At 36.8% G+C, this 71,904-nt stretch overlaps 7 protein-coding genes, 1 long non-coding RNA gene and 1 pseudogene across 9 annotated transcripts; 4 read left to right on the forward strand and 5 right to left on the reverse strand.

The window, feature by feature from the left end:
- Positions 1–1,770: 1,770 nt before the first annotated feature.
- On the forward strand, positions 1,771–4,409 carry LOC111985630 (ATP-dependent DNA helicase Q-like 1). The gene is made up of 3 exons (XM_065766869.1): positions 1,771–2,443; positions 3,337–3,563; positions 3,709–4,409. The coding sequence occupies exons 1-3, from the start codon at positions 1,771–1,773 to the stop codon at positions 3,817–3,819; spliced, it is 1,011 nt and encodes a 336-aa protein (XP_065622941.1). The 3' UTR covers positions 3,820–4,409.
- Positions 4,410–6,161: 1,752 nt separating this feature from the next.
- Positions 6,162–6,578, reverse strand: LOC111985631 (uncharacterized). Its single transcript, XM_024017282.1, has one exon. It carries the CDS (start codon positions 6,576–6,578, stop codon positions 6,162–6,164), a length of 417 nt encoding a protein of 138 aa, XP_023873050.1.
- A 3,046-nt stretch (positions 6,579–9,624) lies between these two features.
- LOC112012198 (uncharacterized) lies at positions 9,625–16,733 on the reverse strand. The gene is given in 3 exon segments (XM_065766871.1): positions 9,625–9,885; positions 13,990–14,377; positions 16,456–16,733. Coding segments are annotated over 2 exon segments (387 nt in total). The 5' UTR covers positions 14,347–14,377; positions 16,456–16,733; the 3' UTR covers positions 9,625–9,855.
- Positions 16,734–18,140: 1,407 nt separating this feature from the next.
- On the forward strand, positions 18,141–19,768 carry LOC111986480 (uncharacterized). 2 transcript variants are annotated; one of them, XM_065766876.1, is made up of 3 exons: positions 18,176–18,262; positions 18,405–18,426; positions 19,118–19,768. In XM_065766876.1, the coding sequence occupies exon 3, from the start codon at positions 19,236–19,238 to the stop codon at positions 19,614–19,616; it is 381 nt and encodes a 126-aa protein (XP_065622948.1). In that variant the 5' UTR covers positions 18,176–18,262; positions 18,405–18,426; positions 19,118–19,235; the 3' UTR covers positions 19,617–19,768. The 2 variants fall into 2 exon arrangements, with proteins under 2 accessions (XP_023873882.1, XP_065622948.1); XM_024018114.2 differs by lacking the exon at positions 18,405–18,426 and having other exon boundaries at positions 18,141–18,262.
- Positions 19,769–22,847: 3,079 nt separating this feature from the next.
- Positions 22,848–23,396, reverse strand: LOC111986459 (uncharacterized). Its single transcript, XR_010626353.1, has 2 exons — positions 23,253–23,396; positions 22,848–23,146 (listed from the first exon to the last, which is right to left on the reverse strand). It is a non-coding gene; the product is annotated as an uncharacterized LOC111986459 (long non-coding RNA).
- Positions 23,397–23,824: 428 nt separating this feature from the next.
- On the reverse strand, positions 23,825–35,622 carry LOC112003612 (uncharacterized; annotated as a pseudogene).
- A 4,446-nt stretch (positions 35,623–40,068) lies between these two features.
- LOC111992361 (putative disease resistance RPP13-like protein 1) lies at positions 40,069–43,064 on the forward strand. The gene has a single exon (XM_024024220.2). The coding sequence runs from the start codon at positions 40,239–40,241 to the stop codon at positions 43,062–43,064; it is 2,826 nt and encodes a 941-aa protein (XP_023879988.2). The 5' UTR covers positions 40,069–40,238.
- A 14,148-nt stretch (positions 43,065–57,212) lies between these two features.
- On the forward strand, positions 57,213–60,194 carry LOC111986465 (putative disease resistance RPP13-like protein 1). The gene has a single exon (XM_024018099.2). The coding sequence runs from the start codon at positions 57,276–57,278 to the stop codon at positions 60,192–60,194; it is 2,919 nt and encodes a 972-aa protein (XP_023873867.2). The 5' UTR covers positions 57,213–57,275.
- Positions 60,195–68,491: 8,297 nt separating this feature from the next.
- On the reverse strand, positions 68,492–69,745 carry LOC136064743 (uncharacterized). Its single transcript, XM_065766870.1, has 3 exons — positions 69,626–69,745; positions 69,172–69,505; positions 68,492–68,583 (listed from the first exon to the last, which is right to left on the reverse strand). Exons 1-3 carry the CDS (start codon positions 69,743–69,745, stop codon positions 68,492–68,494), a joined length of 546 nt encoding a protein of 181 aa, XP_065622942.1.
- Positions 69,746–71,904: the final 2,159 nt, after the last annotated feature.

Raw genomic sequence — 71,904 nt, forward strand, 5'->3', positions numbered from 1 at the left:
ATATGAATTTAAATACCATACTAAATAAATGCATTTATTTCATTTAAAATTTTAAATTATATGCCATGTGTCTAGTATTATGGCAAACATATTGATATGTACAAATAAATTTTTGACATGTGTTATTATTTGTTCATATCATACCAATTAAATATAAGAAGTTGCCACATGTCATTGTAGTATGCTTTGAAAATGAACAAGTGTCGTTATAGCATGCATCCACCAGTTTTAGGATCCAAAATTTATAATATAATATTATAATTTCTTATTATTCTCACTCACATTCTCTCTTGAAACAGTGGTTATTCTCTTCTCTTGATTTTTGATTTTTTCTTGCAACTCTTCTTTATATTTACGAATCATTGTGATTTGTAAAATTATTTTGCGTTCATACGTTTTGGTGTTGTATTTTTTAGTTCCCCATCACATGAAGTCTCTCTCTCTCTCTCTCTCTCTCTCTCTCTCCAATAAAATTTAGAGAATAAATTGTACATATTTAGTGTAAGTTTGATATAAGTTTTGGTTATCATAATAATCTCTTTTAAAAGAAAGAAGAATTTGAATAATTTATTTAAATAAAAATTATACAACCCAATTTCTATTATAAGTAACAGGTGTATTAATAAATAAATAAATAACTCATGTAAGATACAATAGATAACAATTGGGCCGACTAATGTTACAAACCAATGTTTACTATTGTAGGATTTTGAAAATTTCTGTTGCGCATAGTTGATGCTCCAACATTAATCACAGGGACAACTCTCAGGTTTTGTTGTTGATGAAGCACAGTGTGTAAGGTATGCACTTTGCTTGATTGTGTTATGTATTGGTTCTTATTGTATTGGTTCATATTGATAGCTTTAAGTGATACTCAAATATATGACTTAAAGTATGGGCATGCAGCACACCTTCTAAGGAACCCTGTTCCATACCTTTCCCATGGCTGCACAACTGTTTACTGACAGATATATGAACTACATAATTTTAAGTTCTTAACCATAGGCCATTGTTCTTGGTTAAGAATTATGTTTATTGATGCCTTGTCCAAAAGTTGGGCACTTGGTGGCTTGGTTTTGATTGTTGTAATGCTTGTAGAATATGGGAAGAGCTCAGTGTGTGCCTGACCTTGAGTCAAGCCTCAGATGATATAAAGGGTATGGAGATAGGGGAAGGTTTTAAGCTCAATTCTACCAAGCGAAGGATAAAAAGCCTTTTTTTTTTTTTTTTTAATTCACATTTTTATGCTAATTAATGTAGGACTTATTAGATGTTGACAATAATTACTATAGATGAATTACGCATGATCAAATTCAATTCCACACTTCCATAGATTCAAAACCTCACACTAATCATAAAATGGTCATGTAATGCTTTTTTTAATTCCTCTTTAATCCTGTCATGTTACCTGTCTGGGTTGGGGCATGAAGAAAAGACTAACAATTGGAAGACCTTCCTCAAAGCCATGACCGATGCAATATTTAACAAACAACTGGCAGTGCTAAGTTCAAAATCTTTGTTGATTTTGAATGGTATTTTGCTCTACTAAAAGATGGACTAGTAATTAGTGACAGCTGATCTTGATAAGTAATGGGAAGTTTGCTGAAATTACTAGTAAAAGATGGACTAGTAACTGGATGAAAATGCTACAACAAAGTTGAGTGGGCGAAAGCAACTCTTACCTTTATGCTAAAATTCAAATAGTTCTGAAACTGTAGCCTAGCATCAAAGATGTTTTAAATCACTGGTCTCTTAATAAAATCCTGTGACATGCTAAGAACTGGGTCACAGTGTTCTGGAGCAAGTGTCAAGCAATGCAACTCTTATCATGTTAGTGAAAAACAAGAGAATCATATAATTTGTTTTGTTCTAATTTCTCTACTTATTCTTTCCAATCAATGGGGACATGATTTTCGTCCAGATTACCGTGGGTTAGGATGTCTTAAGCAGAATTTCCCAGATGTTCCTGTGATGGCATTGACTGCCACGGCAACCCATTCAGTTCGTGAGGTAATAAGATTGACAGTGAACTTCTCTATTTTTTTGACTTTGGAGAAACATAATGTTTCCCATGTCTACAACCTTCTGCAGGACATAATGAAAGCTTTAAGAATCCCTCGTGCTCTGGTTCTTGAAAGGAGCTTAGATAGACCCAACTTGAAGTACGAAGTTATTGGAAAGACCAAGGAGCCATTGAAGCAGCTTGGACAACTACTAATGGATCGCTTCAAGAATCAGTCTGGAATTGTTTACTGCCTTTCAAAAAGTGAATGTGCTGAGGTTTCAAAGTTCTTAAATGAGAAATGTAAGATTAAGACAGAATATTACCATGCTGGTTTGGCACCTCGCCAGAGAGTTGCTGTTCAAAAGAAGTGGCACATGGGAGAGGTCCATATTGTATGTGCTACTATTGCTTTTGGAATGGGAATAGACAAACCAGATGTTGTAAGTCCAGATAAATTCTGCACTTCCTCTATAATGCTTTTTTAAAGAATTTTTGAATAATGCTGTGGTCATGCGCAATTGTACAATCAACCACGGTTAGGAATTCTCTATTGCATGAGGTAAATATTCTCTCTGGTGATTAGTTTATTAGCTGCAAATGACTGCACCTGTCAAATTGTTAAATTACATTATTTTTTGCCAAAATTATTAAATTACTTAAAGATTATGATATATTCCACTTATACAATGGCCATTACAGTTTGTTGATGCATTCATTAATTGATTATGGTTATGTTTTAATTATCAAGTTAACAACATTTTAAGGTGTGGTAAAAGAGTATTATTAAATTGCTAAGAGGAGGGATCAACTTCCTTTGAGACACCACTCTCTCACTGTATGTTTAGATTTAATCCTTTCTCAAACCAATTGTTGGATTTAATTGTGCATCATATGTGCCAAGTTTTAAGTTGATTGTTTCTCTATCTATTCTGGCCCAGTGAGTTACAGTTTCTTATTTGGAGACACAGTAAAAGGCTGATTTCAAGAGCTGCAAAGATTGGGATAGCTATAGATGCGTAATTGACTTAAAAGTGGCATACATGATTTATGTTAGTATAGCATTAGATCCAACAGTTGGGTTGGTCAATTATGGATCACACCAAAACTCTGGATGGTGTAGCAGTTGCTACTCGACTGGGTTGATATATATGACTGAAGTAATGTTACAACAATTTTTCTGTTACTTTGGTCTGACTTGTATGATTATACTCTTATCCTTTTAACTCTGGTATTTCAGCATTTGATATCTGTAATATGCTTACAGCATAGTTGCTTTTGGGTCTGGTTTATTTAAGATATGTAACCTAAATCTCTCTCTCTCTTAAATGTTCTGCGATTTGTCATCCACAATACAATGTCCAAATCGATTGAAAGCTATTGTCAAGAATCAGGTAGGGTGGGAAGAGATGATCACCCTGCAGTATGCATTGCTCTATATCAGAAGAAGGATTTTAGCCGGGTTGTGTGTATGTTGCGGAATGGGCTTAAATACAAAAAAGAAAGCTTTAAGACAGCAATGACTCAAGCTCAGAAAATGCAACAGTATTGTGAACTGAAGGTTAGCAACTGCACATTACTCCATTGACTTCTCCATTCTCTCTCTCTCTCTCTTCTTAAAAAAAGGTTCAGCTTTTTTGGTTACAGACAGTCAAGTTTATTGGTACAACCTTGTTTTATCCTCAAAATGCTTTTGAGTTTTGCAGGCTGACTGTCGGAGACAAGCCTTACTCAATCACTTTGGAGAGTCTTTTGATCGGAAAGCCTGCAAATATGGTTCTAATCCTTGTGATAACTGTCTCAAGACTTCCTCGTGAGGACCTCCATGTTAATCTTTGTATGCTACTGAAGAAGTATGACACAATTCAGTACCAATTTAATTTACCTTCTTGTTGGGGCCACATCTCAGTATATTGTCCTCATCATATCCCACATGGTTCAATCAAGGACTGTTTCATTCTTGACTTTCTGACTAGACATAAAAATAGACTTAGCTGCAGAATTATGCCCTTATTGAAGGTATAAAGCAACTGTGCTGTGTTTTATCTCAATCCTTTTTGTCCTCCCAAATTTTTCTTAACAGGGGAACTGCCATGCTTTAGCCTTGCTAGCCTGATGGAGGTACCAAAGCCGACCTACTCTTTGTCAAATCACTAGTAAAAACCCATGCCCGCTGTTTGTTTCAGACATCACCCGCCCCATTATCAGATTTTGTGTCGGGTGCATGCATGAGATTGCATGTGTGTGTGTCATGGGTGTTTGAATGTGAGGGCTCTGTGTAAAGAATGTACTCTTGAATGAGTTGGTTTGGTGTGTATCAGTTGGCCATGTGCTTTCCAGGTTGAAGTGGTTGATGTACTTGTATGACAATTAATGATATGGTCTGCTAATTTCATGTGATTACATGAATGTCTATTAAACTCAAAGTTTTGTAGTAACTACTTGATTCCTTTTGTGGGATTTAGAAGTCAAGACAGGCCTGTGGGCTACATAAGAGAACTCTTTCATTTCTTTTAAAGTTCATTCCCCTAGTGTAAAGGATTCCATCTTTCTTGTGTGACTCGATTTTACTAGTTGATCTAGGTAACACCTACTACTCTTGTCTCTTGCTTTTCTAAAAACAATACATCAGTCATTAAGAAATATGGTTCAATATGGTTTGATGAAAGTTTGAAAAACAATATTTGTTTGACCTTGATTCAAAAATGGCTAATTATTTAAGTCTTAATAGCCAAAAGGGATCTTGATCCAATTCCAAGTTAGGTCTCTCTTGTGCTGATCTCAGAGTGATTCATTCGTTATATTAAAACTTTGTACAATGCATCCTCAAAGATGAAGAATATTGTGTCAAATGGAGATTTTGGCTTTCAACCTTGACTCCTTTAAAGAAACAATTGAATTTCTCAATTGAGTACTCCACCTAATACAATCTTCACCAACTGGCACCATTTGTAGTCTAGTTCCAATATTTGAAGTAGATATTAAAATTCTGAAACAATGCATCCTTGAAAATTAAAATATTGTGTCAGTGTGTTGGTGACTTTGGCTTCAGCCTTGACTGGCTCCTATAAAAGAAACAAATAAATTTAATTTGAGAAGCTCTTCAATTGGGTGCTCCCAACTGATCCAATCTGCTCCAATCTGGCATCATTTGTAGTTTAGTACCAGAATTTCAAGCAAGTGTAATGCATGTAGGTTTTTTTATTTTTTATATTTAACTAGTTTATTCTAACTCCTCCTTATGACACATTGCATAATGCATTATGATTGCATTGACCTAAGGCATTCTGTGCCAACCATTTATGTTCTATTTATTTATCATATTGCCGGCTTGTAGTCAACAAGGATCCATGGAAGATGTATTATTATGGATCTAAGATCTACAAGTTACAGAAACTAAAGAGTAACATTTTGACAAAGCACATGCAGCAACATGCAATTGATGTTATGAACATATTTTGTTTTCTACTTGGGGGAAGATTAAGATTTGTAGAATATGACATGTTAACTAACCCCAATAATTGTATTCACGTCATCCACAAATATGAACTAGCGTAAAGCTATTATTATTATACACGGCTCAAATCCAAACATTTCTTGATCACTCGATTTTAGTTGTCTTCAGGCAAATATCTTTTTTAAAATTAAAAATTAGGGATAATTACAGCAAACCCACTTGAGATTTGGCCCGTTTGCGCTTTGCCTACCCTTAGTTTAAAACTTATCACTTTGCCCACCTGCACTTCAATTCGTTACCCATCTGTTACCCACCTTTGGCTTTTCCGTTAAAAAAAAACTTTTACAACCAAAACACAACATAACATGAATCAAAGAGTTAGGGTTTGAATTTTTTCTAAAGAGCTTGGAATATGGGGTTTTGTGTCTCTATGCAACAACCCCTGTACTTCAATTCGTTACCCATCTGTTACCCACCTTTGGCTTTTCCGTTAAAAAAAAACTTTTACAACCAAAACACAACATAACATGAATCAAAGAGTTAGGGTTTGAATTTTTTCTAAAGAGCTTGGAATATGGGGTTTTGTGTCTCTATGCAACAACAACCGTGTCATCTCTCTCTCTCTCATCTCTCAACCTCTGAGGACCTCCAGCTACTCAAAGTTACATGCCTCGGCTTATGCACCTCGAGTCCAAGCATAGCTCAAGCCAAACCCTTCAACCCAGCGTTCTTCAAATCCCTGTTCCCCAACCGGTCCACAGCGAGTCCACGAAGGTCAACCACATTCCCAACTTTCAAATCATAATCATCCAACAGTTTCTCCACATCACTCTCAATCCCAACTCCAACAAAAGTGAAATCCTCGTTGCCGAGAAACTCGATGAGCGAGTTGGGGAAGTGAGTGGCGTAGATGAGTTGGAAGATGAGGCAGCGTCGACCCACGCAGAGTTGGAGAGTGGCAACTGGGTCGCCACTCGAAGTCGAGGCCGATGATGAGGTAGTGGAGACGGCGGCGGTGGATGCGGTAGATGTCGGAGAGCCAGGAGTCGACCATTTGGGGAGTGTGGGTGACGAGGGTCTGGATATGGTCGGACTCAAGAGTGACTTCGAAGAGGTCATGGGTGTCTTGGTTCACTTCATCTCCAGCGACTGCATCTCCAGTGACTGCATCGACTCAGACGGTTCCATCTCCAGTGACTGTGACTTCAATCCGCCTCTCTCTCTCTGCTATCTTATTTTCTTTGCTGTGGTTGTAGTGGGTTTGTGTTTGTGTTGCTAGGTGTGGTGGGTCTGGGTTTTGAAGAGGGGTTTGCTTTGGTTTTGGTTTAAGATTTGAAAGAGAACGAAGTCGTGTATGATTTTTGTGAATGACTGAAAGGATTTTTGTGAAATCAGAGTACAACACTTTCAAGTGTAGGATTTTTGTAAATGTTTTTTAAGATATGTGCGAATATGAAAATTTTATTCGAATTGATTGGCTCAAGACTGTTCATACCAAGAGCAAGTGTGTTCTTGAACCCAAGCTACAAAACCCCCCTCTTTGATCTTGTTTGTTTGAGTTTTCTCTGTTATTTTTTGTTTTTAGAGGAGAGAGACATAAAAGTGAAGATAAAATACATTTTTACCCCTAATTTTAACAGAGGTCGGTAACGGGTGGGTAACGGATTGAAGTACAGATGGGCAAAGTGATAAGTTTTGAACCAAGGGTAGGCAAAGCGCAAACGGGCCATACCACAGGTGGGTTTACTGTAATTATCCCTAAAAATTAATTTATTTTGCCTTGAGCAGTACTTTTGAAACCTGAGTCTCTATTAAAAAAAAAAAAAAACATCTTTTTTGTTTTTTTTAGAATCTAAAAAAATGTCTTTAAGAATGTCAATAAATGAGGTTTAAGGCGAGAAATGATTTTTCAACACCAAAATACCCTCTAAATATAGTACATAGTAAACCCTTATAAATTTAGAAATTTAATTACAAACTCGTCTCATTTATATTTGAAGATTTAAATTCGTCTAAACTCGCTTATTTGTCTTACTATGAATCAGTCAAAAGAGGCTGTTCATGTCCACTTAACTTAAGATTGAACGTGCAATATATTATTTAACAAATCTTAAGCAGTAGTAAGCACTTTAAGCTACATTAAATAAAATTTTAAGTGAAAAAGAGACCAGACTTCTTCTTTTTTAATTATAGAAACATGTAAAGAAAATTAATAATGGAGGTATAATCATAGGGAAATATAAATCCAAACCCATCCCAAATCCTCTTTAAAAAAAATCTATTTGGGTAAGGAAACCCACTAAACTCGATCCATTACCACTGATTACAGAAAATTTTCCTCCAAGTGGATATTTTCAAGTTGTTTTCATGACTTTTTATTTTTTTTAGAAAGTAAATTGACAATTCTTTTTGTTCATACATTTATTTATGAAAGCAGTTTGGCTACTTCCACATATCAACTATAGTGCATACGAATGATTTCTTCAATAATAGAGCTAGGCAAACTTTTAGAATGTATACCAAGTCGTACTGCAGGGTTGTGCCCACTGAGCCAAGCCCTTATAGTGTTGCTGAAAAAGAGAACCTTATCTGTGCATGGGCAATGTCACACGGTTTTTGAACTCATGAATTCACCTTCAGTCTTTTATTACGAGAGAAAAAAAATGCCATTAAGATGGGCTCATTTGCATAGGCTGGTTCATGTCGCATAATCTAAATAGGACTCAAATTGGCTGTGTTAAATGTAGCTCTCAATCCATGCTTAAAGATCTGCTTAAGGCAAAGTGATATTTGGACTCTTATTCAGTATGACCATCAACTTGTATCATTCTAAAGCAAGTTTCTTGTATTTGAGGAGCAAAAAGAAACATATTTTTGGCATGAGAGACACCGAGAAATTATTCACCCTTCTAGGACAATCACCACGTTAGCAATACTTAGTAGTTCTCTCACTCAATATTATTGTGTCATGAGTGACAATTTATTCACTCTACTAGGAGGACCACATCAGCAATACCTAGTGGTCTTTCCACTCAATAAAATTGTGACCATGTGTGACAATATTATTGTGTCATGAGTGACAATTTATTCACTCTACTAGCAGGACCACATCAACAATACCTAGTGGTCTTTCCACTCAATAAAATTGCAACCATGTGTGACAATTTATTGAGTCAAATCCTAGTCACCATCCCAATTATAAGGATTTTTTTTTTTTTTTTGAAAATGTATGATTGGGTTAATGATTAGGATCTGACTCAACAAACTGTCACACATAGCACAATATTATTGAGTGGGAGGATTACTAAACATTATTGATATGGTCGAATAATTTCTCAAAATACACCAGCTACAAAACTTATTCGTAAGAATTAATTTCGAACTTGAAAACCAACAACAATATAACACGTTCAAAGACACTATCACTACCATTAGGAACAACCGCCAAACAATAAAAATATTTCTATAAAGTAACAATTGTACTTTTCTATATAGTGCTGGTGTACTAGAATTTTATCCCTTTTTGTAAACAAATATTTTACTTTTATTATACGATAGTAGAAGGGATTAGGGAGTTAAAATAAAAACCTCCTCTCAACTCAACAGGAAAGAGATGCAAATTCCTTACTCGGTTGATACTTGGGGGATGCCTATGTCAAAGTAGCGTAAATGGAAGAGATTATATATTTTCGCAAAGATGTTAGAGCTCGCATTTTTCTTTCTTTCTTTCTTTCTTTTTGCTAAAACCAACAATTTTATTTATTTTTTAAATGAAAAATTGAGTGACTCACATTACAATAACAAGGCTTTAAATAAGTTTTTTTTAAAAAAATTAAAACAACTAAAAAAGCTATTTTATTACAAAAACCATTGATTGGGCCGGGACAACCACACAATCTAACTCACCCTCCACGCTCATCACCTTGGGAGAACCGGCTTAATATTGCAAGCCATCCTAAAGGCAAAGTATTGGTCCTTTGCAACCTTGTGTCAATATATAAATTCAAATTGGTGCATGCGAAATGCAGACTAGCTTTTCTTTGTTATCTAGTATAGGCATTTTTTAAGTAAAAACTTTTAATGTACCCATACCGAGCCCTTATTATGCACATAACTCTTTCTTTTATAACCATAATAAAAGGATGAATCAATGGAGCAAAACACGTCCAAACATCCACAACTCATACAGCGAGGATTCAATTAAATCACAGTGATTCACCCGATGCATCCATGGTGAAGCAGAACAAACATGCTAGTAGCACAAACCAAAAGAATAGTTCAACATCATGTCTGACATGGCATTTTCTTTCCAAAAATGAAATGTTCTGTGAAGCAAAATTTGACTACCCACCATCTATAATGATCCCAAGCTATATGTATATCAGATAAGATACATTTACTGCTTCTTCTCTTCTACTTTCCTCGGCTGCAAAAAAGGGCACATTTGTAGCATTAGAAGATATAATTAATTATTAAAGTTCTTGCAAGCCGTGAGCAGAAACAGCATCCAGTCTCACGAATTACCAAATGTAAATTCTAACTTACCCACTGTTGGAGCATTTTAATATTAAATAAATAAAATGAATAAATGTAATAACATAAATGAAAAGATATGGGAGTAAATATGGGAGATGAGGAGTTAGTGAAAATGTTTAATCCCACATTGAAAAGGAGAGAGACTTTTTTATTCTTTTTAATTGTGGTGATTAATGGGCTAAAATGTATTGACTCAGATATTGGGCTAGATACGTGCGCAAGGGGGAGGTGAAGAGTGGAGGTATCAAAATTGGAAATGAATCAGCCTCTTGGATCCTCCTACTTGACAGCCCATTCAGAGCAATACCATATCCGTTGGTGAGTAAATGGCCCGAATTAATACTCCATTTTTACTATGGAAATAAAGAGCCATTAACCCACTTAATGGACTATCCGTTTGGGCCTATTCATTCTTCAGAAACTCCTTATCAAACCATTAATTGTGTAACTCCAGCCCATTAGATTAAAATCCAGCAATTAATCTTGTAACACCCACTACATCAGAATTATGGACCTAATTAATTAGAATAAATTGGGTAGTAATTTCGTGAGGCCCATTGAGCCTATAAATAGACTCATTCAGACTCAATCCAAGTTACTGAAATTACAATACACACAAAGAAAAAATTAGAGAGATTCTTGGCAAGGAAGGGTGTTCTATCTGGTGGAGCTTTGGGCTTGAACACTTTGTGCAGAAGTTGTTCTAGCCATACGACACTTGTTGGGCTGTTGTATCCTGGGGGAGACAAGTCATAGAAGGTCTGCACCGGTTACAAAGTTTAGCCAACCAAGGGCTTGAATCTCCTTAAAGAGAGCGAGTGCCGCGCCTCAGTCCAAATAGTGTTGTGTAATTTCTCTTTACGTTAATAATATTCAGAAGTATTTTTTCAGTTTCTCTTTGTGTTATTTCTATTACCGTTGTTTTTGCACCAACACCACAAACATAGCATGCACACAACAACAAGAGAAAACAAAGGTCTACCCTATGCTATATACATATGCTGAGATGCAATTCGCCACAGTACCACCAATCAGAATTCACATAGCCACACAACAAAGCAGAATATAGCCAAGTTATCTCCAACATAGAAGTATGCACTTTCTACCTATTCAAAGGATTATGGTTTTGCCATTTAAGAAGCATCCAGCACAGCCCTTAGCCTTCAGTTAACAGTGATTATAATTTCTAACATCACAAAAGATAGCAACTTGTAGAGGATTACATAATTTCTATAATCATCAGAAGATATTGTAGAGGATTACATACTTTCTACAATCATCAGAAGATATGATAAATGAAAAGATTGCAATCATTTGATGTGAGAGATTTTTCTTCATCTAGAGGCAGAACATAATTATAATTGACATTAAATTCAAACACAACTCCTTCCTCTTTTTCCAACTCCTTCCTTCCTATTTAACCTAGATAGAAGTTTACCCAGGATACAGACAGGAAAAGACATGCAATGCACAGACTAAACCTCTCATATAATATGATATTTAAAAAGCACAGCACCACTATTTGTAGGATACTTAGAGTTGAATGACATAACAAACATGTAAGGACATGATGACCATCAACAACAGTTTTGAACATTTACCAGAAGAATACATAAGCAGAGCAATGAGGGTATTATGCACTTTTGACACCACAACCCATACGTGGTTGTTATTCTCCTAATCCATTTTACAACCTACTGTCCTCTTGCATTCAAACAAACACTACATATAAAAACATACATATTTAACAACATAAATTTAAAATGATACGCATATCTAACCAAGCCCTCAAGCCTTGATTTTGGGAGTTGGTCATGTCCAACACCCTATGATCATCTCTATACCAACAATTTTTGAGAAATTATATAAAAAGGAGGATTCAACTTGGCTCTGAAAATAATAAAGCCTAACAATTGAATGCGAAACCCATCAGGGTTAAGGTGTGGTTCATGAGAGCCACAATTCATCCATTAAAATGCTAGAGTTCTACTTAGTGGATTGATGCGGTACACCCCCCACCACATGTGTAAATACTTCAGGTGGTTTCTGTTGCCATGATTTAAGGAAGGATGACATTTAGCTAGGACTTTTAGGGCATCGAGAGTCCAACCCATCATTTGACAAAATGCCTGATTCAAACTGAATGTAGGGGGGTGGGGGCCTTGGACTTGGACCCAAGGATTTAAGGTAGGTGTATATCATCCACCATTAGATGAAAGAAACTTATATTTTCTTGTTATCTAAATAACAATAACAGACTTTGAAAGATTATTTTGATATGAATCAATCTTAGTATTAGTTACATTTGCCTAGAAAGATTATCAGCAAGTTAATTGAAAGTCTTCAATTCTCTAGTTTGATTAATCCAATAGTACTGTTCTTAATCACTACTGAATGATGTAAAGGAAACAAATGTGACCCATGGGAATTTAGAGGTTTAGTTAAACAAACTAATATGCACATTTTCCCTCTTAAGAGAAAAAGTAGTTGCTTTTTCCCATGTAAAAGCAGGGATCAAGTCCCTGGCCATTGTACAACCACCTAGAAATTTTATTTTGAAGATTAATTGGAACTTTTGAACATCAATGTTTGATCACTCCCTTATAATCTTTATTGCTATTGGACAGTATAAGGAAATAATGGGCAATCAAGAGATAAGGGGGAATATTAGGTGTGAATTCCCAACAAATTTTTGATATCAGTGAAAAAATAAATAAAAAGATAGAAATCCCATTTAAAGATGCCAGGGAGTCCTTGGCCATTTAAATCATTTTCTTCATAGAAGACCATAAAGTAATAAGCTAAAAATTAAGCAAGCATTTCAGCACAGCTGTAGAATTAAATGGAAAACCAAACATAAAACACTTACTAGCTCTCTTTACTGATAAAACCTTATCTTGATGTAACTAATAATAACTTTTCTTATTGTACTTTATAGCAAATTAGTGGTATTTTACTGTATGACAAAATTCTACCAATCAAGCAATAGGTACCAGATACTTTGAAAGTTACATATGCAGCCAATGATATTTTCCCTAAGTGTTGTAATGTGCTATGCATTACATTTTACTTATATGCTTAGGTTTCTTGGTTTTTGGTTTCTTATGGCTATTTGATCACAATCCACACACATGTTAGTTGCAATTTTCAATTCTAATCCTTTGCCACTGTGGGTAGAACCCTATGATCCTTGCCTTATTTTATCAGCTTAGTTGCACACTTTCACAATGCTCTATATTGCTTACTTTTGACTATCTAGAAAAGGAAAGAAAACAATTTTGAGTTCAAGGAGAATACACCAAAAAGAACAAAAAAAAAAAAAGGACCTCTATTACATAAAAATATGTGCGCTTCTCATTCAAACTCGCACAATTTATTTCAGGGACATATAGTATATTTCCATTATTATAGTTTTTTAGAAAACTAGCCCCCATATAGATTTGATTCATTTTGTCTTTTGACTATTGTTATATAGAGACCTATAATAGTTCAACTAGTGGGGAGTTCAGAAAGTGAGTTTGAAAATTCCTAGAAATCTTATGGTTACTAGGACCACTATAATTTTGGAACCTCTACATTTATCACTACTCAACTGATATGCCAATACATCCTAATACTCAAGCAATGGCTTCTACATCAAATTGTAACACGAACTCAAGTCAGACAGGACCAGTTCATGCAATGGTTAATGATATGTTAATCCTAAGTAAACAAGATTAACCTGCATCCTATCAATAATACTAATGTTGTACTCTCCAAAACATTTGGGATCTCGCATTTTTATTGCCTTCTTATTAGAATGATGAAATTGCTACAATTTCGTAATCACTTAGAGCTTTTTATTAATGTATTTTAGTCTACCACACGAGTTTGTGATTATTTAACAAATAAAATTAATGCACACTAACTATTCGATGAAATGCCTCAACCAAAACCCACATCAAAAACCCAGAAACGAAACACAACCCATTATTCGGAAAACACAATTACGCACCTTGGTGCCAGGCGCATGCTGGCGGAGCTCTTTTTTGGGGATTAAAACAGGCCAAGCCTCACCAGCATCACGGAACATTTGCTCAGTCTCAAGGAACTGACCCTTATTGAGAATCATAGTCCTTGTGGTCTGGGCCGGTGTGGATATGGCGTCGTAAACCTCTTCGACTCCGTTGACGAAAGTGATGATGATTTGGGGATCGTGGTCGTCGGTTCGGCGTTTGACTTGGATTTGACAAGTAGGGTTGGACTCTTTGGAGTTGGGAGCGTTGCACTATGCCAAGAATTCCATGCATGAGGCTGTGTGTGGGTCCAAGGCATTGAACTCGATCCAAACCCTTGATAGGAACTTCAGCATTCTTACTCACACTCACACCTGCTCAAGATTTCTTGAAAGTAAAGATTTTTAGCGAAAATAATTTCTGTAGGGTGTAGGTAGCGTTTGAGGTGAAAAGGAAATTAAAAATTTGCAGTGAGCCCAGAAATTTCAAGAGGATAAAAAGGCTCTCAATACAGGCAGGATCCATAAGAGGAAGGCCCAAAAATTAATCAAAATGGAAGATAATAGAAGACAAATTTTCATATAGATGTTCATATCACACACCATTAAGTGAGGCAATAATAGAAGACTTGTCTGAACCAAAAAAGAAAATGGAAATGACTTCATAGAGTTTGATCCATCTTAATGCATATAGAAATGACTTCAAATAAAAATAAACAACAAAATTACTGCAACAATGGACCCATCGTATATAATGCTTTACACCAACATTTTTTGTTGTCTTTAACAAAGAAGATGATATGCAAAGAACGAAATGGGCTGTTGCAACCTTATAAAAAAAATGGTTACAACACTTGCCATAAGCACTTCACATGATTTTATGCATTTGGTAGAGGAACGAAGGAGAAGCTTGTTAACTATCTTTCACATCACATTGTGAACTGGTAGTTTGCTTCATTGTTTGATTATGAGGTTTCACTGTCCTCAGCCCACAGTGGATGTATTTCAATCACCAGAGAGCTGTGGGTAAGAGGTCCTCTACAATATTACTCACTCAACAGTCAAATTGTGGAGACCCTATTTCCAAGATTGAGGAAAACCACAGCTAACGCACATCAATGTTAGGGTAGTGACCCACTTACAGATGAAAAGCAAAATGGACAAAAAAAAAAAGAAACCATCTTTTCAAGTAGCCATTTCAAATCAATTCAAACGAGAAGGTAGCAAAACTTGAGGCCAAAATTGGAATTTAACCAAGATTTTTCAACTATCTAGTTAGTAGGCAATGTTTTCAAACTGTATATTTTTACTAGCATCTCAAGTTTAAGAGACTTGATTTTGGCCTATAAATCGAGTCTCAAAGACTCGATTTTCATGGTCTGATCACGTCTGATGTGGCATCTTTTTCCACGTGGCGACCACCTGGAAATTGAGTTTCTAAGACTCGATTTGAAAACCAAAAAAATTTAGAAAAATTTTAAGTCTCAAGTCTCTCATATACACGCTGAAACACCTAAAAAAAAATACAATCAGATCAGAGAGAGAGAGAAAGACTCTAAGCTCACCTCACCATACAATTAGATCAGAGAGAGAGAGAGAGAGAGAGAGAGAGAGACTCTAAGCTCACCTCACCAGCGCGGCCTGGGGCTCGCACGGCCTGGGTCTCGACCCGATCCAGTGAACCCACAACCACCCACATCCAAACAAAAGCATGAGAAAGACTGAGAGAGGAATGAGACAAGAAGAAGAAGAAAGAGAAGAGAGCAGCCTTTTTAGCTTTTTTTTCTTCTTTGACATCTTTCTCATTTTTTTTTCTGGCTTTGATTTCTTTGTTTTGTTGGTGCTGTTGTTCTTTTTTATGGTCTGGGCTTATAAATTGAGTCTTAGAGACTCAATTTCCATGTGGACGCCACGTAGAAAAAGTGTCAACTCAGACCCGATCAAAACATGAAAATCGACCCTCAAATACTAGATTTATAGATCCTAAATCGAGTCTCTTAGACTTGAGATGCTAGTAAAAAATATAGTTTGGAAATATTGCCTGCTAACTAGATAGTTGGAAAATCTTGGTTAAATTCCAATTTTGGCCCAAAACTTGAATAAAGGCTATACTTCTGATTATAAAATATACAAATAATACATTCCTATAAATGGATTCATTCAGCAAATATCGGTTTTCCAGTCCCTATAATGTATGCTATATAAATACTAGGCAAGAAGTGCCTCACATTAATTCAGGTACGCTAACTTAACTAGAACAAAAATAATCATATTAAAAGAATTGATCACCAACAGAATCAATCAAAAGCAAAGGAAAAAGGAAAATAATCAAAATACCTGATGAAGCAAAGCACAGAGCACAGAGGATGGACCAAAGAAAAAAAAAAAAAAAACCCAGATTTCAAAAATTCATAATCAAGTAATCAAAAATCGAAAGCAAAGGAAAAAGGAAGATAAGTTCAATACCTGATGATTGATGAAGCCACTGAAGCAGAGAGGGCGAGACCGAGACAAAGGGGGAAAAAAAAAAAACCCAGAAGCAGTCTAGCAGATCGTGACCGTGAGGATGAGAAGCAGAATAGAGGCTGTGAGAAGGGTAAAAAAATTTGAGGGATTCAGAGGCAGAACAGATGCCTCACCGTGAGCTTGAGAGTTGAGTGAGGTGAGACTCTCACCATGAGAGTGAGATAGGCGTGAGATAGTGATTAGAGAGGCGTGAGAGTTGAGGAGCTGTTTGTTAATGTTGTTCTTATTTGTATTTTTAAAAAATACGTATTGGTGAAAATATGTGTAATTTCCCATGATGTCTTGTAATTAAATCTTAATTTTTTTTTTATACATTTGCTGAATTTTGTATTTTTTTTTAATAATTTAATAGTTCATGGAGGGAGATTTGAATATTAATTGAGTTACAAAACTATTGACTAAATTTTTATTACACTAGCGATCTAAATTTTTTGGAATCTAACTAAAGATGTTAATAGACCAATAAGCTCTAAGCACTTACAATTATTGAAGGCATAATAAATAATCATTTTTGGGTTAACTTACAATTAGTAATGAAAGCAATTATGCCATAATAATGGGTTTATTAACTGAAGGATTAGTATTTTGGAGAGTAATTCCAAAAGTAATACTCTAGTCCCTTACATAATAATAATTTAGGCGTAAATACACTTTTAGTCCTTATATTTTAACTTTTTTTCATTTTGGTCCATACATTTTATTTTTACCACTTTTAGTCCCTAAACCAATTAGTGCGTCTCATTTTAGTCTTTTCCGTCAGCCAACTAGCGGAAAAGGCTGACGTGGCTGACAGAGTGAATAAAAAAATAATATAAAATGCACTGTTGTCCACTGTGGCCATACCTGCTCAGCCACGTGTCTTTCCCACCCTAATAAGTGAACACGTGATTGTCACGTGACCACATTAGCAACTGATTTGGTGCGTGAATGTTGTGAACCACTCATCTCTTTCCCCAAATCAGTCTTACACCATAGCCAAGCTCAGTGAATCCCTTTCTCACACCTACGACCTGAAATCACCATATCCAAGCTCAACGAAACTCTGCAGCCATCATCAGCCCACAACCCAAAAAATCAAACCCAGAACAAATACCCAAACCTAGAAAATCAAATACCCAAAAAATCAAACCCGAAAATCAAATACCCAAACCCAAAAATAAAGACTGGACTACTATTTAATGAGGAGCTACTTTCCTTCTATGTGAATTTGAATCCTCTCTCTCCCACTTGATATATTAAAAAAAGAAAAGAAAAAAAATACGCTTAGCGAGTAAGACTCTTGCACACTAACCGTATGAGACAAAATTAACTTAAAATCTTTTTTATAAAAAAAAACAACTATCATACAATTAGCTTATAATATAATATAGTTGTATATACAAACACAATATATAATATAACAATTTGATAAGAAAAAACAACTATCATAATTCTCAAATTTTATATTTAGCCAGAAAATAAAAGAGATAAAAAAGAAAAACACAAACACACACGCATACACTTTCACTGAATAATCTGATATTTTTTTATTGGGCCTTCAATTTGGAGCCCAAAATGTGAGTACTCCGGTCCCTTTATTTTATTTATAGTCAGCCCAAAGGCCCAAACCCGAATCTGAAGAATACAAAAAAACAAAAAAAACCCACCCACAAAAACAAATACCTAAAGCGAGAGAGGGAAAGAGAGATTGAGAGAGAGAGAGAAAGAGGCGGTGTTTTCGGCGGGCCTCCGGCCAATACTCTCTCGGGTAAGTTCAGGGTTTTGTTTTCACTTTCAGTTTGTGTGTTCTTTTGGTAAACTCACTTTTAATCAAACTCATACAAACGGCGTCGTTTGTATTATTACTTTCTGTGTTTTTGAAAATTTTGTATTGCTTGTTTGTTCGCCAGGAAACCCTGAAAATCATTTGAGGTAACTTTTTATTCATTTGTTGTTCGCTGTAAGTAGGGGTTATTTTTCTTAGAATCAATTATACACACACGGTTAATATTTCTCAATCTTTTTTCTTCTTTATAAGCGCTGTTTGGTTGCTTGGAAAACAAAGGAAAATAAATTAGTATAATGCTATTTTTTTATTGATTTCGTCATGTTGAGTTTGGTTTCTCTTCTCTGAGTGTTTTTTTTTTTGGGTTTTGAGCTTTGGGATTGTTTGAAAACAAAGCAGTTGGTGGGTGTTTAAGCTTTGCAGGGTTTATGGTTTGTTTTGATCTGAATCTATTCCAAAAGGTATGAGATTTTTGGGTTGTTTTGATACCACACCCAAGTTTCTTGAGACTGGGATGAAAAATCTGAAAAACGAAAACAACAAGCAAAGGGCGTGGGAAGAAATAGAGCTTATTGTTTTACTTAATCATAATTGTTCACGTGATTAATTTTTAATTGTTCACTCTATTATGAAAGGTTTTAGGGAAAGTATTGTGAATGTTTCTTTGTTTCCTTTTCATGCTACTGATTGTAGAATTGGGTGTGTGTAAATTTTCCTTTGTAGGAATGAAATGCACATAATTGTATTTTGACGATGAACTATTAAAGAAAACATTCAGCCTCTTATAGGAAAAATAATTGAATTTCCTTGCTGTTTTTTGTGCCTCTCTTTTTGTAGGATTTGGGACCTCTCCATTTTCCTGAAACGCTACCTACACCCTACAGAAATTGCTTTCGCTAAGAATCTTTACTTTCAAGAAATCTTGAGCAGAGGAGAGTGTGAGTGTTGAGTAATAATGCTGAAGTTCCTATCAAGGGTTCGGATCGAGTTCAATGCCTTGGACCCACGCACAGCCTCGTGCATGGAATTCTTGGCACAGTGCAACGCTTCTAAGGCCAAAGAGTCCAACCCTGCTTGTCAAATCCAAGTCAAACGCCGAACCAACGACCACCCTCCCCAAATCACCGTCACTTTCATCAATGGAGTCGAAGAGGTTTACGATGCCACATCCACACCGGCCCAGACCATAAGGACTATGATTCTCGATAAGGGTCAATTCCTCGAGACTGAGCAAATGTTCCGTGAAGCTGGTGAGGCTTGGCCTGTTTTTATTCCCAAAGAGGAGCTTCGCCAACACGCGCCTGGCACCAAGGCGCATAATTGTGTTTCCGATTAATGGGTTGTGTTTCGTTTATGGGTTTTTGATGTGGGTTTTGGTTGAGGCATTTCGTCGAATAGTTAGTGTGCATTAATTTTATTTGTTAAATAATCACAAACTCGTGTGATAGACTAAAATACATTAATAAAAAGCTCTAAGTGATTACGAAATTGTAGCAATTTCATAATTTTAATAAGAAGGCAATAAAAATGCGAGATCCCAAATGTACATATTAGTTATTTAACTAAACCTCTAAATGCCCATGGGTCACATTTGTTTCTTTTACATCATTCAGTAATGATTAAGAACAATATTATTAGATCAATCAAACCAAAGAATTGAAGACTTTCAATTAACTTGATGATAATCTTTCTAGGCAGATGTAACTAATACTAAGATTGATTCATATCAGAATAATTTTTCAAAGTCTGTTATCATTATTCAGATATCAAGAAAATATAAGTTTCTTTCATCTAATGGTGGATGATATACATCTACCTCAAATCCTTGGGTCCAAGCCCAAGGCCCCAACCCCCTACATTCAGATTGGCTTAGGCATTTTGTCAAATGATGGGTTGGACTCTTGATGCCCTAAAAGTCCCAATTGTCATCCCTCCTTAAATCATGGCAACAGAAATCACCTGAAGTATTTACACATGGTCGGGTGTGTACCGCATCAATCCACTAAGTAGAACTCTAGCATTTTAACCCTGATGGGTTATGGGTATAAACCAGGAACCAATCAAAAATCGGGAAAATTCAAAAACTGGTCGGTTGAACCGAAAAATTGGGAATTGGTAGGTTTGAATTTAATGTCAATTATAATTATGTTATGCCTCTGATGAAGAAAAATCTCTCACATCAAATGATTGCAATCTTCTCATTTATCATATCTTCTAATGATTTTAGATAGTATGTAATCCTTTACAATATCTTCTGATGATTATAGAAATTATGTAATCTTTTACAAGCTGCTATATTTTGTGGATGTTAGAAATTAGAATCACTGTTAACTGAAGGCTAAGTGCTATGCTGGATGCTTCTTGAATGGCGAAACCATAATCCTCTGGATAAGCAGAAAGTGCATATTTCTATGTTGGAGATAACTTGGTCTATATTTTGCTTTGTTGTGTGGCTATGTGAATTCTGATTAGTGGTACTGTGGCGAATTGCATCTGTAGCATATGTATATAGCATAGGGTAGACCTTTGTTTTCTCTTTTTGTTGTGTGCATGCTATGTTTGTGGGTAAGTTAGAAGTCACATTTGGTAATTCATGAGACTGGATGTTGTTTCTACTCACGACTTGCAAGAACTTTAATAATTAATTATATCTTCTAATGCAACAAATGTGCTCTTTTTTGCAGTCGAGGAAAGTAGAAGGGAAGTAGCAATAAATGTTATTGGAATCATTATTGATGATGGGTAGTCAGATTTTGCTTCACAGAACATTTCATTTTTGGAAAGAAAATGCCATGTCAGTCATGATGTTGAACTATTCTTTTGGTTTGTGCTGCTAGCATGTTTGTTCTGCTTCACCATAGATGCATCGGGTTGTGATTTAATTAAATCCTCGTATGTGTTGTGGATGTTTGGAAGTCTTTTGCTCCTTTGATTCATCCTTTTATTATGGTCATAAAAGAAAGAGTTATGTGCATAACAAGAGCTCGGCATGGGCACATTAATGTTCTTACTTGAAAAATGCCTATACTAGATAACAAAGAAAAGCTAGCTTGCATTTCGCATGCACCAATTTGAATTTATATTTTGACACAAGGTAGTGATGGACCAATATTTTGCCTTTGGGATGGCTTGCAATATTAAGCTAGCTCTCCCAAGGTGATGAGCGTGGAAGGTGAGTGAGATTGTGTGGTTTTCCAGGCCCAATCAACGGTTTTTGCAATAAAATAGCTTTTTTAGTTGTAAAAAAAAAAAAAAAAAAACTATTTAAAGCCTTGTTATTGTAATGTGAATCACTCAATTTTCCATTTAAAAAAAAAAAATTGTTGGTTTTAGCAAAAAGAAAGAAAGAAAGAAAATGTGAGCTCTAACATCTTTGTGAAAATGTATAATCTCTTCTATATACGCTACTTTGGTATAGCCATCCTCCAAGTATCAACCAAGCAAGGAATTTGCATCTCTTTCCAATTGAGTTGAGAGGTAGTTTTTATTTTAACTCCCTAATCTCTTCTACTTTCGCATAATAAAAATAAAATATTTCTTTACAAAAAGGGATAAAATTCTAGTACACAAGCACTATATAGAAAAGTACATTTATTACTGTATAGAAAAGTTTTTATTGTTTAGTGGTTGTTCCTGATGGCAGTGATAGTGTCTTTGAACATGTTATATTGTTGTTGGTTTTCAAGTTCTAAATTAATTCTTACTAATAAGTTTTGTAGCTGGTGCGTTTTGAGAAATTATTTGCCCATATCAAATAATGTTTAGTAATCCTCCCACTCAATAATATTGTGTTATGTGTGACAGTTTGTTGAGTTAGATCCTAATCATTAACCCAATCATACATTTTCAAAAGAAATTAAAAAAAAAATCTTTATAATTGGGATTGTGACTAGGATTTGACTCAATAAATTGTCACACATGGTCACAATTTTATTGAATGAAAAGACAACTTGGTATTGCTGATGCGGTCCTCTTTGTAGACTGAATAAATTGTCACTCCTGACACAATAATATTGAGTGAGAGAACTACTAAGTATTGCTAATTTGATGATTGTCCTAGAAGGGTGAATAATTTCTCAGTGTCCCTCATGCCAAAAATATGTTTCTTTTTGCCCCTCATATACAAGAAACTTGCTTTAGAATTGATACAAGTTGATGGCCATACTGAATAAGAGTCCAAATATCACTTTGCTTTAAGCAGATCTTTAACCCTGGATTGAGACCTACATTTAACAGGGCCAATTCGAGTCCTATTTAGATTATGTGACATGAACCAGCCTATGCAAATGAGCCCATCTTAATGGCATTTTTTTCTGTCGTAATAAAAGGCTAAAGGTGAATTCATGAGTTCAAAAACCGTGTGAATTTGCCAATATTATCTACCTTCGTTTACAAAGAGTACTACGTGGTTTCTTGGTTGTTATTGTTAGCCGTTTCTACTTTGTAGCACGAAGCTACCTTGGTCTTCCAACATGATAAATAATAGCTATTTGTTTCCTAAATTTCTATTTAGCTGTACAAGGCTGATTGATATAAGCACAATACAACACAGTTGCAACAGTAGATATGTATCGAGAAGATTGCTATATGTAGAAAAGCTTCAAATGTTTGGTCACTTTTACGCTTCTCTAGTTTTCTTTACAGCAACTTCCCAACCTAACAAGACTCTCAAAGAGTCATTTGCATAACTTACACTTTCTAAATACTAATACACCTGAGCAGCAAAAGTATAATATGGCATTTGTACTATCTTAAATCTATACAGTTTTAATGATCTTCTCGTTGAACTGCGTTGGGATCAGAGATCATGTCCATCATCATCTTTTCGGGTGATTCATCCCAACTTCCAAATGTTTTCAAGTCAACCTGCAAGAGGGGCGAATAAACATAAGATTTATGTCATCAATACGTAACTTTCAAATGCAAAATTCAAAAGCATACAAGATGCCTTAATATAATCTAGGCAGGTTACCTTTCGTCTTTGCTCTGTGAAAAACTCCTCTCTCTTCTTGTATGAACTCTGCACTTCCTTAGCTGCTTTCCCACCTAATCCCCAAACTTCAATTTCCGAAATCAAAGCTTCAACAGGTAAGAACCCCTAAAATACATTAATTCACATTTGCCTGGTAAACTACAAAGTTGTAGCCCTTTAAGTTAACTTTCCAGCCCAACTTGAATCATCTCGATTGGACATCTGAGCCGAAAGTTATGCTGAAAATACCAACTGATGTGCAGGCTGGAATCCTAATCCGAATTGGACTTGGATTTGGTGCAAATTTCCTTTGATTCCTTACTCCAATTGGACTTAAATTTAATATTCATGCCTGGCTGGATGTAAATTGGCTTGATTCAATTGGCCTAGCCCCACTTTGCATGTAAAGCCCTTGTTACCTGCAACACAAAGATATTATATAATCAATCACAAAATAACATAAAAGTAAAGCCAAATATGTAGATATGTGAGTACTTTATTGTATATATTTCATGCACATCATTTGGTCACTTTTACGCTTCTCTAGTTTTCTTTACAGCAACTTCCCAGCCTAACAAGACTCTCAAAGAGTCATTTGCATAACTTACACTTTCTAAATACTAATACACCTGAGCAGCAAAAGTATAATATGGCATTTGTACTATCTTAAATCTATACAGTCTTAATGATCTTCTCGCCGAACTGCGTTGGGATCAGAGATCATGTCCATCATCATCTTTTTGGGTGATTCATCCCAACTTCCAAATGTTTTCAAGTCAACCTGCAAGAGGGGCGAATAAACATAAGATTTATGTCATCAATACGTAACTTTCAAATGCAAAATTCAAAAGCATACAAGATGCCTTAATCTAATCTAGGCAGGTTACCTTTCGTCTTTGCTCTGTGAAAAGCTCCTCTCTCTTCTTGTATGAACTCTGCACTTCCTTAGCTGCTTTCCCACCTAATCCCTAAACTTCAATTTCCGAAATCAAAGCTTCAACAGGTAAGAACCCCTAAAATACATTAATTCACATTTGTAAATACATAGCGAAGCTTTGACTGGGGTATAAGATGGTCTTGCCAATGCATAGATTGCATAGTATTGGAGACCACATTTCTTAGTGAATTCCAATGTAACCTTTATAATATGTATGATGGATACTTTTTAGTTTTATCTTATAAGTCAAGAAAGAAAATATCAGATCAGAGATCAAAACTAATTACGTTAAGTAGTCTATTTTCTTGAAACATCAATACAAGTTGAAATGGAAGGGAAAACAGTATTTAAGTCAGACATAGGGTAAATAACATAAATGACATATGAAAAACTAAAACAATTCTTCATATATATATATATATATAATTATAAAAATATATATATATATATATTATATTATTTTAATATATTAAAATGTGAGAAATAACAGACAAATCTTAACAATTTTAGATCCAGAGTTTTTTCTGTAATAACTTAAAAACCAGCATTTGAATCCATTGAAATATTGGTCTCAAAACTTTCAAACCTTACAATTGTACTTGATCTGGGAAGAGGGAACCAGGTTGGTAAGTTTTGTCAGTGACATGATGGTGAATAGTAACTCTAGCAAAATCTTCATCGACAAAGACTCTCTCATTTCCCATAGTTCCTCTAAATGCAATTCCGACAGGCTTATGCTGTCGTTCATATACTTTACCAGTAGGATGCAAGTGGCTATACACAAAATTCTTTTCTTTCCCTGTCAATAATTACATATGTCACTTGACTTGCTCAATTTTTCTGGCAAAATACTAGAAAGGAAATGGACCTATGTTATATACCAGCAGACGGAAACACATGGAAGACAGGACTTATAGCATATAGACTTCCTGAGCTTCCATAGAACAGATCCTTATTTTCAAAACCATTCTCTGTAAGTGCACCAATGATCCATTTTTTAACATTGGTGCTACCCCCATGAGCATCTTCTTTACTTGCAGACACCAACATTAGCAATGGACCTTTGTATCCTCCAATATTAGACCAGATTCTATTTAAGCCTCTCTTGTGAAGAGATGATCTACAAAGTCATAGAAAATGACGGCTAATCAAGCAATTCTACATATGTATTTGTGCCTAAAAAAGTATGAAGTAAGATATCCTAGTCAACTTAACAATTTTATCATCACCCATTTGAAATGAAGTTCAGAAAAGAAAACAATAAGATTATTTTCAAACCACATGATGCCTGCATTCCAAACATATAGGTTTCTAAAATAGAATAGATAATTTTCTGTGAAAGTTGTAGCCACAAAATGAAGAATGCATGAATATGATATTGAAATATGCATCATGAACAATAAATGTTGTATCCAATGCAAAAGGCTTCTGTTATGTGTGCTAAAGTATACTTGTACTTTGAAAATGTAAGAAAAAGTGAGGTGTTAAAAAAATTGTACATTAAAGCTAATACCTGCTAAACAAGCAATTCTATATGTGCATTTGCGTCTAAAAAAGTATGAAGTATGATATACTAGTCAATCTAACAATTTATCATCATCCATTTGAATTGAAGTTCAAAAAAGAAAACAATAAGGTTATTTGCAAACGACACAATGCCTGCATTCCAAATATAAAGGTTTCAACAAAAGAATAGATGTGAAAGTTGTAGCCACAAAACGAAGAATGCATGAATATGATATTGAAATATGCATCATGAACAATAAATGTTGTATCCAATGCAAAAGGCTTCCATCATGTGGGGCATCATAAACAATAATGATCAAATTTTAAGAAGCCACTGCTAAAACCCTATTCTAAATTTAAACTTGGTTGTCAGCATAACTAGGCTGGTGGCTGTTTGTTGTTGCCAGCCACATATTCCTACAACAAACAAAAAATAAAAAAGTGAAGCCCCCGTAAGGATGAAACTAACAGAAAATTTCATGTATCTATCAATTCCAATTTCAATTGGACAGAACTCTGCATATTTGACAGAATCTGGAAGCTAAATGGTAGAAGACGTAACACCTCAGGCAACAGTCAACTAAATTTTTAAAAGAAATTTAATTTCTCATATGGAACATCTACCTGTATTTAATGAATCTAAAGACCATCAACAGTGTCAAGCAGGAACCGGCACAAGATATAATAGAATAGTTTAATCAATAAAAGATCAACGTTTAAGATGACGAACTGATAAAGAAGTTTTCCATCCATTCCATCACCATCGCTCGGAAAGCATAATTGCAAGATCTCTTCACTTATTGGTACTTCTCAGCGTGAGGGAAATTGCCCATGCCCTTCTACAGGTTAAAAGATTAGAAATGCATGACTTAGTTGAGGACATATTTCCTAGTGATGAACTTGAAGATGTCGATTCATCCTGAAAGAAAAACCATTGGTACAAAGATTCCTTTCAACCAAATGAAATATATATTTTTCCATTATCATCATACTGAAGAAAGCTAGCTGATATAATGAATTTTTCCTTTAAAAAAAATTGGTAATTGTGTAAACTGCTTGACTGAATTGACGTCCCACAACAAATTAAATATTGGGCAGTATTTATGCCCATACTTTAAGTCATATATTTGAGTATCAATTATAGCTATCAATATGAACCAATACAATAAGAACCAATACAATAAGAACCAATACATAACACAATCAAGAAAAGTGCATACCTTACACAGTGTGCTTCATCAACAACAAAACCTGCTAGTTGTCCCTGTGATTAATGTTGGAGCATCAACTATATGCAACAGAAATTTTCAAAATCCTACACTAGTAAACATTGGTTTGTAACATTAGTTGGAAACCTGAAAATTTTCACCTTCCGATGCAGGCATTTGAGAATCTCAAGAAATGATATGTTCCCAGCAATCCTCTCAAGAGTTACATATAAGAGCTCGCATGATGGTTTATCTTTCCTAAAAACAAGGGAAAAAAAACATGGTTGAGAAATCAATTGGAAGTCTAATGTAGAGAGCGAGGGACAGCTGAAAAAATCAAAAGGTAATCTATTGCTGCTTATTGCACGTAGAAAAAATACTCTTGAACAATTTTTTGAGTGGTTATTGTATCCAGGATTCACCCTCCATGTAGCACTTACAAGGGGGGAGGTGCCAGTTGAGCTAGAGCTCATTGGCATGATTATACTTCTTATAATAGACATGAGTACAAAGAAGAAATGAACCTTGCCTTAGCTATTGGAGGACAGCTGCTGCTTGGGAAGCAGTTTGTTGAGAATTTAAAAAAGTTGATGGTATTCTATACTTGAGGTTCAGAGTAATTATTTGATCCTGAATGAGGGAAAGTAAGGGAGAAACAACAACCGTAACACCTGGTTGCAGAGTTGCTGGAAGCTGTACAAAACATGCAGTCATGAGAATGTAAAAATTAAGTTGATAGCTTACACATTCAACTACTCGAACAAAGGTCAGATATTCATATTATTGCTCAATGTTCAGGAGAATAGATTTTTTTTTTTTTGATAAATAACGTAAGAATATTATTAATAATAAAAAGATTGCCAAACCGAGTACATTGGAAATGTACTATGGGGGCACAAATCAGGAAACAAAAGAACAACGATCAAGAAAAATAGAAAAAGAAGAGCAAGAAAAGTGAGAAAAGACCACACTCCAATCAAAGAGAGTGTGTAAGAAAAAAGACTTAAGCTCCAGCAAAGAACGTTCACAACCCTCAAAGCTTCTAGCATTCCTTTCACGCCAAATGCACCACATCAAGCAATGAGGCACTAATTTCCAAACATCAATGTGACGATGTTGTGCAAACTTTCCTTGCCAAGCCTCAAACAACTCAAGAACAGTATTAGGCATAACCCATTGAATACCAAACAAGCAGAAGACCAAAGACCACAACTCCCAAGCTATGGAGCAATGAAGAAGTAGGTGATCCACCGACTCCCCACAACTCTTACACATATAGCACCATTCAAGCACTATCACTCGTCTTTTACGAAGGTTGTCTATTGTTAAGATCTTACCTAAGGAAGAAGACCAAGAAAAGAAAGCCACCCTTGGAGGAACTTTCGATTGCCATATCATTTTCCATGGAAAGGAAACAAGAGTAGGAGGGTAGAAGGAGCTATAATAACCTCTAATCTCAAAATCTCCATTCCTTGCAAGCTTCCAACAAACCTTATCTGGGCCAAATCCCCGCACTGTCGAAAAATAGACCAACCCCATAAACCGGTCAAAGGCTTCTTCTTCCCAATCTTGTGGTGGGCGACGAAATTGCACATTCCAGTGAAATCTCCCCGCAGACCAACCCATAACTTCAGCCACCGAGGAATCCTTAGACCTACTAAGGCAAAAAAGCTCCAGAAAGATCTCTTGGAGAGTACAATCCCCACACCACACATGCTTCCAAAATTTCACTCCAGTCCCATCCCCTACATCATAAACAAGGAATTTAGAGAAGTTCAACCAGCCACTTCTAATGTATCTCCACAAGCTGACCCCATAAGGACTTGTCACCTTTTTCGTACACCAACCACCCCAAATGTTCTCATATTTTGCCTCTATAACCCTCCTCCATAAAGCATCAGTCTCCAAACCATACCTCCATAACCATTTTCCTAGCAAAGCAGAATTAAAGTTTCCCAGCCTTCTTATACCCAACCCCCCATCCTACAAAGGCCTACAAACCTTGGCCCAATTAACTAAATGTATTTTAGGTTCACCACCAATCCCATTCCACAGAAAATCTCTCTGTAATTTCTCCATACGCTTTGCCACCTTACCTGGTAAAGGAAGAAGAGAAAGAAAGTATGTAGGTAAAGATAAGAGTGAGCTTTTAATAAGTGTCACCTTACCCCCTTTAGATAGATACATTCTCTTCCAACCTGCTAATCTTCTCTCCATTCTCTCCAGGATAGGATTCTAAACAGATAAATCCTCACCTAATGGAAGGCCCAAATATTTCAAGGGCAAAGAAGACTGCCCACACCCTAGCAGATCCACCAAAGCCTCCAAATTGTATACCCCACCAACAGGTACCAACTCAGATTTCCCCAAATTAATATGAAGCCCTCACACCTCCTCAAATCTAGCAAGAATTGCCCTCAAATTAGCAATTTGAGAAGGTTCAGCATTACAAAAAATCAAAGTGTCATCTGCAAATAAAAGGTGAGATACCATCACTGATGTACCAGCCGTACTACCCACAGAAAAGCCTGAGAATTGCCCGGCGGAGGCAGCCACATCTAACATACGACTTAATGCCTCCATCACAATATCAAACAACAAAGGAGATAAAGGATCCCCTTGTCGAAGCCCCCTAGAACTTCCAAAGAAATCAGATGGGCTACCATTGATCAAAATAGAAAACTTTACCATTGAAATGCAATACCTTACCCATTTTCTCCATTTCTTTGAGAAACCACAACACTGAAGCATATACTATAAAAAATCCCAACTCACATGATCATACGCCTTCTCCATGTCCAATTTACACAACACACCTGGAATTCCTGACTTCAATCTACTATCAATACATTCAGAAGCAATCAAGACGGAATCCAAAATCTGTCTACTCTTCACAAAAGCGTTTTGTGAATCCGAAATAAGCCCATGTGCCACCCTACGAAGCCGATTAGCCAATACCTTAGAAATAATCTTGTAAATCCCACCAACTTGGCTAATAGGTCGAAAGTCCTTGACCTCCACAGCATCCAATTTCTTGGGAATAAGGGCAGAACGTAGCATTAAGACTCTTCTCAAACACCGCCTGAGTATGGAAATTATGAAAAACGGCCATAATTTCTGTTTTCAAAACACCCCAACAAGATTGAAAGAATGCCATAGAAAAGTCATCCGGACCAGGTGCCTTATCACCATTTAAATCATTAATCACCCCAAACACCTCTTCTTCCTCAAAAGGCCTATCTAGCCAACTTGCATCTTCCACCGATAGACTAGAAAAATCCACATCATCTAAGATAGGTCTATGAGCCACATTATTAGAATAAAGCTGCCTATAAAACTGAGAAATACAATCTGCTATGGCCGCCGGGTCCGAAGACAACACCCCACCCACCATAAGCCTATCAATAGAATTAACCCTCCTGTGAGAGTTAGCTATACGGTGGAAAAATTTAGTGTTCCTATCTCCTTCCTTAACACAAAGAACTCTAGATTTTTGCCTCTAACATATTTCTTCCAACATAATGGATTTTTCTATTTCCTCACAAATTCTTCCCATATCTACCCTTTCCTCCGCTAATAATCCCCTACTCTCCTCCATATTCTCTAGAACACTTAAGTCTTTCCACAATTTTTTAATCCAAACTTCAACTTGACCAAACACCTCCACATTCCATCTTTTGAAATCATTTTTTAATAGCTTTAATTTATTGGCCAGAATAAAACTCGGTGCACCATGAACCTGATAGGAGTCCCACCAAGACCGAACCCTATCCACAAAACCTTCATCCTTAAGCCACATATTCTCAAATCTGAACGGCATACACCCTCTCTGAAAAGATCCGCCCTCAAGGACAATTGGAAAATGATCCGAACACAACCTAGACATCCATCTTTGAGAAACAGTTGGAAACTGATCCTCCCAATTTGCAGCAAACAAGAATCTGTCCAGCCTAGCCTTCGAAACAGCTTCTCTAGAATTTGACCAAGTAAAAGTACCCCCTTGCAATGGCAGATCAATAAGACCTTGGTCTGAAATGAAATTGGAAAACTCCCTCATAGCAGTAGTGAAGGAAGTAGACCCCAATCATTCGGAAGGGAACCTAACCACATTGAAGTCACCACCCACACACCATGGGACACTCCACCAACTATTCAAGCCACAAAGTTCCTCCCATAAAAACTCCTGTCTCAGGTGTAAATTAAGACCATAAACACCAGTAAACGCCCAAACAAACTGATCTGACACACTTTTAAACTTACAAGAAATCGAAAATCTCCCACTGCTTCCTCCATTTTATTCACTACCCGAGTGTCCCACATCACTAACACCCCACTAGAAACTCCACAAGAACCTAAATATGACCAGTCAACATGTTGGCCACCCCACAAGCTACGAATCATCGCTTTGTTAATCATCCCCAATTTGGTTTCTTGAAGACAAACCACATTTGACCCCCATTTCCTAATCAAATTTCTAACCCTGAGCCTTTTGTCCTGCTCATTCAACCCTCTAACGTTCCAAGAAATAATCTTCACATTCATTGATAAGGCACAACAACCCATTCAGAACTTGCACTCCTTGCTTTAGTTGGATCATACTCAACATTCAAAGATGACAACAAATTCTTCAACTCCCCTTACCTTTCTAGCCTGACTTGACCACCTTCATCTGATCACCCACCACAAGTTTCTTTTATCTTTCTTTCTGGCCTCTATAGCTAATAACAATCCTGTAATCTGCTCCTCAAAACCCTCCAGCAAAGTGCCCACAGATTTCTTGAAAGCCTTTATCCTATTGGTTACCCATTGTGATAGTTGACAATTATCCACACTCTCCTTACACCCAATCTCCTTCACATGACTAGACTCTGACTCCACCGAGCCTTCAGTGGCCAAAGGTACCACAACTAATGGCTCATCACCTCCCTCACAAAACCTCAATCTTTCATCAAGTTCCCACATCTCACTCTCTGACCCGGGGACCACAGACAAGGACTCTACTAGTCCCTCACCCTCATCTGCCCAACTAACCCTCTGCTCTTCATTAGTACAGAAGCATTACCCGGTACACAATCTCCCTCCAAACTTGAACAGACTGACATACAATCTGGAGACCGATACAGTGACAATGGTAGCACTAATTGCCTGCCATCACGCAATTGTAATATCCAGTCTTTGGAATTACCCCACGACTTATCCAAATCTCTGACCAAGTCCCTTATAGTTGGGCCAGGTAATTGAGCTCCCTCAAAATCAAATGTACCCAGTCCTTCTGAACCCACAAAATCAACATTGCCCTCCACCGATGCCACTGGAGCAGACAAAGACCCCAGCTTCGGCACTCTGGGGTCAGTAAGGGTCAATACCTGTTCCAATATCGTGGCTGGTGACACCTCCGCACCAACCTGGACCCTACCGAAGCATTGATGCGGTATCAGCTCTTCGGAAGCTTAGGCCACCACCGCTGGTCTTGTTGGCGCAAAAGGAGACTGAGCTATGCTTATCGGGTTGTGCTGACCACCCTTGCCAACCACAACCTCGCCGTTGAGGAAGAAGATCCCATCGGCACATCGCATGTTGCTTCGATGCGATGGGTGAGACCCCTGAACACTCAAACTCCTTCATGGCAGTGAGTACACTCTTACTTGAGCTCGACACAGTGAACCCAGTCAGATAAGAAGACTCCAGAGCCTTTTGTCCACTTAAGGAACTCTCGCCGGCCTTAAAATTTCGTGGGCTTGACAAACCCAGGCCCAAAATGGGTTCTTTATTTTCCAACAAGACTTGGGCATTCTGCTTAGAAGGGCCCAAACCCTTATGGAACTTATTTGTTATGACCCATTTGCCAGCTTGTTTCCCACCCTTAACAACATCCCAAGATACCCACCTCTTTCCATATTCATTCACACACACAGTCAAACCTCTCCCTAGCCAACGTGCCTTCCTACTATCACGCAGCTTTCCAAACTCAACCATTTTTGAATTCGAATTGGGCTTCAAAGGAATATTGACATTATTTCCTTCCGAGATTTTCTCCTCGAATTTATTCTTCCCATCAATACCACCTTCTCCACCCTCACCACCACCCATGGATGACTAAGGAAAAATTCTGGCTTGAGTTTCAGAAACTACTACCTGTGTGCCAGAATTGTCACTCGGAGACTCTACAATATTCTTCACCCTACCAGCATTAACCTTTCGTTGATGAGGGGCTGCTGAACATGCATCAACCTTGCCTGCATTGGAGCTTTGACAGCTTCCACATAGGACCTGACAGGATGAGATTTTGGGATCTGCTTAGACCTGTATGGTACAAACCTCAATCCACCCAACGCATATTGAGAAGGTTCCAAGATCCTTCTTAATTCAATCCCAAAAGTTCTCCAACCTCGTTGTAATTTTCCGGCCGGAATAATGATAGTACACCGCCGCCCACCTACCTTAAGCTCTGTTACTGCTAAATATTGCCCAAAGGAGTTGCACCCCCATTGCAAAGTGTGAGCAATATCACCTTCCCTTAATGTGAAAAATTGCTTAGGACTAGCCCCAACCACAGTTCCAAAGTCCGCATAATCCAAAGAGCTGCACTCTTGCCCATAAACACCGATTGCATATAATATTTTCCCCGTTCAAAAATCTTAAGGGAGAAAAAACTCCCTCCTTCCTCAATCACCAACTGAAACAACTTAGATTCAATAAAGAAACTTCGAAATCCCCCCATACTGATCCTAAGAAATGCAAACTAAAACAGTATTTCTGGCTAATTCGAGGTAGCCAGGCCTCCGCTCATCCTAGGCAAAGAGAGAGAGAAACATGGCATTATCATGTTTTTAGTTAATATGGTTCTGAGTAATATGTATACATATATTCCTCTCCACATTTCTCAAAAGTAACAACTCAGATATTTAACTAGCAATCGTGAGTGCATATGACAACCATCATGACAAGTTTCAAGAGAGATACCCTATCAGTTCATCCGGAGAAGAAAGGCTGAGACCTTTCAAAATACAATCTGTAAGGGCTGTCTGTGGACCACGACCATCATGGGCCCTCACTACTGCTGTTAATTCAGGAGAATAGATATCTGATAAAATGTCAAATAGACTACTTGTTAGGGTTTTTAGGGCCACTATAAGTCCAGATCAGAAACAACTCAACTTAGCAAAATTTTAGAAGATTATTTTTATATAGCCTTAACAGCAGGAGCCCTGGTTGCTATTCCCTATGAATGTGATACATCATGGACATCAGGTTTTAAAAGTGTATATATATTTTTTTGATAACATAGGGAATCTTTCTAAAGAAGAGCCCTTTGGACTTGCCTCTAGTGAGTAAAACCTATGGGCAATTGACCACCTGCCAAAACCAATTGCCTGGTCAGCCAGGGGCATTTACCCGACAGCTAAAATCCCCAACAGGATCAGGGGATTTCTGTACATTTCACATTTTAATGAACCTTTTGGTGAAAGAAATTTGATGGTGAACTGGGTTTCATTAACATAAGTAACAACTACAGACTATATTGGAAATCATTTCATTGTCTGCCAATTTTACTTGGGCCAACATCACAAATAAAATGAATGGAAATAAATTAGGCAAAAAGAAAATTATCTAATTCTAAATCTACTAGAATGATTTCATCTCCAAACTAGATTCATAGTTTAAAGGGCCACTAAGATCTGGAAAATAAATTTGAATAGAAACAGCTTAACCAACTGTCAGAGCTTTAGATTAGAGTTAAATAAACTCTAGCAAAAGAAAAAAGGCCAAGGTTCATAGCAGTAGAATTAGTTTCTATTGTAGGCCAACAAGAAATAATACACCAAATTTTAGGTTCCCCAACAGCCCCTAAAATTTAAGGACAGGAGGAAGTTTTGGCAGAAGACCTCTAATTTTATGGCATTAGTAAAAGACTAGGCTATTATATATCTGATTAACAATTGCAATGTTAGAAAAGTAAAATGGAAAATGTCATCAAGATTAGCTGTAGAGGCTATATCTTGATAAATTTTAGCCACGTTGTTGATTTACTGTTAATCCATGAGAACATACAGGACAGACATTCCAAAATTTGAGGAAAAGGACATGACCTGGTAACATAGACTTTTACCACATCCAGTAGGCATAAGAATAAAGCAATCTCTCTTTGCTACAGCTGCTTTACAAGCCTGATGCTGCAATGGGTGGAATGTCCTGTTGCCAAATATTACAACATTTGCCCATTCAAAATCATCCAAAGACTGTAATACTTCATAACTGAGTCTCATGTTCCAATTTTCATGTTCGGGAGCAATGTTTTTTATGAGAAACTGATGGGATTGAACCTTGAGTGATGCTGCTCCTACAATCCTTCAACAGACAAACTACTTCAGTGTCTGAAAAGAAAGGTATTTATGCTAACTGCAACATGCAATCATTTACAATCATATGCTTAGGTAAGTTCATAACCGGAATACATCAGCTTGTTTCCTTCAATAATTTGCAGTAATAGAAAATTGCTAAAACTATAACTACTGAAGATAACTACCAGGAAATTAAGAGGCAAGTGCAGCATATGCACAACAATTAGCAGGCTTCACAGCTGCAGTGGAAATAAGATGAGAATAAAACCTTTGGGGCTAAAATACATACCACAGATTTTGAATAAGTTTTACTTGAACCTTCGTTGAGAACAGGACTGCTCCAATCAGTAAAAGAAGGGGTAGATTTGACATTTTCTCCCTTTCGAATTCCAAAGTCTAAGTCTTCACTGTCACTAGAAGAATCCAACTCCAACACGTCTCTTTATCTCTCTTCCTTGCAAAATTATTCAATACACCTAATATACTATAGATTAGGATCCTCTAAAATTCATAAGGTAATTGCATTATAAAATTGCAAAAATCCTTTTAATTCATTTTGAACCAAATGAATTAGATTTTGTCATATCATCATCACTTTTTTAAAATGAGATTTAAACAAAGGTTTAACTTTCACTATTTTATTATCTATTTAATTACATGTCTAATTCATCAATCTCAAAGTGAATGTCCATACATTTGGATACTCTTATGCAAACTCTACCAAGGATCTTAATCAATATAATATGCTTTCCTCTCATATAAAGATGGGTTCTACCTATAAATCCAGCAAATAAAACCCGCTTATATGCAGCATGGAGACATGATGGTTTGCAATATGGTGCGCCAGACTTTCTTCCCTACCAATTTTAAAGCTATTTTGAGCATCCCTTTGAGATCTCACTTGCCAAGGGACAGGTTAGTGTGGGTTCTCACTCCAGATGGTAGCTACACCGTCAAAAGCACGTACAAGATTGCAGTGGCTAAGTCCAAGGAGGCATGCAAGGAAGGACCATCGAATGGTGAAAAACTCAAAAGCTTCTAAAGACGAATTTGGGGTATGAATCTGCCAAACAAGACTAAATCCTTTGCATGGTGTGTATGTCGAAATATCATCCCCACTAAGGAAAATATGCGGCATCGTCAAGTTATTGATGAGAATATGTGTGAAACTTGTGGGTTAGGGAGAGAAAATAGTGGGCATATTTTTTAAGAGTGTTAGACTGCTTGTGACGTGTGGTTACATGTTATCACATGAAAATTTCTCTTGGACATTCTAGAACTTTGGGTACTTGGCTTTATCATAGGCTGCCACACAGCATAATCTTGGCCCCAACATGACAAGAACAACAACAACAAATTTATATGTGTATATATGTAACAATTAATTAAAGATTAACACAACAAGAGATTGGACATGATTTAAATGAATTTTGACACGATCAGTAAAAAGGAAAACTAAGTGAATTTTCAAGAAATGATGCGCATTCTATGAAAATTCAAGTAATTTTGAGAATTAAAATATGACTGTCGAGCATGTATCTAAATTACAATTAGGTTTTAAACTAATTGGGTCATATTTTAATTTTGAGAATTAAAATATGACCCAATTAGGTTTTAAACTCTACTGTGAAGAGCCCAATAGAGTTTGTGTAAAAATTACAAATAGTCGAAAATTGTTTTTCTTTTCTTTTTTATTTTTATATTTTATAAATGGATTGGATACAAGTAATACCCAAACCCAAACAAAACAATTTGGATATTTACCCAAACCCAACCTAATTCTCTTTACCCATGATATATTGGAAAATACTCAAATCGGGTCAGGTATCCGTTACCCATTACGTATGGCCATCCCTACTCAAAGCAGTTGACTACTACTATAGTGCTACAAGTGTATTTGAGATATGCAATACAAGTTAAAAAAATAAAAAAATAAAAAATAGAAATTGGGTCTTTAAATTGCTGTAATTATTAATTAGTATTACGTCCATCCAATTAGCCCAATGATGAATATATATGTTTTTGAGTTACTACTATTATTATTTTAATTTTTTGGTGGTTTATATATGTTTGGCACTGGAGTTGAAATTGGCTTCTTTTTGGCTTTTTCTAATGGGAAAATTTTCTTGCATATTGTGTACGGAGACACAGGTGTGTAACAACTGAAAATGTGAGTTGAAGATAATGCACGTTTTCAGTTGTTTGCAGCTCTATGTACAAGCGTGCAATTTACACTGCACTTTTCTAAGTATTTGGCATTTATGCATGTTATCAAAGAATCTTATAACTTAGTGGTATAATTTAATTTCATTTAGCTGAAAAATTAGTATTCTGAATTCCTCCTTATCATAAGCTTATAACAATTCATTATGATAAATAAATAAATAAATAATGTGACAAGGATTGTGTTAGACCATAATTAAACACATGGAACTATATTATTGAAGAGAAAAATTAACAAATGTCCTAAGGGTATTAGTTTAGAAAATATTTTAAATGGGAAAAAAAACAACTAATTTTAATGACATCTTTTTATATTTCTTATGAAAGTGGTATTTAAACATTTTTAAAATAGTACATTAACAAATACCCTAAGAACGCCCATTAACTGGACTCATTATTGAATGATGAATCACTAGGGCCTCGTTTGGTTTGCCATTTTAAACAACATTTTTTAGTTTTTAAACAGCATTTCAAGCATTTCAACACACTTTTTCACCCACACGTATTTCAAAAAACAATAAACAACAATTTTCAAACTACTCTACCAAACACCCCCTAGACATTTATGGCTTGGTACACGAATGTAGTTAATAACATCTTTAGGAGGGGACTAGAATCACTCTTTAAAAAATAAAAATAAAAAGAAGAAAAGAGGGAGAGAAGTCATTAATTCATTGATTTTTTCCCCTTTATTCAATTGTAGTGTGTTGGGGAAAGCACCTAACATAGTGGTGAAGGGGGATTTGAATTGTGTTATCTTAAGAAATGAGATCGAATGATATTACTAAGTTACCCAACTCTTGACAACAAGTTATTCATTAATTGGATACAAATATTTCAAAAACTAATATTGACTTAATTGGTTTTTATTTAGTAGTGTTGGTGTTGCATGAGAGAGAGAGAGAGAGAGAGAGTGATTCATGGGTGACGTGTTGATACTACCAGATATGTCCAATGTTGTCAATAAGATGATCTAAAACCTAATAAGCTCCTTACCATTTCCAATGAAAACTCATCTTTTTTTTAATGAAAAGCTTCCGACATTTCTTAAGAATATTAAGTCATTTTATGATTTTGAAGGATAGCACTTATCTCAGTAGGTGCTTCCTCCAGGCTTCCGCCATGCAATCTCTTTAGAGAAATTGCAAGCCATTTTTGCTAGGCAGTGTGCAGCCTCAAAATTCTTTAGATGCATTTTTATTTCCTCAACAATGGGGCCAATCCAAGACATATTCTCTTCCTCCCGTAACAGACTCATAATTAAATTTTTTGAATCTCCTTCAAGCACAATCCGTCTGATGCTAGTTTCATAGGCAAAAATAACAGCCCTCAAAGCAGATCTTGCCTCAATCTCCTCTTCAACTTCCACACCACAAGTCTTTCCACTAAGTACCACAATTGGAATACAGAAAAATCTCTTGCAATAACACCTATACCAGGAGAGTGTTGTGTCCAAAATATAGCACCATCAAAGTTTACCTTGTATACACCTGCTGGTCCATATAAACCAAAAACACATGAAAAACTTCCTAATGTCATATTTATCCAGGCCACTCAAGAAACTTTGTATCAGCTGAATAAAACAGTCCACATTGGGACTCATCTTCTGTATTTTCCTTAGGTAACCTGACCACACCCCTTGAGTCCAAGGACAACTCCACAGTGCATGTACCACTGTGTCTTCCTCCTCTTTGCAAATCTCACACATGCCATCATCAATTATTTTCCTTCTGCACAACTGATGTTTGGTGGGGATTATGTTATGGCGGGCCCTACAAACATATCTTTGTCTTTGTTAGGGACCTTTGTGGCCCAAACATCACCCCAAAGCTTATTGTCCACATAAATTTATGGAGTATAGGTAATGAAAAATCATCTTTTGATTAATTATTTATGATTAGATAGTGATAATTTGTTCTTTCTGCAGTTATTTTAATAGGTTTTAGCTTGTATTTTAATAATCCAATACTCTAATGCATTGAATGCGAGTCACACATAATTATGTTAAAAATTATACACTTGGTCCCATCCAGTACAGTGCATTACTACAATAAAATATGCTCCACTTACCAATGAGCGCCATATTTTTAAAAGACTGGTTCAGCAAGTAAAGAGACATGTATGTCAATTATTGTGCTTCCTAGAAGGTGCAATGGCCTTCAACTCTCAACTCACCTAACACATTGGATCAAATTCTCTAACCCATTAATAGAGTGGTAAGGGCTTTTTCCTTACACGCTTAATAGTCAACAAAGAAGTGGTTGAGGAGTTTACAGCAAACATTCCACAGAATATCTCTTTCTAGTGTTAGAGTTCATTTCATTGGTTTGCATATTCTTGCCTTTGACTTAATTTTCACAATTCACGTCTACACAAAGAAGAAAGTATGGCAGAGATCTTCCTAGGAGAAGCACTTGTCTCTGCAATCATTAAGGTGGTGGTAGAAAGAGTGGTTTCTCCTGAGGTTTTAGACTATTTCAAAGGAAGGAAGCTTGATGGATTGCTGCGAAAGTTGAAGCTAGTACTGTTATCTGCTAATGCTGTGCTCATTGATGCAGAGGAGAAGCAGATTAAAATTCCAGCTGTAAAAGAGTGGCTGGAGGAGCTTAAAGATTCTGTTTATGATGCAGAGGATGTCTTGGATGAGATTGCTACTGAAGCCTTGCAATGCAAGTCAGAAGTTAAATCTCAAAACTGCGCTACTAAGGTATGGGACCACATCTCTCTTTCTATAATTCCAGTTGACAAACGGATAAAATCAGAGCTAAAAATGATTATTGAAAGATTAGAATATATAACAAATCAAAAGGATGTCCTTGGTCTGAGAGAAGTTGCTGGTGGAGTACCATCACGACAATTAACAACTTCTTGCCCAGAAGAATATGGAGTGTATGGTAGAGATGTTGATAAGGAGGCAATATTTAAATTGTTGCAATCAGATGAAGCAAGTAGTAGCAATGAAATATGTGTTATTCCCATTGTTGGTATGGGTGGGATTGGTAAAACAACTCTTGCTCGGCTTGTATACAATGACAACAGAGTAAAGATGAGTTTTGATCTCAAAGCTTGGGTTTGTGTCTCTGAAAAATTTGATAGTGTTAGGATAGCAAAAACTATTCTTGAAGAGGTAACTCTATCTGCTTGTGACATTCAAAATTTGAATTTGTTGCAAATTAGAATCAGAGAGACCTTGACGGGAAAGAAATTTTTTCTCGTATTAGATGATGTCTGGAATGAGAATTATATTGATTGGGACGAGTTACTCAGAATTTTTAGATGTGGGGCTCGACAGATTCAGATCATTGTTACAACACGCAGTGAAAAAGTAGCAGCAATTATGCACCCTATTTCAACTCATCTTTTAAAGCAATTGTCAGATGAAGAATGCTGGGGGTTATTTGCACAACATGCTTTTAAAAATGGAAGCTCCCATGAATATCCAAACCTTGAGGTAATTGGTAAAAAAAATTTCCAGAAATGTAAAGGCTTGCCTGTAGCTGTAAAAACACTTGGGGGTTTGTTACACTCTAAACAAGAACCAAAACAGTGGAATAAAATTCTGAAAAGTGATATATGGGACTTACCAAAAGGTGAAAGTAATATTCTACCAGCTCTAAGATTGAGCTACCACTATCTCCTATCATATTTGAAGCGATGCTTTGCTTATTGCTCAATCTTTCCTAAGGATTATAAATTCAAAAAGGAGGATTTGGTTCAATTGTGGATGGCAGAAGATTTATTGCAGCAATCCAAAGGAAACGAGAGGATGGAAGAAATAAGTGAACAGTACTTTGATGATCTAGTATCAAGGTCATTTTTTCAACGATCAGATGACAACAAATCAGTTTTTGTAATGCATGACCTTGTCAACAACTTAGCAAAGTTTACATCTGGAGAATTTTGTTTGAGGCTGGAGATTGAAGAATCTAATGAAGCTACAGAAAAGACACGGCATTTGTCATATTTTAGAGCTGAATTTGATGCCTCCAAGAAATTTGAGGTCTCCTACAAAGCTAAGGGTTTGCGCACCTTGTTGGCTTTAGAATCCTCGACATTTTCATTGAGTCAATTTGATTATTTGGCAAACACAGTAACACATGATTTATTGCGGACATTTAAGTGTGTACGGGTGCTATCATTATCTGGCTATCATAGCATAAGAGAGTTACCTGATTCTACAGGCAATTTAAAGCATCTACGTTATTTGAATCTCAACCGCACTTCAATCAAGTGCTTACCTGATTCTATTTGCAATTTGTATAATTTACAAACCTTATTGTTATTCAGATGTACTTTCCTCATTGAGTTACCTGCCAAAATGAGAAAACTAGTCAACTTACGCCATTTGGACGTAATTGGAACAAAGTTGAAAGAGATGCCATCGGAAATGCGTAAACTGAGAAATCTTCAAAAATTAACTTCTTTTGTTGTGGGTGAACACAGTGGGTCCAGCATTAGAGAATTAGGGGAGCTTCAACATCTTTCTGGAATATTGTCGATACTAAACTTGCAAGAAATTGATTGTGCTAGAGATGCTATGGAGGCTAAATTGAAGGATAAGAAGTTCTTGTCTGAGTTGGTGTTGCAATGGGGTGATGATAGTAAGGATTCCCAAAATGAAAGAAATGTGCTTGAACAGTTCTATCCTCATACAAACTTGAAGGCTCTCACCATTGAACATTATGGGGGTACAAGATTTCCATTCTGGTTAGGAGATTGTTCATTCTCCAATATGGCGTCCCTTAATCTAGTAAATTGTAAATATTGCTCCCTTTTACCTCCACTTGGACAGCTTCCTGCCCTTAAGGAGCTCTCAATTGTAGGTTTTCATGAAGTATCACGTGTGGATCGTGAGTTTTATGGGGATAGTTCTTCTACAATTAAGCCATTCAGATCTCTTGAAAAGTTGAGCTTTGCAGAGATGCCGAACTGGCAAGAATGGTCTTTATTTGAAGGTGAAGATGAAGGCGGAGCTTTTTCTACTCTCCAAGAACTTCGTATAATTAGATGTCCCAAACTAAGCAGTGGCTTGCCTAGCCAACTTCCCTCTTTAACCCACCTTACCATTGAAGAATGTCAACAACTTGTTGTGTCACTTCCACTATCTCTGGCCATTCATGAATTAAACTTAAAAGATTGTGGTAAGGTACTATTGAAAGAATTGCCACCTAAACTGCATAGTCTCACAATTGAAGGATGCCACATACTACAGTCCTTTGTTGAGCTAATGATATCACCTCCAAGAGGTTTTCTACTCATTGCATTGAAATCACTTACAATCTGTGGTATTTTACAGTTGCCAAGGGGCCATTGCTATCCATCACTTGAAAGATTGAGGCTACGAGGTGGCCATGATTCACTTTGGTCATTTCCATTAGAGTTCTATCCAAAGCTCAAATTTCTTGAAATGTATGGATGTGAAAATCTTGAGTCTTTTTCTGTATTAGAGGGATCTTACCTAGATCTTACTTCTCTCACTCTTTTGGAAATCAGGAATTGTCCTAACTTTGTGTCCTTTCCCAAAGGAGGACTGTGCGCACCAAATTTGACACAGGTTACCATCATCAATTGTAAAAAGTTAAAAGTCCCTTCCTGAAAGGATGCATGCTCTCCTCCCATCTCTTGTGGCTCTGAGATTATCATGGTGTCCAGAACTCGAATCATTTCCTGATGATGGTTTGCCCTCTAATTTAAAACACTTGCTGTCTACTTCTGTGACAAGCTCTTTTCCAATCGCCTGGAATGGGGTTTGCAAGGTCTTCACTCTCTGAGAAGCTTCCACATTCGTACTAAACACACAGGAGTATTGACATTTCCAGAGGAGGCATAGCTGCCTGCAACTCTTACCTCTCTTTCCATCTCATCTTTTCCTAATCTGAAATCACTTGACAGTAAGGGGTTTCAACAACTCATCTCTCTTGAACGCTTGGAAATTATTTCTTGCCATGAGCTTCGGTGTTACCAAAAGAAGGCTTGCCTACCTCTCTCTCTTTTCTACATATCCGTCAATGCCGTTTTTAGAGAAATATTGTCAAAAAGAGAGAGGGAAAGAGTGGCCTAAGATTGCTCATATTCCCCTCATAGAGATTAACTTTGAAGTGATCACATGAGTTGTGATTGAGAAGCGCTTTTGCATGCCCAGGTACTTGTTCTGCACTAATATTACAATTCTTCTTTTGCTCAATATTTTTTAGGAAACATGCAAAAGACTCCTGAACTTTTAGGTCAAAATACCCCTTGTCCTTATTCTATAAAGGCATCACATGTGACTTAAACCACTGAGTCTACATATTATATGTCATGATACCATAATTTTAGTGTACTTTCGTAAATATAACTGATAGAGAAACTTCAAAATATACATTAGAAAGTTTAGATTTTTTTTTTATTTTAAAAATTAAAAAATAAAGCTTTCTAGTAAAATACTTTTAGCACACTTATGCTAGAGAAATATTTTTCAAGAAGCAGCTTTCGATCTCAGGAAATTAAAAAAGAGAAAGTAAAAAAAGTAAGCATTAAGTTATGTAACGGTTACCATAATTTTTATAAACTTGGTGATTTTCAATCTGGCAATTTTATTGTATATGCTCAGTTGTTTCCCTTTTCTTTTGCAGCGTCACTTTCAGTGGTTGATAACTAGTGCTCACACACCCAACACCAACTTCATGCCACTGCTAACTGCTGATCCTTTTGTATCATGTATAAACTCCTAATTGTCTAGTAGTTTTCAAATTACTGTAAAAGTTCATTCTTTATGTCAAAGAGTCCTTTACTCTCATTCTTGTTAGAGCTGCTCCTGCCTCATTATCCACTCATTTTTTCCAGTTGGAGTGTTGGACTTGAATTTGGAGACACAAAATTTTGGGGTAATGATTAACAATTTTCCAGCATATATATTTTTGATGATTTGCTCATTTATTTGACAAGTTTAGAATATTTTATGAGACTTCGGGATTTGTCCTGGCAATATGTTAGGCTATTTAATCTCAGGAAGACACCAAGGCTGATGAAAGCTAGTGCTGCTTCAGTACCTTCTAGTAGCTGCTGAATTCTCTCTCTCTCTCTCTGTCTCTCTCTCTAACATGTTACCTGTTTCAAAATGATGAAAAGAACTTTGTACAGCAGAAAGTTTTTCTCTATTGCAAACTTCTGAATAGCACAAAGTAAACACACACACACACAAGTTTTCTCTATTGCTGAAAAGTATCAATTTCTTGTGCTGTTCTTTTAGTTTTAGCCCAACATCTTAACTAGTTTCTTGCTGCGTTTGCTTTTCAATTCAATAGGGTAGACTATTGGGATATCCCTGGTGTTGAATGCTTTTGCTTTTTTTTTTCCCTACTAATTGTAAAGGACATTTTTTAATGTATTTTTGGCTGAATAACCTTTAGTTTAGCAACCCATGAAGGGGCATTGATAGTTTTCAGTTATATGGAAAGGGCATTGGTTTCAGGCATGAGTTATTCAATGGCCAAATTAATTCATTTTGAACCAAATGAATTAGATTTTGTCATATCATCATCACTTTTTTAAAATGAGATTTAAACAAAGGTTTAACTTTCACTATTTTATTATCTATTTAATTACATGTCTAATTCATCAATCTCAAAGTGAATGTCCATACATTTGGATACTCTTATGCAAACTCTACCAAGGATCTTAATCAATATAACATGCTTTCCTCTCATATAAAGATGGGTTCTACCTATAAATCCAGCAAATAAAACCCGCTTATATGCAGCATGGAGACATGATGGTTTGCAATATGGTGCGCCAGACTTTCTTCCCTACCAATTTTAAAGCTATTTTGAGCATCCCTTTGAGATCTCACTTGCCAAGGGACAGGTTAGTGTGGGTTCTCACTCCAGATGGTAGCTACACCGTCAAAAGCACGTACAAGATTGCAGTGGCTAAGTCCAAGGAGGCATGCAAGGAAGGACCATCGAATGGTGAAAAACTCAAAAGCTTCTAGAGACGAATTTGGGGTATGAATCTGCCAAACAAGACTAAATCCTTTGCATGGTGTGTATGTCGAAATATCATCCCCACTAAGGAAAATATGCGGCGTCGTCAAGTTATTGATGAGAATATGTGTGAAACTTGTGGGTTAGGGAGAGAAAATAGTGGGCATATTTTTTAGGAGTGTTAGACTGCTTGTGACGTGTGGTTACATGTTATCACATGAAAATTTCTCTGGGACATTCTAGAACCTTGGGTACTTGGCTTCATCATAGGCTGCCACACAGCATAATCTTGGCCCCAACATGACAAGAACAACAACAAATTTATATGTGTATATATGTAACAATTAATTGAAGATTAACACAACAAGAGATTGGACATGATTTAAATGAATTTTGACACAATCAATAAAAAGGAAAACTAAATGAATTTTCAAGAAATGATGCACATTCTATGAAAATTCAAGTAATTTTGAGAATTAAAATATGACTCTCAAGCATGTATCCAAATTACAATTAGGTTTTAAACTAATTGGGCCATATTTTAATTTTGAGAATTAAAATATGACCCAATTAGGTTTTAAACTCTACTGTGAAGAGCCCGATAGAGTTTGTGTAAACATTACAAATAGTTGAAAATTGTTTTTCTTTTCTTTTTTTTTCTTTTTATATTTTATAAATGGATTGGATACAAGTAATACCCAAACCCAAACAAAACAATTTGGATATTTACCCAAACCCAACCCAATTCTCTTTACCCATGATATATTGGATAATAATCAAATCGGGTCAGGTATCCGTTACCCGTTACATATGGCCATCCCTACTCAAAGCAGTTGACTACTACTATAGTGCTACAAGTGTATTTGAGATATGCAATAGAAGTTAAAAAAAATAAAAAATAGAAATTGGGTCTTTAAATTGCTATAATTATCACTCCCTCCGTCCTAGTTTGTTTGTCCTCTATTCCATTTTGAGATGTCCCAAAATATTGTCCTGTTTCTAAAAATAAAAGTCATTAACTTACTAGTGTTCCTATTATATCCTTACTTTATTTTCAAAACTATTTGAAAAGAAAACTAACAAATATTTTAAAATAAAATAATAAAAAAAATCAATCTAATTGGAGTACCTTTTTAGTTGCCTCATTAAGAATAACTCTTTAACCAAAAAAAAAACTAATAAATTTATTTAATGGTAGTTTTGTAAATTTATATATTTTTATAAGGCAGACAAGACAATAGATGATATTCCCTTAAAAAGTTTGACTTTTCAAACAGGACAAACAAATTGGAACGGATAGAGTAATTAGTATTACGTCCATCCAATTAGCTCAATGATGAATATATATGTTTTTAAGGAGTCCAAATCTTCTATCCTACTCTTCTTGCTCCACTATATACTCTACAAATGAAAACATGCCACATGCCCATCTATTTAATTAAATGCTAAATTTATGCCTTCTATTATTTCAATTACCTAAATATGATAGATTATTTATTTATTTATTTTAGGAAATTAAAATAATAGAAGGCATAAATTTAACATTTAATTAAATAGATGGGCATGTGGCATGTTTTAATTTGTGGAGTATATAGTGGAGCAGGAAGAGTGGAATAGAATATTTGGACTTGTTTTTGAGTTACTACTATTATTATTTTAATTTTTTGGTGGTTTATATATGTTTGGCACTAGAGTTGAAATTGGCTTCTTCTTGGCTTTTTCTAATGGGAAAAACTTCTTGCACATTGTGGATGGAGACACAAGTGTGTAACAACTGAAGATGTGAATTGAAGATAATGCACGTTTTCAGTTGTTTGCGGACCTATGTACAGGCGTGCAATTTACACTGCACTTTTCTAAGTATTTGGCATTTATGCATGGTATCAAAGAATCTTATAACTTAGTGGTATAACTTGATTTCATTTAGCTGAAAAATTAGTATTCTAGATTCCTCTTTATCATAAGCTTATAACAATTCATTATGATAAATAAATAAATAAATAATGTGACAAGGATTGTGTTAGACCATAATTAATTAATTAGAACACATGGAACTATATTATTGAAGAGAAAAAATTAGCGAATATCTTGAGGGTATTAGTTTAGGAGATATATATATATATATATATATTATTGAAGAGAAAAAATTAGCGAATATCTTGAGGGTATTAGTTTAGGAGATATATATATATATATATATATATATATTTTATACAAGATAAAATTCCACTCTAGCCTAATCTAAGTATATATGTGTGTGAAGTTTCCTCCTGGAAACTTGAACCCGGCCCTTACCCCCCACACCCCACAAATATTTATATTTGTACAGTGATCACTGCACCAAGAGTGCGCGGTGGTAATCAAACTCATTATTGAATGATGAATCACTAGACATTTATGGCTTGGTACACGAATGTAGTTAATAACATCTTTAGGAGGGGACTAGAATCACTCTTTAAAAAATAAAAATAAAAAGAAGAAAAGAGGGAGAGAAGTCATTAATTCATTGATTTTTTTCCCCATTATTCAATTGTAGTGTGTTGGGGAAAGCACCCAACATAGTGGTGAAGGGGGATTTGAATTGTGTTATCTTAAGAAATGAGATCGAATGATATTACTAAGTTACCTAACTCTTGACAACAAGTTATTCATTAATTGGATACAAATATTTCAAAAACTAATATTGACTTGACTTAATTGGTTTTATTTTAGTAGTGTTGGTGTTGCATGAGAGAGAGAGAGAGAGAGAGAGAGAGAGAGAGAGAGAGATTCATGGGTGACGTGTTGATACTACCAGATATGTCCAATGTTGTCAATAAGATGATCTAAAACCCAATAAGCTCCTTACCATTTCCAATGAAAAATCATCTTCTTTTTTTTTAATGAAAAGCTTCCGAAATTTCATAAGAATATTAAGTCATTTTATGATTTTGAAGGATAGCACTTATCTCAGTAGGTGCTTCCTCCAGGCTTCAGCCATACAATCTCTTTAGAGAAATTGCAAGCCATTTTTGCTAGGCAGTGCGCAGCCTCAAAATTCTTTAGATGCATTTTTATTTCCTCAACAATGGGGCCAATCCAAGACATATTCTCTTCCTCCTGTAACAGACTCATAATTAAAAATTTTGAATCTCCTTCAAGCACAATCCGTCTGATTCTAGTTTCATAGGCAAAAATAACAGCCCCCAAAGCAGATCTTGCCTCAATCTCCTTGTAAGGTTGAATTTTATCAACCATCTTATTGGCTTTATTCCATACCAATTTGCTTGTAATTTAGCACTTAGTAACCCTGTATTTAGGTGGGATTCATGTAAGGGTAGTGTGTGAGAAAGTGTGAAGAAATGCTCAACATTGTGCAAAGAAGCAGGGACTCGCGGCTAGAACTCACGGCTGACTCGCGACTTGCAAGCTGTCAAACTGCAGCACACGTGAGAAGCATGCGAGGAGGTGAAGGGTCACGCCAGCTATCGCACTACAGGACAAAAGTCCAGGCTAGCCAGGCCATTAGCTCGTAACTTAGACCAGTCGCGAGGCCAAGCTGCCAACTTACCCTGTTTGGCAAAAACTGTCTCTTCGTATTCCAAACACACACCACTATATATAGACCCTTATACCCACGAAATGTAGAGAACTTCCAGAAAGAATTTTGAGAGAGAAACCCTAGAGAAAAACAAGATTGCCTCATCCCCAATCTTCACTAAGAGACTCTTCAAATTCCTCTACTCTCTTCCTCTCCATTGATACATCCTTGAGAGGTTCTTGACCAAATCCTTTTCTCACCACACTCATGTCTGTGAGAAGGTCATTTGGTGCTAAGGGAAGCAGTTTGGAAGGAACCAGTGGTTATTGGTTGATGCTATGAGCTATAACGGAATCCGGTAAGCTAGAGAAGAAAAATGTTCGGTGCAACCTCGTTGGAGCAAGAAGCTTGGAGGGCTTAGGTACCTAGGTAGATTAGGCTTGGAGGGTTTATTGCTGTTTATGTATCCCAACTACATTTTCTAGTGGATTATTAACCGTTTGGAGGGCGACGAAAAGGTTTTACGCCGAGGGCTTCGATTTTCTCTTCGATAACACATCGCTTGTTGTCCTTGTGTTTGCATCTCTCTTCCTTTATCTTTGCCATTTATTTTCTGTTGTGGATGTGATTATAATTAGCTTAGATTATTTTTCAATTCTGTGTTTGGCTTATGTTCATGTTCCGCACATTAATTGTTTGATAATAAGCTCGAATTGATAATTTGTAATTTGGGGTCTAAACGTTCAAGGGTATTTTACACACATATTGAACATTCAATTGGTATCAGAGTGGGTGCACTTGTTGTGGTTTAAATACCTTAGTGTGATCCTTGACCTCGTTTTGAGATGGACAAGTCTCAATCTCTTACTGTGCCACCATTTTTTTATGGTAATAATTATGCATTTTGGAAAGTTCGAATGAAAGCATTTTTGAGTTCTATTGATGATGCTGTGTGGGATGCAGTTGAAGTTGGTTGGACTAGACCGGAGGCTACCAAATCCACTTGGGATAAGGCAGCTCTCGCGGCAGCTAATGCAAATAGCAAAGCCTTGAATGCCATTTTCTGTGGTGTCTCTCCAGAAGAATTTCACAGGATTTCACATATCACTATTGCTAAGGAAGCATGAGAAATTTTGAGACAACTTATGAAAGGACTAAGAAGGTGAAGGACACCAAACTCCAGATGCTGACCACTCGATTTGAGGAGTTAAAGATGAGTGAGGATAAGTCCTTTGACTCTTTTAACAGTAAGCTGAACGAGGTGGTCGTCGGCAAATTCAATTTGGGGGAAAAGACGGAGGATTCTAAAGTTGTAAGGAAGATCCTTTGGTCACTGCCAAAAAGTTTTCGTGCCAAAGTAACAGCCATTGAAGAGAGGAAGGATCTTGACGACATCAAAGTTCAAGAGCTGGTTGGTTCATTGTAGACATATGAATTGTCACTGCCCACACAGAAGAAAAGCAAATCTCTTGCTCTTAAAATAATTGATGAGAGAGTGGTATCTCATGATTCTTCGGAAGAGGATGCAGTAGATAAAGATGTGGCGTACCTTGTAAAGAACTTCCAGAAATTCTTAAAACTCAAGAATGGTGGTAAATTTGGTGACAAAGGAAAATTTCAAAGTTTCGGGAAGGAAAAGAAAGAATTCCAAAGAAAAGATGGTAAAGATTCCCAATCTTCTCAAGGAATCACATGCTTTAAGTGTAATGGACATGGACACTTCAAAAAGGAATGTCCCAACTATTTGAAGTTGAAAGGAAAGGTCTATGCTACTACTTTAAGTGACACTGATTCATTAAACTCGGACTCTGAAAATAGCTATGACGGAGAAGAAAATTACTCCGCATTCATGACCATTGCACATGTGGAATCCTCAGATGATTTGGGTTCACTTGTGAAAGAGCTTGGTGAGCATTCTGATTTGGAGTCTATTAGGGTTGTTGAAGAATCAGAGGCTGAAGAGGATGAAGATACATCTGGTCTTCAAGAGAATTACGCCTTACTTCTTGAGAAATCTGGTGAATATGCAAAGGTGGCAAAGGTGGCTGTAAAGAAGATGAAGAAAGCTGTAGAAGATTACAAAAGTCTGCTGGTATGATACAAGGAGGCAAAGTGTGAGATTGAAACACTTAATGGTGAGCTATCAGAAGCTTACACAAAAGTAATATTTCTTGAGCAAGAAGTAGTGCAAGCTCATGCCAAGATAGATAGGGTCTCCTCCAAGACATTAGATGATGTTATTTCATCTCAAAAACATGCCTCAAACAAGTCCGGGTTGGGATATACCGGAGGGAGTAGCTCATCAATCAATGTCACCAAAGAAGTGAAGTTTGTAAAGGCCAAAGAGACGACTGTGGATAAGTCTATTCCTGAGAAAGTTAATGCTGAAAAGAAGAAGAAGGTGGCTGATCAACGAGTGTTTAACAAGTCCCGTAATCAATCAGAAGCCAGATTTAGAGCTAGAGGAAGATCACTTCCAAGATCACAACAGGGTCCTAGAATGAATCATTTTTGTCACTTTTGTGGACTACAAGGGCATACCAAACCCAACTGCCATAAGTTGAGAGCATTGAACAATGCAAGCGTTCCTCGATCACGAGGAAGGAGAAATGACGAGAGGTCTTCGGGTGGTGAGCAATCAAGAAGTCAAAACCGTGATCCAGGAATGATGGACGTTATGAAGATGATCGGTGCATTTACCAATTGCTTGGAAAGCTTCACAAGAAGGTTTGAAAGTCCCAACTCTCGTACCCAATCCGTCAAGGATATCACCCTAAAGCACGTGACGTATGGGTGACGAAGGGTACTCATGCATAAGCATTACAACATATCCATGCATTAATACTTCCCATGTTTGTGAATATGCTTGGTTGTGTGCTTCTTGCAAGTTTTTAAGTTGATATATTGTTTGTGTGTTTGTCTTTGGTTCAAATGTTTTTACATTGTTATTTATGTTGCTTTTGTTAAATCTTTTACTGATTTTGTGTCAAAAATCCAAAAACAAATAAAAAGTAGAAAATCCTAAAAAGTTTGATCGGCTTTGTTGAGTTTTGTCTCAAAATATATTTTGCCTTTTACCTTTGTATTAATGGCTTTGTGCATTTACAAGCTAAACTTGTTTCTTATGCACTCATATCAGTGTGGAAGAAATTCTGAAATCTATGTGATTGATGTAAATAGATCTTCAACCTTGTCATGAATGATTAGTGAATGATTTTGTTAATCTTGAGACATGCATAGACTTGTGCCTATATATTTTCTCATTTTTATTTTATTGCTTTACTCAAAGAGCTTACCAAATGTAAATCTCCAAATGAAAAGAGATATTGAGCTGCAAAAGCCTGTCACACATACTAGTATTTGACTAGAAAAAAGGGAAAGCGACCAAAATAAATTGTACGATGCCCAAAAAGCCAAAGGCTAACTCATCAAATTGAAATATTAAAAATTTCAGGCATCAATCTCACAATGAGATATGTTGATTCAAAGTGATCAAATGATATGATGTATATGGAGCCAAATGAAAAGTTTCAAAGTTATGTTCTCAAGTTTATGTGGGAGGTCATATATGCATACTTCTATAATTGAGATGGGTCACATTATCTAGTGCTAGTTGTGTATGTCTTGATTGAATTAATCATTGAAGCTTCACATTAGATTAAGAACTATCTCATTTTTTATACCCACACACATCACACAAGTTTATGTTCAATGAATGTCATATTCATTTGTGTGATTGTACTTGTTTAAATGTGTTTTCACATGCTCAATCTTTGTTGATTAAACAAAAAAATATTTTTAAGTGTTTTAGCTGTTTTTTTTTTTTTTTTGGAAAGTATTTTGTTTTTACAAAAATGTCAAAAATTTCAAAAACAGTGTTGTCCTGTTTTAGCGACTCAGTCGCAGGTTATCCCAGTCGCATGCCCCAGTCGCGAGCCTACCTCGAGATTTTTCACGGCTTACTGGCGAGTCAAGGTCTCAGTCGCGAAAAATACTTATAAAATTTTTCAAAATTTGAGTTTTGGTGACTTTTGTGGCTTAGCGTGGCGACTTGTTCGCGGGTGGAGGGTTTAGTCGCGAGTGGTACTCAGAGATTTTTGCGGGTAGACCTTCCAGTTGTGAAAAATACTTAGAAATTTTTTTTAAAATCTTGGTTTCACAGTGTTTCGCAGCTTAACCTGGTAACTTTATGGCGACTTGATCCAGTCGCGAAAAACGCGTGTTTTGCGTTTTAAAGTCAGTTTTAAAAACTTTTTCAGTTTTTCCCTCGTATTTTTGTGACTATTCATTGTCTTCCCATTTCACTCTTACAAACACTCCGAGTATTTCTTCGAAAATCCTCCATTTTTGCATCATTTCTTCTCAAATCTTCAACAAAAAGTGTCAAAATGTCTCCATTCAAGAGATTAGCTGTGAAAGGAGGAAGCAGCAAAGGGAAGGAGCCTGTCATTGAAATTGATGATTTCTCTCCTAGACCAAAAAGGACTCGTTCCCCATCAGGTGTGTTCGATCCTAACAAGTTCCGATTGCATGTTGCTTTTCAGACTCATGAAAATTATTTCAGAAATGCTACACCATTGATTGAAAGGGTCGTTGATCAACATTCTCTTATTGACACCGACATCCCTCAATGGTTTGCTCACAAGGATTGGAATTATCTTCTCTTCGACCTTGATAATGCTTATGAGAATTTGGTAAAAGAATTTTATGCCGATGCAATTGTTGAAGGAGACGAACTTAAGTGTTGGGTTAAAGGCGGTCTCTCCCACATACCTGGCAGAGATTCTTCACATCAACCGGCCAATACTTGGAAACTCACCGATTTATAATGATCTATATCCAGATGAGGACTTACTTCGGGAAGTTCTTGGAAAAGATTTGAAATTTTCTTCAAATGGGAACTCAATCAGTATTTCATCTCTTCATCCAAAATTAAGGTTGCTTATGATTGTCATGTTTCACAACCTGTACCCCCTATCTAGCACAGGGTATATGAACCTCGGGCGTGCACTGTTCCTTCATGATCTGATCTCTAACGTAGAGATTGACATTTGTACTCATATCTTTCATGTCCTTTGCAAAACTGTTCTACGAACTAAGTCAAGGATATGCATTCCTTTTTGCTGTCTCATTTCAAGAATTTTGAAGCTTAAAGGGCTCCATCCTTCAGAAAATGAATTTCCCTGCACAAAACCAAGTCCAATCAACATGCGCACATTCAACGCTAGCATTGGTCATAGTAAGAAGGGAATCAAGACAGAATCTTCAGCGTCCCACAGTGGTTCGCGCTCTAGCTCATTCCCCGTCGACAAGAAGTTAGACTCTATTGTAGCATCTGTCCATGAGCTAAGTACAAAGATGTCTGGACTTACATCCATCTTGCACCATCTCAACATTCAATGGGATATGAAGTTCACCTCTATCCAAGCTCAATTGGATCAAATTCAAAGAAAGCTAGAAGATGATGAGGACTAGCTATTCCATGACAAAAAGGGGGAAATGATGTTGGCAGGGAGAGTACAATGGCAAGGGAAGTTCAACGAAAGGGGGAGATTTCAACAAACAGGCATTTGTTTATTGCTTTTGTCTAACTTTAGCATATTTCAGTATTCATGTTATATTATTCAGTACTTTATATTTTCTGAGTTTGTACCTGGTACCTTTGTAGGTTTTTAAGGTTCTTAGTTTTTGTTTTGTACCTGTTGCTTTTGTAAGTTTTTAAGGTTTTAAGAACTTGCTGCTAAATGTTATGCATTTTCTTTAAGTACTCTCACTCTTGTGCCCTTGTAGGATTTTATCCCTAGATGCATATACTTCATGTACTGTGCATTGGTTGAATGTTGGTCATTCAAGTGATTTGCTTTGTGTTTATCAGCTTGAATGTCTGGATGTTCATTCCAAGTGTGAATGAGCATTGTAATCACTTGTATGTAGTGATTGCCTATTTAGGTCTTGTCATGGTCTATTGCTATATTCCATTTTGCTTGATCGCATTGTGCTTGCTCCATATGCATTACAAGTTTTCTGCATACAATGAACTTATTGTGTTGTTATGTTTCAAGAGATACTTGTTTTTATGGTTCAAGAGCTACACAGATTCTAGAGTTAGGTGTGAGTGAGTTTTCTAACTGTTCCCAACTCACGCGTTAAGTCTAGAGTTTGTTATAGGATTTTGTTATGGAATAGCCAAAGGGGGAGATTGTAAGGTTGAATTTTATCAATCATTTTGTTGGCTTTATTCCATGCCAATTTGCTTGTAATTTAGCACTTAGTAACCCTGTATTTAGGTGTGATTCATGTAAGGGTAGTGTGTGAGACAGTGAAGAAATGCTCAACACTGTGCAAAGAAGTAGGGACTCGTGGCTAGGACTCGCGGCTGACTCGCGACTTGCAAGCCTCCAAACTGCAACACACGTGAGAAGCATGCGGGGAGGTGAAGGGTCACACCAACTGTCGCACTACAGGACAAAGTCTCAAGCTGGCCAGGCCGTTAGCTCGCGACTTGAACTCGCGACTTAGACCAGTCGCGAGGCCAAGCCGCCAACTTACCCTGTTTGGCAAAAACTATCTTCGTATTCCAAACATACACCACTATATATAGACCCTTATACCCACAAAATGTAAAGAGCTTCCAGAGAGAATTTTGAGAGAGAAACCCTAGAGAAAAACAAGATTGCCTCATCCCCAATCTTCACTAAGAGACTTTTCAAATTCCTCTACTCTCTTCCTCTCCATTAATACATTTTTGAGAGATTCTTGATCAAATCCTTTTCTCACCACACCCACGTCTGTAAGAAGGTCATTTGGTGCTAAGGGAAGCAGTTTGGAAGGAACTAATGGTTATTGGTTGATGCTATGGGTTATAGCGGAATCTGGTAAGCTAGAGAAGAAAAAGGGTCGACACAACCTCGTTGGAGCAGGAAGCTTGGAGGGCTTAGGTACTTGGGTAGATTAGGTTTGGAGGGTCTATTGTTGTTTATGTATCCCAACTACATTTTCTAGTGGATTATTGACCGCTTGGAGGGCGGCGGAGAGGTTTTACACCGAGAGTTTCGGTTTCCTCTTCGATAACACATCGCGTGTTGTCCTTGTGTTTGCATCTCTCTTCCTTTATCTTTGTCATTTATTTTCTGTTGTGAATGTGATTATAATTAGCTTAGATTGTTTATCAATTCTGTGGTTGGCTTATGTTCATGTTCCGCACATTAATTGTTTGATAATAAGCTCGAATTAATAATTTGTAATTTGGGGTCTAAACATTCAAGAGTGTTTTACACACATATTGAACATTCACTCCTCTTCAACTTCCACACCACAAGTCTTTCCACTAAGCACCACAATTGGAAGACCAGAAAAATCTTTTGCAATAACACCTATACCAGCAGAGTGTTGTGTCCAAAATATAGCCCCATCAAAGTTTATCTTGTATACACCTGCTGGTCCATATAAACCAAACACACATGAAAAACATCTTAATGTCATATTTATCCAGGCCATTCAAGAAACTTTGTATCAGCTGAATAAAACAGTCCACATTGGGACTCATCTTCTGTATTTTCCTTGGGTAACCTGACCACACGCCTTGAGTCCAAGGACAACTCCACAGTGCATGTACCACTGTGTCTTCCTCCTGTTTGCAAATCTCACATAAGCCATCATCAATTATTTTCCTTCTGCACAACTGATGTTTGGTGGGGATTATGTTATGGCAGGCCCTCCAAACATATCTTTGCCTTTGTTAGGGACCTTTGTGGCCCAAATATCACCCCAAAGCTTATTGTCCACATGAAGGTATGGAGTATAGGTAATGAAAAATCATCTTTTGATTAATTATTTATGATTAGAAAGTGATAATTTATTCTTTCTGCCGTTATTTTAATAGGTTTTAGCTTATTTTTTAATAATCGAAAACTCTAATGCATTGAATGCGATTCACACATAATTATGTTAAAAATTATACACTTTGTCCCATCCAGTGCAGTGCATTACTACAATAAAATATGCTCCACTTACCAATGAGCGCCATATTTTTAAAAGACTGGTTCAGCAAGTAAAGAGACATGTATGTCAATTGTTGTGCTTCCTAGAAGGTGCAATGGCCAACTCTCAACTCACCTAACACATTGGATCAAATTCTCTAATCCATTAATAGAGTGGTAAGGACTTTTTCCTTACACGCTTAATAGTCAACAAAGAAGTGGTTGAGGAGTTTACAGCAAACATTTCTCAGAATCTCTTTCTCGTGTTGAGTTCATTTCATTGGTTTGCATATTCTTGCCTCTGACTTAATTTTCACAATTCACGTCTACACAAAGAAGAAAGGATGGCAGAGATCTTCCTAGGAGAAGCACTTGTCTCTGCAATCATTAAGGTGGTGGTAGAAAGAGTGATTTCTCCTGAGGTTTTAGACTATTTCAAAGGAAAGAAGCTTGATGGATTGCTGCGAAAGTTGAAGCTAGTGCTGTTATCTGCTAATGCTGTGCTCACTGATGCAGAGGAGAAGCAGATTACAATTCCAGCTGTAAAAGAGTGGCTGGAGGAGCTTAAAGATTCTGTTTATGATGCAGAGGATGTCTTGGATGAGATTGCTACTGAAGCCTTGCAATCCAAGTCAGAAGTTATATCTCAAAGCTGCGCTAGTAAGGTATGGGACCACATCTCTCTTTCTCTAATTCCAGTTGACAAACGGATAAAATCAGAGCTAAAAATGATTATTGAAAGCTTAGAATATATAACAAATCAAAAGGATGTCCTTGGTCTGAAAGAAGTTGCTGGTGGAGTACCATCACGACAATTAACAACTTCTTGCCCAGAAGAATATGGTGTGTATGGTAGAGATGTTGATAAGGAGGCAATATTTAAGTTGTTGCAATCAGATGAAGCAAGTAGTAGCAATGAAATATGTGTTGTTCCCATTGTTGGTATGGGTGGGATTGGTAAAACAACTCTTGCTCGGCTTGTATACAATGACAACAGAGTAAAGATGAGTTTTGATCTCAAAGCATGGGTTTGTGTCTCCGAAAAATTTGATAGTTTAAGGATAGCAAAAACAATTCTTGAGGAGGTAACTCTATCTGCTTGTGACATTCAAAATTTGAATTTGTTGAAAATTAGAATCAGAGAGACCTTGACAGGAAAGAAATTTTTTCTCGTATTAGATGATGTTTGGAATGAGAATTATATTGATTGGGACGAGTTACTCAGAATTTTTAGATGTGGGGCTCAACAGATTCAGATCATTGTTACAACACGCAGTGAAAAAGTTGCAGCAATTATGCACCCTATTTCAACTCATCTTTTAAAGCAATTGTCAGATGAAGAATTCTGGGGGTTATTTGCACAACATGCTTTTAAAAATGGAAGCTCCCATGAATATCCAAACCTTGAGGTAATTGGTAAAAAAATTGTCCAGAAATGTAAAGGCTTGCCTTTAGCTGTAAAAACACTTGGGGGTTTGTTACACTCTAAACAAGAACCAAAACAGTGGAATCAAATTCTGAAAAGTGATATATGGGACTTACCAAAAGGTGAAAGTAATATTCTACCAGCTCTAAGATTGAGCTACCACTATCTCCCATCATATTTGAAGCGATGCTTTGCTTATTGCTCAATCTTTCCTAAGGATTATAAATTCAAAAAGGAGGATTTGGTTCAATTGTGGATGGCAGAAGATTTATTGCAGCAATCCAAAGGAAATGACAGGATGGAAGAAATAGGTGAACAGTACTTTGATGATCTAGTATCAAGGTCATTTTTTCAACAATCAGATGACACCAAATCAGTTTTTGTAATGCATGACCTTGTCAACGACTTAGCAAAGTTTATATCTGGAGAATTTTGTTTGAGGTTGGAGATTGAAGAATCTAATGAAGCTACAGAAAAGACACGTCATTTGTCATATTTTAGAGCTGAATTTGATGCCTCCAAGAAATTTGAATGCTCCTACAAAGCTAAGGGTTTGTGCACCTTTTTGGCTTTAGAATCCTCGACATTTTCATTGAGTCAATTCGATTATTTGGCAAACACAGTAACACATGATTTATTGCGAATATTTAAGTGTGTACGGGTGCTATCATTATCTGGCTATCATAGCATAAGAGAGTTACCTGATTCTATTGGTAATTTAAAGCATCTACGTTATTTGAATCTCAACCGCACTTCAATCAAGCGCTTACCTGATTCTATTTGCAATTTGTACAATTTACAAACCTTATTGTTATTCAGGTGTACTTTCCTCATTGAGTTACCTGCCAAAATGAGAAAACTAGTCAACTTACGCCATTTGGATATAATTGGAACAAAGTTGAAAGAGATGCCATTGCAAATGTGTAAACTGAGAAATCTTCAAAAATTAACTTCTTTTGTTGTGGGTGAACACAGTGGGTCCAGCATTAGAGAATTAGGGGAGCTTCAACATCTTTCTAGAATATTGTCGATACTAAACTTGCAAGAAATTGATTGTGCTAGAGATGCTATGGAGGCTAAATTGAAGGATAAGAAGTTCTTGTCTGAGTTGGTGTTGCAATGGGGTGATGATAGTAAGGATTCCCAAAATGAAAGAAATGTGCTTGAACAGTTCTATCCTCATACAAACTTGAAGGCTCTCACCATTGAACATTATGGGGGTACAAGATTTCCATTCTGGTTAGGAGATTGTTCATTCTCCAATATGGCGTCCCTTAATCTAGTAAATTGTAAATATTGCTCCCTTTTACCTCCACTTGGACAGCTTCCTGCCCTTAAGGAGCTCTCAATTGTAGGTTTTCATGAAGTATCACGTGTGGATCGTGAGTTTTATGGGGATAGTTCTTCTACAATTAAGCCATTCAGATCTCTTGAAAAGTTGAGCTTCGCAGAGATGCCGAACTGGCAAGAATGGTCTTTATTTGAAGGTGAAGATGAAGGCGGAGCTTTTTCTACTCTCCAAGAACTTCGTATAATTAGATGTCCCAAACTAAGCAGTGGCTTGCCTAACCAACTTCCCTCTTTAACCCACCTTACCATTGAAGAATGTCAACAACTTGTTGTGTCACTTCCACTATCTCTGGCCATTCATGAATTAAACTTAAAAGATTGTGGTAAGGTACTATTGAAAGAATTGCCACCTAAACTGCATAGTCTCACAATTGAAGGATGCCACATACTACAGTCCTTTGTTGAGCTAATGATATCACCTCCAAGAGGTTTTCTACAACCTAGATCTTACTTCTCTCACTCTTTTGGAAATCAGGAATTGTCCTAACTTTGTGTCCTTTCCCAAAGGAGGACTGTGCGCACCAAATTTGACACAGGTTACCATCATCAATTGTAAAAAGTTAAAGTCCCTTCCTGAAAGGATGCATGCTCTCCTCCCATCTCTTGTGGCTCTGAGATTATCATGGTGTCCAGAACTCGAATCATTTCCTGTTGATGGTTTGCCCTCTAATTTAAAAACACTTGCTGTCTACTTCTGTGACAAGCTCTTTTCCAATCGCCTGGAATGGGGTTTGCAAGGTCTTCACTCTCTGAGAAGCTTCCACATTCGTACTAAACACACAGGAGTATTGACATTTCCAGAGGAGGCATTGCTGCCTGCAACTCTTACCTCTCTTTCCATCTCATCTTTTCCTAATCTGAAATCACTTGACAGTAAGGGGTTTCAACAACTCATCTCTCTTGAACGCTTGGAAATTATTTCTTGCCATGAGCTTCGGTGTTTACCAAAAGAAGGCTTGCCAACCTCTCTCTCTTTTCTACATATCCGTCAATGCCGTTATTTAGAGAAATATTGTCAAAAAGAGAGAGGGAAAGAGTGGCCTAAGATTGCTCATATTCCCCTCATAGAGATTAACTTTGAAGTGATCACATGAGTTGTGATTGAGAAGCGCTTTTGCATGCCCAGGTACTTGTTCTGCACTAATATTACAATTCTTCTTTTGCTCAATATTTTTTAGGGAAACATGCAAAAGACTCCTGAACTTTTAGGTCAAAATACCCCTTGTCCTTATTCTATAAAGGCATCACATGTGACTTAAACCACTGAGTCTACATATTATATGTCATGATACCATAATTTTAGTGTACTTTCGTAAATATAACTGATAGAGAAACTTCAAAATATACATTAGAAAGTTTAGATTTTTTTTTTTATTTTAAAAATTAAAAAATAAAGCTTTCTAGTAAAATACTTTCAGCACACTTATGCTAGAGATGCTATTTTTCAAGAAGCAGCTTTCGATCTCAGGAAATTAAAAAAGAGAAAGAAAAAAAAGTAAGCATTAAGTTATGTAACGGTTACCATAATTTTTATAAACTTGGTGATTTTCAATCTGGCAATTTCATTGTATATGCTCAGTTGTTTCCCTTTTCTTTTGCAGTGTCACTTTCAGTGGTTGATAATTAGTGCTCACACACCCAGCACCAACTTCATGCCACTGCTAACTGCTGATCCTTTTGTATCATGTATAAACTCCTAATTGTCTAGTAGTTTTCAAATTACTGTAAAAGTTCATTCTTTATGTCAAAGAGTCCTTTACTCTCATTCTTGTTAGAGCTGCTCCTGCCTCATTATCCACTCATTTTTTCCAGTTGGAGTGTTGGACTTGAATTTGGAGACACAGAATTTTGGGGTAATGATTAACAATTTTCCAGCATATATATTTTTGATGATTTGCTCATTTATTTGACAAGTTTAGAATATTTTATGAGACTTCGGGATTTGTCCTGGCAATATGTTAGGCTATTTAATCTCAGGAAGACACCAAGGCTGATGAAAGCTAGTGCTGCTTCAGTACCTTCTAGTAGCTGCTGAATTCTCTCTCTCTCTCTCTGTCTCTCTCTCTCTCTAACATGTTACCTGTTTCAAAATGATGAAAAGAACTTTGTACAGCAGAAAGTTTTTCTCTATTGCAAACTTCTGAATAGCACAAAGTAAACACACACACACACAAGTTTTCTCTATTGCTGAAAAGTATCAATTTCTTGTGCTGTTCTTTTAGTTTTAGCCCAACATCTTAACTAGTTTCTTGCTGCGTTTGCTTTTCAATTCAATAGGGTAGACTATTGGGATATCCCTGGTGTTGAATGCTTTTGCTTTTTTTTTTTCCCTACTAATTGTAAAGGACATTTTTTAATGTATTTTTGGCTGAATAACCTTTAGTTTAGCAACCCATGAAGGGGCATTGATAGTTTTCAGTTATATGGAAAGGGCATTGGTTTCAGGCATGAGTTATTCAATGGCCAAGCTCAAGCAGTGGTAACAAATAGGCCTCATATCTCCCTTTCTTATCTTTGATCTACGGAAGTCTTTGTTGAGGAACGATGCCAAAGGAAGAAAGGAAAAGAATGGCGCAAGGTTGCTCAAATCCCCTGCATAAGAATCTAATGAAGTTGTCATATGTGCAAAAACTCTTAGATGAGACCCAATTTTACCATCCACATGAGAGATAGGTAGCAGCATGGTCAAATTTACAGTTCATTGTTGTAGAGCGACTTTACATTGGATAGAACGACAATAAATAATACACATGGTTGACCTTTTTTTTTTTTTTTTTTTCAAGGGAATGCATAAACATTTCATTACTAAGAAAACATAAATTTTACATCATTGATGAGGGCTTGCGTAGCAAAGCAAGGATCCTCTTCAACCCATACAATGTCACTAACAATGCTATAAGCAATTTTTGCTACCAAGTGGGCCGGCATATTCCCTTGCCTCTTTATATGGGAGAACTGAAATTGTGTAAAACCCCTACATAGCTCTAGGATGCCCTGAATAACAGGATCCACAGCAGAGGGAGAGGGAGAAGAACCCACTGGAGCATTTACCACAACCTGTGAATCTCCCTCCAACACCACTGCAGAACAACCACGGCCCAGGGCAAACATAATTCCCACCTCAAAAGCTTTTGATTCAACCTCAAGAGGACCAAGAGGAGCCTCCAGTTTTCTACACAAAGCCGCTGCAACAGTCCCTAAGCTATCACGGATTACAACCCCGATCCTCGTTGAGCCTAAACCCTTGAAGGTTGTTGCATCAACATTCACTTTGTACAATCCCAAAGGAGGAGGATACCAATACCTTGGCTGGACAGCAGAGCCGAAGCGCACATCACCCTCATTAGCCGTAAGGAACTCAGCCTAATGCTGCATTGCCACAAACACCAGCTGCTTACCAAAACGCAACACACCATTGAGGCATCATTCATTTCTTCTATGCCAAACCTTCCAAGCTATCATAACCAGACAAGACACATAGTCCACATTCATGTTTTCGCACAACATCAACTGCCACAGAATATCCATAAAAGAGATATCTCTTCTATCTAAGCTTAGAGCCAATTTAGAACACTCCCACACCTCTTGAGCTTTCAGACAACCCCACAAAGCATGACCAGCGGTTTCGGGCATCACCTTACACCATTCACATGATTCATCTACCAATACCTTCCTTTTCTTTAGGTTTACTTTTGTGGGTAACACTTCCCTACAGGCTCTCCAAGCAAAATGCTTAACCTTATAAGGAATAGGAAGCCTCCATAGACTTTTCCAAAACCTTCTCAACAGGCTACAATCCGAGACACTCCCTCTAGTACCTGAGGAAGAAATCCTCACAGCCAAGTGATAAGCAATTTTGACAGAGAATTTACCATTAGCCATTTCAGCCCACACCAATTTATCTGGAGGGGAGCAGACACTCAAAGGGATACTTTTGACTACTTCAGCCTCATGTGGCAGAAAAATAGAGTCCACCACTGACGATTTCCAACACATGGCCTTAGTATCTATCAACTCACCCACCCGAGTATCCTCATGCAAGAACAACCAAGGAGAAATTACCCCATGGGAGGAAGAACCAGGCAGCCACTTGTCACCCCAAACCTTCACATCCCTCCCATTACCCACTCTCCACATAATTCCTTCCTTCACTAGATCTTGCACTGCCATGATGCTCCTCCAAGTATAAGACGGATTATTGCCTAGAGAAGCCTAGACAAAGTTACATCTAGGAAAACATTTGGCTTTCAAAACCAGGAAAGCCAAAGAGACATGGGCTAATTGCAATCTCCATCCTTGCTTGGCAAGTAGAGCCAAGTTAAACATTTCAAATTCTTGAAACCCAACCCACCACCAGCTTTGGGCTCGCACATCTTTTCCCACGACACCTAAGGAATTTTCATCTCCTCAGATTTTTGGCCCCACCAAAAATTCCTAATCATACTTGTTAAATCATCACATAGTGAATCCGGGATTTTGAAGCAACCCATAATGTATGTTGGTATTGCCAAAGCCACAGCTTTGATGAGGATTTCTTTGCCTGCTTTAGATAATAGCTTCTCCTTTCATCCCGCCAGTTTTTTACCAAGTTTCTCCTTGATGTCATTAAAAGTACTCCACTTATTTTTCCCCACAAGTGAAGGTAAGCCAAGATACTTCTCATGTTGTTTTATGACCTGGGCTCCAAACTTTCTTTGGATTTCTCCTTGGAGTGTTTTTGATAAAGAAGAGAGAAGTTTTTGCCCAGTTTAGTTGCTGACCTGAGGCTCTCTCATAGACTCCCAACACCCTTTGAAGCTCATCACAATCCTCCATTGAATCTCTACAAAAAATAAGGCTATCATCTACAAAAAATAGGTGGGATAGTTCAAGTCCCCCTCTGCACACAGAAATCCCTTTCAAACCACTGTTAGCCACAAATGCCTTAATAAGAGATGATAAACCATCTGCACATAGGAGAAATATATAAGGCGACAAGAGGTCCCCCTGGCGAATACCCCTAGAGGGGGTAATGCTTCCCAAGGGGCACCCATTAACCTTAATTGCATAGTTTACCGAGGTAACACATTTCATAACAAGAACTCTCCACCTTTCAGCAAAACCAAGCTTCTTCATAATTTTTTCCAACCAGACCCATTCCACCCTATCATATACCTTACTAATATCAAGCTTTAGAGCCATTTCTCCCACCTTCTCCCCCCTTTTTTTTTACTAATATGATGCATAGTTTCAAAAGCTATCAACATGTTATCAGTAATAAGTCTACCATGCATAAAAGCACTTTGAGAATCACTAATAATAGATGGCAAAAAAACTTTTAAATCTATTAGCTATAGCCTTCGAGGCAATCTTATAGATTACATTGCATAAACTAATAGGTCTAAAATTAGTCACATGTTTTGGCTCTTTAACTTTAGGAACAAGCATAATATGAGTTTGATTAAAGTTAGGGGAAGAGATTCCATGGTTCAGGAAGTCCAAGATTGTTTTGCACACCATACGTCCACATGTACTCCAAAAATGTTGGTAGAATAAAGGTGGCATACAATCTGAGCCCGGTTCCTTTAGGGGATACATTTGCTTTAGAGCTTGATAGACCTCACCCTTGTGAAACACACGAGCCAAATCAGCATTCATCTCCCCTGAGACTTTCGGCACAACTGTATGGAGAATCTCCTTAAAGTCCAAGGGAATGGAGAATGAGAAAATATCCGTGTAGTACTCCACAAAAATTCCAGTTATCTCGGCCTCTTCCTTGTGCCACACTCCATTCCCATCAAAAATACCGTCAATATGGTTGTTGCTTTGACAATCTGAAGCTTTTGCATGAAAAAACTTCGTATTCCTATCACCACCTTGAAACCAATTTTGCCTAGTCCTTTGCCCCCACATCTCATCCTTCTTATCCAACCAACAGTTAAGTTCAATCCTCGTTTTTCTCAAGTCATAAATTTGATTAGGAGAAGTAGGTTGGTTCTCCAAAAAAGCCAACTTAGCTTGTAGGTCAGCCACCTTAGCCCGCACATTACCAAACTTCTCTTTATTCCATCTCAATAATTTAGCTTTGCACCTATCTAAGCAGTTTGATATAGCCCAATCCGAACCCACCAATTCCCCCTCCTCCTAAGCCTCCTTTACAATCTCCTCACACCGAGCATCTTTGAGCCACATGGATTCAAATCGAAACAACCTTTTTTTACTTCTCTTACAAGGCCGATTTTTTAAGTGTAGGGATAGAGGAGAATGGTCAGAAACCGAGGAGGATAGATGATGTAGCGTTGCCCTTGGGAAAAGATTCATCCAATCCAAACTCCCTAAGGCTCTATCCAATCGCTCTCTAATCTGAAAACTATCTTTTTGTTGATATAACCAAGTAAATTTAGGCCACACAAACCCCAAATCTCTAAAAGTGCAAAAATTAATCACCTCTAAAAACAGCACCGTTTGTCTTTTTGGCCTTATACGACCCCCTTCCTTTTCCGATAACCCAATGATTTCATTGAAATCCCTAATCACCAACCAAGGGAGAGAAGAGGAGTTCTTCAAAAACTTCAATTTAGCCCAAGACTCCAGTCTCCTATCCGTTTTCAAGCTGCCATAGAACCCTGTAAGGTGCCACCAACCAATACCTGAACCACCATCAATTTCACACCCCAAACCCCAAAGGGTTCCAAAGCATGAAAAAGACATCGCAAAGAACCTGTAAATTTTCCTTTTTGACAATTTAATCCGCAAAAATCATATCAAGTACCAACATCAAGAATTATCATAATAATTCCATTGAATATACTCTCAAAGTAAGTTAGAGTTCTAAGCAATAATTACAATGACCATTGGCCACAAAAGAATAGAGGTTTGAATTTTAATTACATATCATCAGCTTGTCCCATCAGTGGGAATAACGTCACAACCAGTTTTGTACACAAAAGAATGAGTCAAGTCTATTCTAAGATGTACACCATCTCATATACCCATTACAAAAGTTCAGTCTCCATCAGTAGTTAGTCTAACTACTATTAGCCACCAAAAAGCTGTCTCAAAAGACTATTACCTACTCTGAAAAAAATATAAAATAATGGAATGAGACAAAACCCAGTAAGTAGCATATTTAATAGGGGTGAGGGAAATGCAAGTTTCATCTACTATAATAATAATAATATGACAAAAATGATTTAATAATGAAATACAAGTTCCTCAAAGTAAATATCTTGAAATCATATGCTATAATCTGTGAGCAATAATAATATAATTCCAAAGTCATAAATTCTAACATATGGTAATTTATCTCAAATATACCATATTACTACATAGACCGATCAGGGGATCCACCCATTCACAACTGGCATGATATTGTCCTCTCTGGTATGCAGACTCTTGGCTCCATGGACAGTAGCCTCACCTATACCCTCAAGGTTTTTCTCTCCCCCAATGGGCAGCAGAAAGAGCGCATCAAATAGATCCTCTCTTGCATGTGGTCTCTTAGCCCCATGGGCAGAAACCTCACCCACAGACAATCAAGAAATCCTCTTCCCCCATGGACAGCAGGAAGAACGCGTCATCCAAAGTGAAAGAGCACTGACCTAAACTTGATTCCGTTGTCACAAAGATCACGAAAACCAAATCGGGTGATCACTGGAAAATCACACATGGCATGGTGTTAAAACAACATAAGCTCACAGGTTACATTACTTTGAAACACATAGTTCATATCTAGGTAGTATCAGAAAACCTTAAATAATCTAACTTCTACAAAGTTTGTAAGGTTTTCAACTTCATTCTTGTCAAAATGATTTTCTATCAATTTCCCAAGTACTAAGACAAGATAAGCATCTTAATTTTCCAATACACCATAAAATCCAAGATTTTCTTATCAAGATTAAATAAAAGATGCTCATTTTCCATATCAACAATTCATACATTTCCCAAATGCAATACCAAATATGATGCATTTTCAATATATATATATATATATATATATTAAGGTTACGATACAGTAGTTTTTAGAAAAATATAGTTTCCATAGGTAATTCCAAAAACGTGTCTAACTCAAAAACAACATTTATGTTATTTTTCAAAAATTCCATTAAAAAGCTACTTACCTCGCAACTGAAAAATCCTAATTCTCCAAGCTCCAAGGAGATTAGCTAGAACCTAAACAATATCAAGTGAACCTATCACAATAAGTATAGAGCTTAAATTGCATCTAGCCACAATTTAGGAATTGCCAAATAATCACTTAATTAGACAAGCCTAGTATTTAACCTCATCAATAATAATATATTCAACTTCCATAGTTTCTCAACAAATTGATTCATAAGGCATAAACTCCAATTTATAGAGTTAACCCATTTAATATCATCTCCAACATTATAACTAGCTTCCATAAAATTTACACTACATCATTAAGAGACCCATGAAAGCAAAATCAAAATATCCCCCAAGACAACAAATTCAGAACTTCAACTAACTCCAAATAAACCCAATGGCAATGGAAAATTAAATTTACCTACCATCACATGTTATAACTTAAAACTCCTAAATTTTTCCACCATACATAAACCTTAAGTAGCCATCAATAGCACAAAATATATACCCACTCATCAAATAATTCCACCAATACAAAATCATACATAAAAACACATAAATATCACTTCTAATGCTCATAAATCACATGGGTATCATTATTAAAACTTAGATAAAAATAACCTCAAGAAAAAGTGCAAAACCACCAAAAAGATGAGAAATTTTTACCTCAAAAAAGGATGTGAAGGTATTTATGGGTTCCTAAAAATTTTCGATGATCTTGCCGAAAAATGATGGTGGAGATGTTGATTTGGAGGTGCCGGCAAGAGAGTTTGAAGGAGTGAAAAGGAGTTCTGCCAAAAATGAAAAAGAAAAAGAAAGAAAAGAGAAGTGAGAGAGTGAGCCGGCCAAAGAAGAGATAAGATAAGAGAAAAGGAGTGGTGAGTAGTGGGGTTAGGTGGGGGACATGGGAGCTTAAAACAATCTGATCCTCTCCTTCTTCTTCTTTTTTTTTTTTTTTAAACTGACGGGATGTTACAATCAATCTAAGCATCAATATGGTCATAAGCAAAAGATTGCACATCAATAGTCACCCCATCTTTCCAAAATAATGCCAGACCACCACTATTACCATTGCTCGGAACGAACACTCGATGCTTTAATTTACACCTCTCTTTAACCAACTTGCTAGAACCACCCTCTTCCCTTTGCATCGCCCTGTGTTTGGGAGTCTGTCATCGACTCTCCCTCAGCCCTTGATGTTGTTTTCTGTCGTCCACCCACTACCTTTAGCCAGTCCCCGTACTAGAGATCCATTGTTGCACCATTCTTTTCTGCAGCAAAGAAACCCGCACAGTGCTTCAAATCGTGCCCAACAAATCTACAAAAGTAGCAGAACATCGCTAGTCTCTCATACTTAAAATTTAGTCATGTATGGTTACCATCAGAGTCTGAGACGAAACAACCCCCTCTTAATGGCTTAGAAACAAAGACGCAAACTCTCATTTGCATGAACAGGCTTTGTGAATCATTAGACCTTTGTTTTTCCACTTCCTCCACTGTACCAATCCGACCCCCAATATCTGTTGCTATTTGTGGAGAAAACGTATCAAATGGTGCTCCCCAAATTTGCACCCACAACGGAACACGATCAAGAACAACATTTGCTGCAGACATCCCACGTTGCCATCTCTTAAGTAACAACATTTGATTATCAAAAGACCAAGGCCCATCTTTAAGGATCCGAGCCATCTGAAATTCAGTCCTAAACTTGAACTGAAACATGTTTGCACCAACTTCCACAATTTGTAACTCAGAATCCAATCCCTAAACCCTCCTTAAGGTACTCAAAGCAGCTCTCTTATTATACAGTTTACAAGTTAAAAACTTGCCTACCAAACTAAGCACAAAGCTTTCAATCTCACTGACCTTCCTTTCATTAGCAATCTCAATGACTTCCTCCTCCTCAGACATGAGTTTTAGCTTATCTAAAATTTTAGAGACACCCTCAACCATGATGCACCAAGATACACCAAGATACTATTAGAGAGGAAGAGAGAGAGAGAGAGAAAGAGAAAAGGAAAAGAAATAAAACTCAAACCCTTAGGACAACCTAAGGGAGATAGGCTCGTTTTGAAAACGAGAGGGAGAGACTCCTACCAAGAGGAGAGCTTAGATGAGTTGTTGATACATGGTTGACCCCTTATTAGTATATGAAGGATCGATAGTTGATCCCAAATTTTTAGGACTAAGTCCGGATTGTTGTTGCACTTGTTTCATATGATGAGCTAGTATTGATTTGATTTGTTGCTTCTTTTTTTAAAATAAATTGCAAGACTTGCATCATTAGGCTCTTAAATTTCTTATATGCTCTCAAGTCACTTGAAAAATCCTTGACCTTGAAGATTTTGCTTAATGGACTCCTTTGGCTCACATTCTACCTAGGGGAGGGTCTGCACATTATTCAACTTCTACATTTGGAGTTCAGAACTCAGCTGGTGCAGCAAGACAAAAGAAGAGGCAAAAGATACACAATGCTGATGAAAAGGGAAAAGCAATCACATGAGACAACAGCCTTTTTTTTTTCAGTTTTTTGACAGAAGATGCAGTAGGCTGAAGATCTTGGAGGCTATATACCCGTCTGGGACCCGACCCGAACCGAATGTCCGGGTTTTTGGGTGAGAGTGATTGCCAGTCAACTATGTCGGGTTGGCTTTTGGGTTGGGTTTGAACCTGACCCAACCCGGAAAATGCTCAGCCCCTTACAATAGCAAAAGAGTAAATCTGTAGCGGCAGAAAATTTCACTAATTTTTTTTCACACAGTTGCCTTTGCATTTGTGTGGCGGTGCCGTTCAATTGAGGCGAATATGTGAGTGAGTGTTAAAATTTTGGTAAATTTTCTTGCGTCCATAGCAGGATTGATAGCAAATGTGGCCATGAAGTAGATAGAACATGGAAGAAGAAATTATTTCAAGAAAATTCACTAAAAATTATATTTCGCCAATCAAGTCAACTATTTTGAAAATTCTGTTATGATTATTTCACTTAAGTGCCGCCTCTGCAATTCATTAAAAATCAATTTATTTATTTATTTATTTATTTTATCCATGTAGTTGCAATGTTAGGGATTGTTCAAACAAAGATGCAGAGTATGACAATACAACCCCTTTCTGTAGAAATTTGCACAGCATGAAACCTTCTTCAGAAAAGTCCAAGTTGGGATACACCGGAGGAAGCTGCTCATCAACCAAAGTCACCAAAGGAGTAAAGTTTGTGAAGGCAAATGAGACGGTTGTTGAAGAGCCCATTCTTGAGAAAGATGAGGATGTAAAAAATAAGAATATGGCTGAGCAACGAATGGTAAATAAGCCCCGAAATCAGTCTATGGCTAGACATGAAACCAGAGAAAGATCTCTCCCAATATCACAACAGAGTCCCAGAACAGATTATGTGTGTCATTATTGCGGATTGCAAGGACATACCAGACCCAATTGTCAAAAGCTGAGATCAAACAACAATGCAAGCACACCTCAGTCATAAGGAAGGAGAAATGACATGAGATCTTGGGATGGCGAGCAACCAAGAAGTCAAAATCATGATCCCGGTATGACGGATGTGATGAAAATGATTGGTGCCTTCGCCACTTGCTTGGAGAGTTTCACCAGAAGGTTTGAAAGTCCAAACTCTCGTACCCAATCTGTCAAGGATATCACCCCAAATGCACGTGATGTGTGGGTGAAGAGGGGTACTCATGCATAAGCATTATAACATGTCCATGCATAAATTCTTTTAACGTTTAGGGACTTGTGCTGTTGCATCTTTTCATGCATTGCTCTCTTTTTGCTGTTGTTCTTTTATCCGGTTGGTTTGTACCAGCTATTTTTGTTGATCTTACTTGTCTTGTTCTGTTTCGGGTGTGTTCAAAAATTCAAAAACCCATAAAAATTGAAAATTTTCAAAAGTTTGATCACTTGTTTTGTGTATGTCACATGTGAGTTTGGCCTAATACCTTCGTACTTATGGTGTAGTGCATTTACGATCGTGGCTTGTCTTATATGCACTCACTTCTTTGTGAAAGAAATCTTGAACACTATGTGTGACTGTTGTAAATAGATCTTCAAGCTTGTCATGAATAATTGGTCAATAGTCTTGTTAGTCTTGATACTTGCATAGA

The sequence above is a fragment of the Quercus suber genome, unplaced genomic scaffold (assembly GCF_002906115.3).
Source record: "Quercus suber isolate HL8 unplaced genomic scaffold, Cork oak 2.0 scaffold_753, whole genome shotgun sequence".
In the NCBI taxonomy this organism is placed as follows: Eukaryota; Viridiplantae; Streptophyta; class Magnoliopsida; order Fagales; family Fagaceae; genus Quercus; species Quercus suber.

Excerpts from the sequence above, each read along its gene's own strand:
- LOC111985630 (XM_065766869.1), top strand. The coding sequence starts at position 1,771 with ATGCTAAGAACTGGGTCACAGTGTTCTGGAGCAAGTGTCAAGCAATGC. Across the intron at positions 2,444-3,336 it reads GGGAATAGACAAACCAGATG|TGCGATTTGTCATCCACAAT; the intron begins TTGTAAGTCCAG and ends TCTTAAATGTTC. Across the intron at positions 3,564-3,708 it reads AACAGTATTGTGAACTGAAG|GCTGACTGTCGGAGACAAGC; the intron begins GTTAGCAACTGC and ends TGAGTTTTGCAG.
- LOC111985631 (XM_024017282.1), bottom strand. The coding sequence starts at position 6,578 with ATGACCTCTTCGAAGTCACTCTTGAGTCCGACCATATCCAGACCCTCG.
- LOC111986480 (XM_024018114.2), top strand. The coding sequence starts at position 19,236 with ATGCTGAAGTTCCTATCAAGGGTTCGGATCGAGTTCAATGCCTTGGAC.
- LOC111992361 (XM_024024220.2), top strand. The coding sequence starts at position 40,239 with ATGATTATTGAAAGATTAGAATATATAACAAATCAAAAGGATGTCCTT.
- LOC111986465 (XM_024018099.2), top strand. The coding sequence starts at position 57,276 with ATGGCAGAGATCTTCCTAGGAGAAGCACTTGTCTCTGCAATCATTAAG.
- LOC136064743 (XM_065766870.1), bottom strand. The coding sequence starts at position 69,745 with ATGGTTGAGGGTGTCTCTAAAATTTTAGATAAGCTAAAACTCATGTCT. Across the intron at positions 69,506-69,625 it reads AAAGCTTTGTGCTTAGTTTG|TTCAAGTTTAGGACTGAATT; the intron begins GTAGGCAAGTTT and ends AACATGTTTCAG. Across the intron at positions 68,584-69,171 it reads TTTCGTCTCAGACTCTGATG|AACTCCTTTTCACTCCTTCA; the intron begins GTAACCATACAT and ends CATTTTTGGCAG.